The 72,089-nt window shown below is 36.3% G+C and overlaps 1 long non-coding RNA gene across 1 annotated transcript; it reads left to right on the top strand.

The window, feature by feature from the left end:
• The first annotated feature begins 13,792 nt into the window (after window positions 1-13,792).
• Window positions 13,793-71,164, top strand: LOC110345666 (uncharacterized). The gene is made up of 5 exons (XR_002389131.2): window positions 13,793-13,837; window positions 18,336-18,378; window positions 18,867-18,994; window positions 69,567-69,669; window positions 70,489-71,164. It is a non-coding gene; the product is annotated as an uncharacterized LOC110345666 (long non-coding RNA).
• The last annotated feature ends 925 nt before the right edge of the window (window positions 71,165-72,089 follow it).

Here is a 72,089-nt window from a genome sequence, read left to right as displayed (position 1 = left end):
TTGTCTGAGAAATGTCTGTTCATTTCGGATGCCCATTTTCGGATTGGGTCTTTAAATTTGGGAGGTCTGATCTTTTTAAGTTCTTTATAGATTCGAGATAGTAGACCTTTGTCTGAGGGACCACTGGTGAAAATTTTTCCCCACATTGTGGGTTGTCTCTTCACACTGCTGGTGGTTTCTCTTGCTCTGCAGAAGCCTTTTAATGAGAAGAGATCCCATTTGTTGATTGTTTGTGCTAGTTCACGGGCAACTGAGGTTTTGTTCATAAAATTTTTCCTACACCGATGTCTTCAAGAGTTCTACCTAACCTCTGTTCCAACTGGTTCAGAGTTTCTATTTTAATATTTAGATTTTTAATCTATTTTGATTTTAGTTTAGTGCATGGTGAGAGATATAGGTTTAGTTTTAATCTTTGGCAAGTTGAAGCCCAATTTTTCCTGCACCATTTATTAAACAGGCTATCTTTCCTCCAGTGAGGGTGTTGGGCTCCTTTGTTGAAGATGAGATAGCTGTATGTGTCTGGCATTGTTTCTGCATCTTCTAATCTGTTCCACTGGTCTTCAGGTCTGTTTCTTTGCCAGTACCATGCTGTTTTTATCACAGTAGCTTTGTAGTAGAGTTGCAGGTTGGGGATTGTGATACCCCCAGCCATGTCTCTGTTACCTAGAATTGCTTTTGCAATTCTGGGTCTCTTCTTGTTCCTAATGAACTTTTAGATTGTTGTCTCAAGGTCTATGAAGTATGCTGCTGGGATCTCAATTGGAATTGCATTAAATCTATATAGCAGTTTTGGAAGTATGGCTATTTTCACTATATTAATCCTTCCTACCCAGGAGCAGGGTATGTCTGTGCATTTTCTGATATCATCTTCAATCTCTCTTTTCAGAGTGCCATAGTTTTCACAGAAGAGGTCTTTGATTTCTTTCATTAGGTTGATTCCTAGTTATTTCAGTTTTTTGGATGCTATTGTGAAAGGAATTATTTGCCCTATTTCTCTCTCAGTGACTCTGTCATTGGTGTAGAGGAAAGCTATTGATTTTTGTGTGTTGACCTTGTAACCAGCTACTTGACTGAATTTGGTTATTAAGTCTAGAAGACTTTTGGTGGAGTTCTTGGGGTCTTCTATATAGAGTATAATGTCATCTGCAAATAATGACAATTTGACTTCTTCATTTCCTATCTTTATTCCTTTTATTTCTTTCTCTTGTCTAATTACCATGGCTAATATTTCCAGAACTATATTGAACAAGAGTGGTGATAGTGGACATCCTTGTCTTGTTCCTGATTTTAGTGTGAAGGGTTTCAGTTTTTGACCATTTAGTATGATATTGGCTGTTGGCTTTTCATAGATGGCTTCTATTAGTTTGAGGTAGAGACCATCTATTCCAAATTTGTAGGGTTTTTATCATAAATGCGTGTTGGATTTTGTCAAATGCTTTTTCTGTGTCTATGGAGATAATCATATGGTTTTTGTCCTTGGCTCTATTGATATAGTGTATTACATTGATTGATTTGCATATGTTGAACCATCCCTGCATCCCTGGGATGAATCCCACTTGATCAGGGTGTATGATCTTCTTGATGATCTTCTGCATTCTGTTTGCCAGTATCTTTTTAAGGATTTTTGCATCTATGTTCATTAGTGAGATTGGCCTATAGTTCTCTTTTTCAGTTGGGTCTTTCTCTGTTTTGGGGATCAAGGTGATGTTTGGTGCATAGATATTTATGATTGTCATCTCTTCCTCTTGGATTCTTCCCTTTACAAGGATGTAGTGTCCTTCTTCATCTCTCTTAATCAGTGTTGGTTTGAAATCTACTTGATCTGCCAAGAGGATAGCTACTCCTGCTTTTTTTCGGGTTCCTGTTGCATGGAGTATTGTTTTCCACCCTTTAACTTTCAGTCTATGAGTTTCCTTTCGAATGAAGTGTGTTTCTTGTATGCAGCATATTGTTGGATTTTGCTTCTTGACCCATTCTGCCAGTCTATTTCTTTTGACTGGTGAATGGAGACCATCAACGTTGATGGCTATAACTGAAACATACTGACTTGTCATTGCCATGACTTTTTCTTTTTGTTGGGTTCTCCCCCTTTACATTTAATTTCTTGTCATGCCAGATGGGTTCATTCTGCTTTGCTTCCTGGGGTTGTGATTCTCATTGTCTGTTCCTAGGATATTGTGTAAAATTCTTTGGAGTGCTGGTTTGGTATTCATGAAGTTCCTAAGGTGCTCTTTGTCATGAAAGTATCTTATTTCTCCATCCATTTTGAAAGATAGTTTTGCAGGGTACATCAATCTGGGTTGGAGGCTGTTTTCTTTTAGGGCTTGGAATATGTCACTCCAAGCTCTTCTTGCCTTGATGGTTTGTGTTGAGAAGTCCGCTGTGATTCTGATGGGCTTTCCTTTGTATATGATTTGTTTCTTTTCTCTGACTGCTTGTAGAACTTTGTTCTTCTGTTGTGTTTCTGGAATCTTAACAATTATATGCCTATGTGTAGTTTTTTTTTGATCAAGGCTATTTGGAGTCCTATATGCCTCACTTATCTGTATGTCAAGCTGTTTTTCCCTGCTTGGGAAGTTTTCTGCCATTATTTCTGTGAAGAGATTTTTTATGTCATCTCCACTCTCTCCTGTTTCTTCATTGACTCCAATCAGTCTTATGTTATTCTTCTTTGCATCATCTAGCAGTTGCTGGATTGATTTCTCATGTTCCCTTATAATTTTGAAGCAATTTTTCTTTTCCTGGTCACTAATTGCAATCTTCTCTTCTATATCTGAAATTCTGTCCTCACATTGGCTCATTCTGCTGTGTGGACTTTCAATGGAGTTTTTCATCTCCTGGTAATCTATTTGCATCTGTTTTATGGATTCCATTTCTTTCTTCTGTTGGGATTCCATCATGTTCCTCAGTTCCTCTCTAGATTTATTAATCATGTCTTGCACTAGGGGCACAATTTCTCCTGTTATCTGAGAAATTATTTCTGATTTCATTTTTTCCAGATCCCCTTTTGTTGCCAGTTCAGTGGATCCAGGTGGTTGAGTATCAGAGTGTTCCATCTGATTTCCCTTTGGGGTTGCTGTAGGTGATCTGGAAGTCTGGTTTTGAGACTTATTTACGTGTTTTCTCATTTCGACTGGGCCAGGGGGCAGTTAGTGCCTGCACAGATTACCTCCTCTGAGCTGGGTGAGGTGGGATAGGGGCCAGGAGCAGCAGTAGGGATGGTGACTCCAAAACCCTTTCCTGTGGGCTGGGAGCAGCGCGAGGGTTGGTGGCCTCGAAGCCCCTTCCTCTGGACCAGGAACAGTGGGATGGCAGCTCAGAAGCCCCTCTCTCTGGGCTGGGAGCCGTGGGAGGGATGGTGGCCCGGAAGTCCCTTCCTCTGGGCCAGGAGTAGCGGGACAGAAGGTGGCCCAAAAGCCCTTTCCTCTGGGCTGGGAGCAGCAGGTGGGATGGTGACTGGGAAGCTGATTCCTCTGGACCAGGAGCAGTGGGACAATGGGTCAGAAACCCCTACCTCTGGGCCGGGAACAGCAGGACTCAGTACCTTGGTCTGGTGGTCTGGTGTCCTCTGTGCCTTTGTAGTGTGGAACCAGGTGGCTGCTTGTGTGCAGCGGGGCTATTTGGTGTCTTCCGCGGGACTCAGGTCCTTGGTAGGATGTGCACAGTCCTTCTTGTGTGCAGTGGGCTGATTCGGCATGTTCTGTTCAACTCAGGACCTCAGTAGGGCATGCACAGACCTGGCTGTGTGCAGTGGGGTGATTCAGTGTCTTTCCCATGACTCAGGACCTAGGCAGGACGTGCACAGACCTTCCTGTGTGCAGCGGGATGATTCGGCGTATTCTGCATGACTGGGGACCTCGGTAGGGCATGGGCAGACCTGCCTGTCTGCAGGGGGCTGATTCGGCATGTTCTGTGTGACTCAGGACCAACGTTAAAAGTTTTAAAAGCCTTGTCATGACTTTTTCTTTTTGTTGGATTCTCCCCCTTTGCATTTAATTTGTCACGCCCAATGGATTCATTCTGCTGGGTTTCCTGGGGTTGTGATCCTCATTGTCTTTTCCTAGGGTATTGTCTAAAATTTTTTGGAGTGCTGGTTTGGTATTCATGAAGTTCCTGAGGTGCTCTTTATCATGAAAGCATCTTATTTCTCCATCAAGTTTGAAAGATAGTTTTGCAGGGTCCATCAATCTGGGTTGGAGGCTGTTTTCCTTTAGGGCTTGAAATGTATCACTCCAAGCTCTTCTTGCCTTGAGGGTTTGCATTGAGAAGTCTGCTGTGATTCTGATGGGCTTTCTTTTGTATGTGATTTGTTTCTTTTCTCTCACTGCTTGTAGAATTTTATTCTTCTGTTGGATTTCTGGAATCCTAACTATTATATACCTATGTGTAGATTTCTTTTGATTAAGGTTAGCTGGAGGGCTATATGCCTTACTTATCTGTATGTCAAGTTCTTTTCCCCTGCTTGGGAAGTTTTCTGCCATCACTTCTGTGAAGAGTTTTTTTATGTCATCTGCACTCTCTCCTGTTTCTTCATTGACTCCAGTCAGTCTTATGTTATTCTTCTTTGCATCGTCTAGCAGCTACTGGATTGATTTCTCATGTTCTCTTAGAATTTTAAAGCAATTTTTCTTTTCCTCCTCACTAATTGCAATCTTATCTTCTATATGTGAAATTCTATCCTCACATTGGTTCATTCTGCTCCACAGACTTTCGATGGAGTTTTTAATGTCTTGGAAATCTGTTTGTATCTGTTTTATGGATTCCATTTGTTTCCTATGTTGGGATTCCATCATGTTCCTCAGATCCTCTATTTTTTAATCTGTGTCGTCTCTAGATTTATTAATCATGTCTTGCACCATGAGCACAATCTTTGCTGTTATCTGAGTAATTATTTCTGATTTCATTTTTCCCAGATCCTCTTTTGTTGCCAGTTCAGAGAGTCCAGGTGGTTGAGCATCAGATTGTTCCATCTCGTTTCCCTTTGAGGTTGCTGTAGGTGATATGGAACTCTGTTTTTGAGGCTTGTTTATGCGTTTTCTCATTTCCACGGGGTGGTCGCTTCTGGGGCCCACACAGCTCACTTTCTGTGCCCTAGGAGCTTGAGATGGTGGTGGGGGAGCTTCCTTCCGGGTGCTGGGACCAGCTCACCTTCTCTGCCCTAGGAGCCTGGGGTGGCAGCGGGGAAGCTTCCTTGCGGGTCCTGGGACTGGCTGAGCTTCTCTGCCCTAGGAGCCTGGGATCCCATCTTTCCTTTTTTTGATAAGGTTGGCTAAAGGTTTATTGATTTTATTTATTCTTTCAAAAAACCAACTCTTTGATTCATTGATTTTTTTTTTTATCATTCTCTTACTCTTCATTGCATTGATTTCTGCTCTGATCTTAATAATTTCCTCTCTTGTATGAGCTTTGGGTTTGTTATGTCTTCTTTTTCTAGGAGCTTGAGGTTCTGCATTAGGTTATTTATTTAAGTTCTGTTTTCCTAATATCGGCATTCAATATTATGAATTTCCCATGTAGAACTGCTGTCATTGTGTCTCATGGATTCCTGTATGTTATACTGGCATTATCATTTACTTGTAGAAACTGTCTAATTTCTTCTTTAATTTCCTCTGTGATCCATTGGTTGTTCAGGAGGATGTTATTCAATTTCCATGTGTTTGTGGGAGTTTTGCAGTTTCTTATGTTATTGACCTCCAATTTTATTGCACTATGGTCCAATAATATACAGGGGGTAACTTCAGTTCTTTTACATTTACTTAGACATGTCCTATGAGCTAGCATGTGGTCTATTTTTGAGAATGACCCATGTGCAGTGGAAAAGAATGTGTATTCTGATTTTGTGGGGTGCAACACTCTGTAAACATCTATTAAGTACATTTGTTCAATAGCTTGGTTCAGTTCTAGAATTTTGTTGTTAATTTTTTGTCTAGATGATCTGACTATTTGCGATAGTGAGGTATTGAGGTGCCCCATTACAATTGTATTAGTGCTTATTTGTTTTACCATGTCCATTAATATTTGTTTTGTATAGTTGTGGGCATTCTTATTTGGTGCATATATATTTAGGAGTCTCATCCCTTCTTCTTGGATTGTTCCCTTCACAAGGATGTAGTGACCATCTTTGTCTCTCTTAATTAGTTTTTGTTTGAGATCTACTTTATCTGCAAATAAGATTGCTACCCCTGCTTTTTTCTGGGTTCCTGTGGCATGGACAACTGTTTTCCATCCTTTTACTTTCAGTCTATGAATTTCTTTTTGAGTTAGGTGTGTTTCTTGTATACAGCGTATTGCTGGATTTTGTTTCTTAATCCATTTTGCCAGTCTGTTTCTTTTGATTGGTGAATTGAGACCATTACCATTCATGGTTATAATTGATATATATTGATTCATTCTTGTCATGATGTTTTACTTTTGTTGGCTCTTTTATTTATTTTTTTTCTCCTTTCCCTTTAGTTTCTTACCTTGCCTGGTGGCTTCCCTCTGTTGGGCCTCATGGAGTTGTGACCTTCATTGTCTTTTTCTAGGATATCATTTAGAATTGTTTGGAGTGCTGGTTTGGTGTTCATGAAATTCCTCAGGTGTTCTTTGTCATCAAAGTATTTAATTTCCCCCTCAATTTTGAAAGATAATTTTGGAGGATACAACAGTCTAGGTTGGAAGTTATTTTCTTTTAGGGCTTGAAATACTTCACCCCTGGCTCTCCTTGACTTGAGGATTTGTGTTGAGAAGTCTGCTGTGATTCTGATGGGCTTTGCTTTGTAGGTGATTTGTTTCTTTTCTCTAACTGTCTGTAGGATTTTGTTCTTCTGTTGGGTTTCTGGGTTCTTGACTGTTATATGTCTAGGTGTAGATTTTTTTTGATCGTGGCTAGATGGAGTTCTATATGCCTCACTTATCTCTATGTCCAATTCTCTACTTCTGTCTGGGAAATCTTCTGCTATTACATCTGTGAACACTTTTTTTATGTCGATTGTACTTTCTCCTGTTCTTTCATGGACTCCTATCAGTCTTATGTTATTCTTCTTTGCATCATCTAGCAGCTGCTGGATTGATTTCTCATGGTACCTTACTATTTTTAAGAAATCTCTGTTTTCATGGTCCTTAACTGCAATCCTGTCTTCTATATCTGATATTCTATCTTTAGACTCCCTTAATCTCCTGTGGATACTTTCAATGGAGTTTTTAATCTCCTGAATATCTGTTTGAATCTGTTTCATGGATTTCATTTCTTTCTTATATTGGGCGATCATGGTTTCCATTTCTTTCTTATGCTTGTCATTCATGGTTTCCAGCATATTTCTGAGTTCATCTATTTTTTTTTTTTTTATCAGTTTCTGTTCTCGATCTTCTAATCATGTCCTTCACTCTGCTCACCATCTCTGTAGTTATCTGGGAGATTATTCCTGCTTTGAATTTTTCTAGAGCCTCATCTGTTTTGTTACTTCCTGTGGTATCTGTTCAGGGCATCTAGGTGGTTGATTATCAGATTTTTCTACCTCGTTTCCCCCAGAATTTGCCTTTTGTGGGATGGAAGTCTGAGTTTGTGCCTTGCTTAAATGTCTTCTCATTTTTGTTTTTGGTAATGTCCTTGGCTGGATGAGGATGAGTAGGCTGATGAGGATGAGGATGGGCTGGATGAGGCTGGATGAGGATCAGCAGGTGTGTCTGCATGAACACTTGTTCCCACACACTGCAGACAAGGAAACAGAAGGTGGATAACTTGTCCAAGGACACAAAACAAGTTCATGGGTGAATCTCAGTCTCTTGAGTTCTGCTCTGAAGGTATTTTTTTTAATGCCATACACAAAGAAGTCACTGATACTGGCTAATGATAAGCAATAGGTGAGGCAGGAAATGACTCTGTGGGAGTGGGACTATTTTAGTTGTCTTACAGTTGCCTTAGCAAATGTCACTCTTCTATTTTCTGGTTGTTTTATCCTGATGATCTCAAAATAAATCATTCATACTAAATCAGTATTTTGCTAAGTAGCAATTTGAAATGGCAGAGGGAACACTGGGGGAGGGGAGACGGAGGGAGTTTAGAGGACATTTACAAACTTCCCCATAATCACTGAGGGACTGCCTGTCCATGTTGTGAACATGGCTCACTATCCATGGTTGTTTACAGGACACATTTGTTGTGCAAACAACCCAAGAGCTTTATGAATTAAAATAAAAATTGAATTTCAAAGCATATAATTCTTCTATTAAAATTTATCTGTTCATATTTTTATAGATATAAACTTTTTATGTAGTTCTAATTATGTCATAAATACAATTATGTATTTTGCTTTTTTTTACCTCCTAAACCATATTTTTAGAAAACTACTGGTTAACTGTTTACAAAATTTATTGTAAGATAACTTCCCAGAGAAATATCTTATATTTAATTAAGAATTTCCTACTTTTTGGTGATTTATGTCACTCCACAATTTATAGTACCATTAAATAATTTGACTAAGATACAAAAGAGTATCTGTAAACATTTTCCCCCTTTAGATTGGTAGCTTCTCACTCAGAAGGGGGATCATTGCCTTAAAAAATGTGAGCATTTTTATGGGTTTTAATATAAAAGTACTTCCCAGAATGATGGGATAACTAAGTTATATCAACTCATACTACAACAATTTTAAGATATGATATAATATTCAATGATTTGTTTTAAAAAATTTAAGACACCCAAGCCAACTCTAGCTTTTGCCTGGGAAGCTATGGCTGCTCTCTTATAGAGTTGGCTCATAGCATTTTTGCTCAAGTGACTGTCATTTTTTCCCAGCTTGGAAGGAATAGAACAGGATAAAAGACTGTCTAACCAGTTCCATTCCCAGACCTGCCCTGATGTTCACTGATCTCTGTAGGTTTTGGCCTAGACTTTTACTAGCTGGGGCTTCCTAATTTGCAGAGGTTGGGTGTAGACTTGCTCACTTTGTACATTTTCATTTCTTTGCTCATTCTGAACATAGTTTGAAGTTCCCTAGTTATTTAAGTTGGAATTAGTTTAATGCTTCCTAGGGCCATCTTGAATTCAATAAACAGCCAAAAGCTAATTTCCTGGCTAGAGAATTATTCTGATTATTTCTTTTATATTAATGTTTTGACAAGACCATACCTAGAAATTCCCAAACATATTTTACAAAACGTTTTCATTGGCCAAACACTTTTTCATTGGATAAATAACAAATACTGAGATATAGGGATATTGGGGAGAGAAGATAAATTCTAATTTTAAATTCAAGTTGAGGTGCTAGGAGGACACACAGTGGAAGCTCTCAGCCTATAAAGGGTAGGTTTTCTATCTTGGAAATCTGTGGGAAGAAAATATGGGATTTGTAATCTACAGAAAGTAGATAAAGCAATTGCAATCCTTAAAAAGAAGGAAATAAATTAGAAAGTAGGGGTTAAGAATGTGATTGATCTCAGAGTTCAAAAATTTAATTTGGGTTAAAATCTTGATTTTTGCCTCTTATTTTATGATCTTTGGAATGTTATTTAACCTTCAAATCTCAGTTTCCATGTCTACATAATGGGAGGAGTAACACCTACATTATGGAGTGGATGTGAGGGATGACAGAGATAATGGAATTTACAAAGCATAAATATATATTACCTATTTTTGTTGTTTTAAGAGTGAAAATAGGCATTTTCAGGTATCATAGGGAGGAGATAGCAAAAGACATGAAGGATAAATGGTCAGAGAGAGCAAAAGGAAACCAATGTAGTCTGGGAAGCTAGGACAAGAGGAAATCTTAGAAGAGAGAAGAGAGCAGACATCAGATACCAGCCAAGACTCTCAAGATGAGAAAACTTCTTTCAAATTGATGATCACTAGGTCTCGTATTACTTACAAGGGAAATGTTTTAGTAGAAAAAATGGGCATAAATGACATTATAAGCATGATTCAGCTATGGGGAATATTTTCTAGGACCTACTGTACTCAAAACAGGTAAGGTATATTACTAAAGACACATAAAATCATTAGCTGAGTATCACTGGATTATCTGTGGACTTAGATGTCTCATGTTCTCTCTTGGTCTACATACACAAAAATAGTGACTTCTGTGGCTAAGATATGCTGCTGGTTTCAGTTTTCCATACAGTGTGGCTTTTGTGTCAACTTCAGGTTCAGCAGCAGGTACATTTTCTTTCTTTGGCCACATTTCAGCAGCTTGTAGAAAAATAGGTTAAAATCAGCAGACATAGGTTGGATTCAGCACATTTACAAAGAACTGATGGCATTCAGCTCTAGGTGGCAACTACACATGCTTCTCCTATAGTGAGTTCAGTTGCAATTAAAAGAAAGAAATTGAAGTCCACCCAGTCTCTGAATTCTATTGGGCCACTAAAAAGTTATTTGGCAGGGGCTGGGGATTTAGCTCAGTGGTTTTGCCACCTGCTGCGGAAGCACAAGGACCCAAGTTCGATCCCCGGTACCAATAAAAACAGTTATTTGTTAGGATCAGATTTCAATCTTGTTTTGCCTTTGGTTTTATTATCATTCTGGCAGTTACAACGATAGTTGTCTTTCTAACATTTTGCTGAAAACTAGTAGGACAAACCTATTCTAAGTGGAAATAAAACCTAACAGATAAGTTAAGGTTTTCCCAAGTGATACAGTACTATGGCAGATTCTAACCATAACTGAAAACCAATTGGAATCTCGCTCTCCTCATAAGTAGAATCTCATTCTGGGAACAAATATTCCAGACTTTGGACATGTGTTTGTACTAATATTTGTTAAAGATATGTCCTATCTTAGGTTACTCCTGGGTTGGTTCAGCTGTTTGCTGCTGAGGACTCAGGACATTGCAAATGTTTTTACTCATATGTGCTGTTATCAAGGGCAAGCGCAGGGTGGGTGTTTGACAATGGCAGAATATATAACTAGGACCTTTTCTTGGGAAAAGTAGTCTGCATGGAGGATGGAAATTGTAGTTCAAGTCACAAGAAAGGGAATCTATGTGTTCTGAGTACACCCCTCACCCTTTTGCTGAAGCATGGAGTTTCAGGTTCTCTTATCTATGGGTGAGTTCTAGTGTTTATTGGCCCAATGAAAAATCACCTTTCTAATTTTCTTTATCGTGTAGGGAACTCTAATCTCAAAGCTGCTATCAAATATGATTTACTGGTGACCTACACATTGTTTTTAGAAAAATATTTAAATAGTTTTGAGAGCCTATCAGTTGAGTGGCTCTTTCACACGTTGGTTGGAAAGTGATTGAAATAGCTCAAAGAAGGAACTGAGCAATAGTTTATAGAACTCCTATATGTGTCCAGTATTATTATTTCATGGGAGGATCTCTCTTGAGCCTCAGTAGCACTAGGATAGTAAATATTATTTAAGATTAGTACCAGAAATTCCTTCAATAGTCAAGATTTCTGCGATTAAACTGGGGAAGAAGAGACAATTTTGCTTGTGGCATATGAGATTTATTTCCTCACAGTGCACACAGACATCCCCTCATACCCAGCTTTGGGGCGTAAACCTTTATAACAATTTATATCAGAAGTGGCAATGGTAGTTCCATTAATTTGCTGATGTAAGCATTTGGTCCTAAAAGTATTAGAAAAACCTCTTTAGATGGCTTGCAGAATTTAAAAATTTAGAGATTTCTCACTTAAATTTGGATTTGTGCCTCTTAAAAAAGAGGATGAACTGATATCAGACTACTGTTCCTCAGGTCGCTAATAACGAGTTGAGAAGCAGCTATTTCCATTAGACATCCTGAGTGCTTTCCATGTAGCATTAGTGCTGGAGCTTCCTGTATGTAGAAGGCATTTCTTTTTATATAGCTCCTCCTGTTGCAGCTTGTTTCAATCTTTATATTATTCCATGTCTCATAACAAACAGTGGGAGCCATTAGTAAGAGAAAAAATGAGTCAAAAATTTAACTATTATTTTTAATGTGTTATTCAAGATTGTATTTTAGATCCTTCAGATATTAGCATATTTTCTTTAGAGAATGAACACATAAATAATTTCTCTCTGGTTAAAGGTGCCAGCATCATGGCTCCAAGGATAATACTCAGAGCAGTAATGTTTTTTCCAACATATAGGATCAATACATCAAAGATAAAGCTAATGTTGAAATTGTGTTGATTTATAGACCAAAAACACCTGGGTCACAGATGACATCCTATGCAGAAAAATCTGTAAAATACACCGAGATAGAAGAAAATGTAGGCTATCACACAGAGTATGGGTCAGGTTATGGTTAAAGGAGTATATTTTAAATCCTTCATATAATAATTACCATTTTACTACCTGTTGAGGTAGTACATGTAAACAGACTGTAAAGTAGGTTTGGAAAATTGACAGTATGTATCTATGTCTACATCTTTGCTATGTCTATTATACATATACATACACTTTTATTACTTAAACTATAGTAATTGACAGAGTTAGACTTAAAAGTAGTACTAGCAGTAGCAGCACTTTTACCTACTTTAATTCTGTAGATCCACCAGGAAAATGGGAGAACAGCCCCTAGGAGATGTTTTTGAACAAGATACCCACTCTCATGAGTGTAGGCAATGTGATGCTTAGATGACAGAAAAAGAACTTGAACACAGTTCAGTAAATAAGCCTGAAAATGAGCTCCCTTTATCCCTAAACTGGAAAAGTTCTTAACAAATACATCATGCAGTCATGTTATAAAGCTTTGACATGTATTGGGTTATTAGCATTTAAACTCATTTGTGTCAGCGTTTCTGTTCAGGGTCTTCTGTTTGGGTGAGATAAAGAATTCTGCTTTGTCTATGTAATCTAAAGTCAAAGGGAAACTAAGATCAAGAGAATTCCTGGCTCTAGAGAGCAATAGGAGTACCATCTAGGTAATTAAAAGAAGGGAAAATAGGCTCCTGGTACTCAAGTTGGATGACCAATAGAGCTCATTTCAATTTGTGAGACTCCAATCCTGTCCTCCTGTCCTCCTGTCCTCCTGCCCTCCTCCCCTCTCCTTTCCTCCTCTTTCCCTCTCCTCCCTTTCCCCTCTCCTCTCCTTTCCCCTCCTCTCTCCTCTTCTCCTCCCTCCCCTTTTCCCTCTCCTTCTCTCCCCTCTTTCCTCTCCCTCCCTTTCTCCCCTCCCCTCCCTTCCTGTCCTCTTCTTCCCTCCCCTTCACTTTCTTTCCCTCTTCTCCTCCCTTTCCTTCTTTCCCCTTCCCTCTCTCCTCTCCTTTCCACTTCTTTCTCTTTTCCCTTCCCTTCCCATTCTCTCCCCTCTCCTGTACTTTCCCAACACCCAGGACATGAAAATTTGTCTGAAAAGAGGATTTTTTTTTTCTTTTTTAACCAAAGGACAGAGTTTGACATTGCTTATCAGAAGTATAACTTTGGGCTATTGCATTAATCTCTCATTTTATGCTTCCTTATCTACAAAAAGTGAGAACACATACAGTTTTTGGTTGAGTATTAATTAGAGAGAGAGAGAGAGAGAGAGGAGGAGACAGTCTAAAATAATGTCTGACTTTATAATAGGTGCTAAAATACTTGTTTCATTCTTCTGTGGAGCTATGTATCTCTACAACTGGTTTTGGCCATGTGAACAGAATATTTTAATGAAATTAGCTTGATAAAGAATAATTATTCTGTCTCTTAGAAAATCTAGAGAAAGGCTGTTTCAAGACTGAGAGTGGTAACTCAAAGATCCAGGAATGTAAATCAGTCCCTTTACAATGATCGTATCCTCAGAGTGGCTGCAGGAGCTCCAGGCATCACAACCTCATATAAATAATGTCATGGATAAGACATATGAGGTGGATAAGAGAGTATTTGAATTGTGTTCATTTTTTTTTCAGGTAAACCTTTCCCAGAAGACTTTATCCTGTCTCATTGGCCAAGGTAAAATCCCATGCTCATATCTAAATTAAACGTTGGTAAAGGAGATGAAATCAACATGGTTTTCTTAGGTAGATCAACATGCAGTTCTTGGAGCTGGAGAATGAATCAACTTCCTCGAACACATGAGGAAAAGATAGCAGTGTGTAATGCGGAATGGCTGAAGAAGAGATATTTAGCACTGTCTTCCAATGCTTTTATAAGAAGTATTTTTATAAGTATGTCATCACTTTTAGTAATTTATAAATGATCATCTTTTTTTATTCAAGATATATTTAGGAAAAATTGAGAGACACATGGACTTTCCCACCTGTATTTCCATAGCACTATATGTTTGCCACTTTTGAACTGATTTTTTTTTTTCAGATCAGCTCCAGTCTTAAAAGAACCATAAAACTACTTCTATACAGTAGTGATGATGGAAAGAGAAGGAATTGTGTTGTAAGGGGGAAGTTAACAATCCCAATAGTCAGAATTGAATAGCCGCAATTAAAAAGGAGATGGTAAAGATAAATGGACTATGGTAATGTCTTCTGGAAGATCTCCAGAACATGTTTCTAGATGTTTCACTTCCCCCAATATTTCAGAGTAATGCAGTTATTACTTCTCCATGTTACTAAGCTGGAAAGAATGGCAGTTAAAGGGAAGGAGAGTGTTGCATTATCATATTTTTACCTAAGCCATTGTCTTCTTCTACTTTCTGTTGCTATCAATAGCATATCTGAGACTAGGTAATATTTATAAAGGAAAGATGTGTGTATAGTTTGCATTCTGGATGTTGAAAAGTCCAGGAGCACAGAACTGGCATCTGCTCAGGTCTGTGAGAGCCTTGTGTGGTGTCATAACATGACAGAGAAGTGAAAACACTGTGAAATGCTTGTGAAGAGACAAACAGAAGGAGACTTGCTTTATAACAGTCTGCGTTCATAGTAATGAATCCAGTCCTGTGTGAACTCCATCAGCCCTCTTAATGACCTAATCACCTCTTGCAGGTCCTGTCACTCAACATCAGCACAATAGCAATCCAGTTTCAAAGTGAGTTTTGGAGGGGAAAACCATATTTAAACTACATCAGCTATAATTCATTTTGAGGACTAGAATAAATCAGTAAGGACTACGAGTTTCTAAAGGAGGAGGAATTAAAAAAATTATAATAGCTCTTTTGAAAGCAAGAATTAAATAGAAAACATATATGTACTACGTATGAGTATAGATTTGCATACTTAATTTGATTTAGTCTTTGTGAGAGAGTAAGAGAGGAGAATGAGTATGCTAGGTCCACTGATTCAAGGTTCAAAGGTTTTACCTATTAACCTAGTCTTTGCTTCAAAACTATAAGTTCTGGAGCTTGACAACCATAGTACTTCAAACTTGCTTAAAAGCAGGTGACATAGGGGCAGGGGATTTAGCTCAGTGGTTCCGCCATCTTCCTCGCAAGTGCAAGGACCCAAGTTTGATCCCCAGTACCAAAAAAACCCAGGTAACATAGTGGCTGTTAGGATTACATTGTTCATATATAAGAGTGTCTATTCTAGCTGGGAAGGTAGCGCATGCTTATAATCACAGTACTCTGGGAGGCTGAGGCAGGAGGACTGCAAGTTCTAGCTCAGCCTGGGTAACATAGTGACTTAGTGAGACTCTGTCTTAAAATAAAAAATGAAAATAAAAGACTGGGGATTTAGCTCAGTGGTTCTGCCACCTGGCTCGCAAGTGCAAGGATCTGAGTTCAATCCCTGGTACCAAACAAAAAATAAAAAGAAAAAAAGGAAAGAAAAATAAAAAAGGGCTAGGGAATGTAGCTCAGTGTGATGGTCTTGGGTTCAATCCCCAGTACTGCATAAACAAACAAATAAACAAACACCAAAAATGTATATATTTAATTTAAGAATACAGAAAGCTTAGCTAGAAGAAAAATGTTCTCTATGCAGTATGTGCAGTTTTTCCAAAAGTGGCCTCTACTATCTAGTTTTTGAATAAATTTCACATTCTATGAGACAAGGATTTCTCCCCTATCTGTAGTTACTATTGTATAAGTAAAAGGAGATAAAATAACAAAATGTATGCTATTAACACCAGTAAGATTGAGGGGAGAAGAGATGGAAAATTGAGTTGAATCATATATTTCTATTGAAATAGCTCATCAAAACCATAGAATATTAGACCTTAAATATTGTGTAGGCCAACCCCTTTAATTTAATGATGAGGATACCGTGGCATGAAGAAATATCAAGCTGGCTGAAAATTTATCTCACTAATCAATCTTTAACAGATTAACTGCTTTGTTTCTTCAAAAATAGCCATCCTGTACAATTTTATAGCCTTCCATTGATAGACATCCAGCCTATTATATAACAATGAAGTAGACTAAATGAGATTACTAATATGAAAATATTTTATATAGTAGGAACTGATTTATGCTGTGATAACAAAATGTCCATTTTTTTCTTTCTTCCATACTGCACTCATTTCATATTTCCTTCTTTATGTATTAAAGTTAGAAAGGCATTCAGTATTAAATATTACCAAAATAAGTTTGTAAGGAATTAGAGGTTCTCATCTCAGCCAGCTTCAATTGGTCATAACAGTATTAGTAAGGTATTTTTATTTGTTTCTTAAAGAGTTTGATGCACTTCCTTGTCAGTCCACTTTCTTTGCTCTTGTTCACCTTGAGCCAGGCCAGAAACAATCCGCTTGTCTACCACTACTTTCTGAATATGAAATGTGGTATAGTATGTTTTGACTTATGGGATATTTTCTTGGTAGTTGAGAATGTTTTGTTTTGAAGAACGAGGAATAAAATTTCTTTCTCATAGATCTACTGAGAATCTCTTCAAAATATTTTAAGTAGGTATAAGAATCCTTAGCCTGTGAAATAAAAATGGACCTGACTTTGCTGAGTGGTTTCTGTAAGGACTGGTGTCAGTTTATTAAGAGATATCATTAGTTTATTGCATCAAGATTGTTGATGGGCCAGTTTCCCAGAAGATGGAGAGATATTTCCTTCCTTCCTATCCCTCTCCTTTTTATTTATATTAAAGCTTTAATCTGTTTAGGGAATATGGGTAAAGAAGGAAGACATCTGGTAATGTCATTTTCTAGCAAAAGTTGAGAATTTCATCCAAGAAATCTCCCTAGTCCAGTTTTGAACTGCCTGTAGCTCCTCACCAGGAATAGACATTCACAGGAGGGAGTGAAGCCAGATATAAATACTTTGGTCCATATTTTATTCCTTCATGGGGTTTCCTTTAATCATTAATTCAGACACAATTTTCTTGTATTCAGCGCAACCAGTGAGTTGAGAAAACAAATTTTCAAATCTTCACTTATATTCTGCTCTTATAAGATTAAAATTTTTTGCTGGGTATGATGGTGTATTCTTATAGTCCTGGCACTTTGGGAAGCTGAGGCAGGAGGATTGCAAGTTCAAGTCTAGCCTAGGTATTTTAAGATTTAACAAGACTGTGTCTCAAAATTTAACAAAATGGGAGTTGGTGTTTGCTGGGGATATAGCTCAGAATGAAAGCCCTAAATCCATTCCCTGGTATCACAAATAAAAAAAAGATTATAATTTTTAATGTTTAAAGAATTAACTTGAAGGTACAATATTATTTATTGAGAGGCTGTTTCTTGCTCAACTCTAATTTCTCAAGGATTGGATTAATAAAATAAATTATTATGAAACTATAACTATTTCATAAATAAACTATAGTTTTTCATAAACTACAGTTTAGGTCTAGAAAAGGAAGTTCAGAGAAAAATAGATTAAGAAAGGAGGAATATAAGAGTAGGAAGTGAGATGACTATTGCTAATTTGGTTTTGAATTATGTTCTAGGCTTGGTTGAATTATTCCTCAAACTCTGCTATTATATGAGGGATATGGAAACATAATAAAAGCAGCCTCATTGATTGTGTTTACAAAGGAGTTATTGATATCATCAACTATTAATCAGAAAATTCATCACAAATATAAAAATTTAGGGTCTGCAAGAAATTAGGTATAGCCAAAATATAGAGCATATTTTAGTTGTTAAAACTTTATTGGATCCTTTGTAAATAGGGAAGGGTGGAGGGGATGAAGGGAGCACAGGTAATGGGGAAAAAATGAGAAACAAGGTACATCATGTACAGGTACAAACACCCAATGATAAATGTAAATGTATTGTATACCTAATATGTATCAATAAAAGAATTTAAGCAAAAAAACCCTACCTTTATTGGATATAGAAAATACGTATGCTGGATATGAGTATTTTCTTCTTTTACATTATAGTATTCTTTTGCCAGAAGCTACATTAAAGCTCTTTGGAAGATATACTTGGGAACCCATATGGTAAATGACTCAAACATAATTACAACTTTATGTGCCTTAGCCCCACATCTTACCCTAGGTATTACTGTGGTAACCAGGACCAAGTAGACTTTGACTAGTTTCATGCCAGAGAACCTGATAATGTCTTGCTTTGGGCCCATACTACATATTTCTTTCTTCCTTCCCTATAGATCAAGGAGGAGAAATCTGCCCAGCATTCACAGTGTGCTTGAGGTAATGTCCATAGTGTCACCCATGAACAATGAGGGGTGGAATGGAAGGAACCCTTAGAGAAATGTTTTCCTTCTTTTGTATGCAAGGTGATGCATTTCCTAAATATTCTTAGGAGACTGCGGAGAACAGAGTACTGGTTGCCTGTAGTGATGGACAATACAGGCAGGTGCTGCCTAGTTTAAAAAAAAATTTTTTTTTACTTGGAATGGAACTCAGAGCCTTGTGCTTACCATGATAGACAGTACAAAAACATACCTTGCATTTGTTTTCTTTTTTCTTCTTTGTCCTCCATACTCCTTGCTTCCTCCTGCCCTCTGGGATACCCTCCTGCCCTCTGGGATACCCTCCTCCCCAAGTATATTACACAGTTTTGCCTTTAGTTCTGCTTTCTTTGGGTCTTGAAGAGAGGATGATATATTAATAATGATCTTTTTCTATGTCTTATGACACAGGTATTTTATAAACATGCTCTCATTTTGTCTTCACAGAAACCCTATAAAATAAAATAATTTGCCCATTTCATAGCCGAAGAAACTGAGCCTCAAAAGGTTCCACTGATTGGCAGTTGTGAAACAGCTAATGCATGAATCTAGGATTTATATCTTCACTTTCATAGGTACAAAGTTTATTTTTTCACATAGACTTTTTAAAATCAAATTACTTTGGGGCAGACAGTTAATATAAAAGCATGCAAGTATTTGCGTATAAGACAGTAAAGCTTAATGGGATTATGGAAACATGAAGAGTACATAGCAATATCTACCTATATTTAAATTCAATTCATAGAAATAAATCTGAGATAAGTGCAGCCTGAAGATCACCTATTGACTATCTTTGCACTTGATTCTTATTTGGGGGGTACAACTCTCAGAAATTAGTATTTTTCAGTTTTGGAATTGAAATTAAACATATTATTATTTCTCAACATGTGCTTATATTCTGTCACTAAATACTATTCTCACATATAAATAAGGTAGGATGTTAGAAACAGGTAGATCTGGAATTTTGAAAGTTGTAGCTCTAGTCTTCTAAACTACATTGTTTCAACTAGAAGCAGAAAGAAATGCGTTTTCCTTAAGGTCTATTATTGTATGGTAGTTTAGTTTCCAAGTGTCTTTACTACCCTGTACCTTATAATAAAAAAATGTGACTTAAAATAATCCTTCATTTCAATAAGGGATTCAGAATTCTGTGAGTAAAGGGTAGCTATTAAGAAGATAAGAAAAGCAATAACAGTAGGAAAATTGTGTGAATATCTTTTCTTTTTCATGAAGTTCCCAGGGAAGTGCTTTGGTACTTGCACTGTCACTGATGTAGAAAATGACTTAGGAAACTAGGGAATCATACCCTCCTCCACCTTTATTGGGATTCTAAGAACTGTTTATGTTGAGCATGTTATTTGTACTTTACAAAGAGGAACAAGTGGCCACATAGTCCCTGTCTTATACATAGTTGTTATGCTAAACATCTCAGCATATTTTAAGTCTTTCTTTTCAAAAACATTATTCATCCAAATGAATTTAAAGAATTTATCTGTAATGAACATATGCAGACTTTTGCTTGTCATTATTCCACAAGCACTATAGTACAACTATTCACATAGTATTTACTTTGTATTAAATACTATAAGTAATCTAGAGGTGATTTAAAGAATATTGGAGGATATGTACAGATTACATGCAAATACTGTGCCATTTTGTACAAGGTACTTGAGTGTACATGAATTTTGGATCTGTAAAGTATTCTGGAAGCCATTGCCCAGGAATACAGAGAAGCAACTATACTTTACTTGGGAAGGCTTTTTGCAATTCACTAAAACTCTATTTTTTGCTTTACCTGTACTGCCTCCCTCATTTCCATTGTTGCCTAATTCTGAAGGTGTGAGTTGGTGAATACTGGTGTATGAAGCCAATATAGGATATAATAAAGTAAGAGAAGGCAGATTAGTAATTTCTTTCAGGACATATTAAAAATGGCTTCATTAATAAAACACATTAGTAATTCAAAGTGTTACAAGTAGATAGGGCAAAGGTGTCTGTGGAAAAATGAGGCAGGTGTTTCTAGCAGTTTGCAGTATAAATGTGTCATGGAGATTTGAAGTAGTTCAACCCTCATGGGGGATGGATAGAATGGTAAAGTGAAAGGTTTGGGCAAAGTAGTGAGCAGAAGCCTTATTCATCTATGTCCTTGTTCATACATACATCTTATTTTCAGTGCCACAATGTACGTTTTCTTAATGGTGGAAATATATTTTACACCTACTTTAACATTATAGTATCTAGCACAGTGTACTGGGCAGGTTTCTTGTCCGAATCAAAATCAGGTTGTCAGTAAGCATTATAGAGGACTCCTCTTCCTTGATGGATATCAAGGAAATGGTCTAGAAAGTCCTGGGGGGCGGGGAGGGAGAGGAAGAGGAGGAAGAAGAAGAAGAAGAAGAAGAAGAAGAAGAAGAAGAAGAAGAAGAAGAAGAAGAAGAAGAAGAAGAAGAAGAAGAAGAAGAAGAAGAGGAAGAGGAGGAGGAGGAGGAGGAGGAGGAGGAGGAGGAGGGAGAGGGGAGGGGAGGAGACAGTTATTTGTCCTCCTTTGAACCTGAAGGTTTGTTTAGAGATGATGAATCATAAATATTCCTGCTCTCATCTTACTTTGAAGACTTTAATAGAATGTAAAAAATACCTGATATGAGGAAATAAAGAATCAAGGGAAGCAGAGGAGACATAAAAAGTGAAAGCTTCCTGTTTCTTCATCCACATACATATGACTTCCTAGTGAATCCTAGCAGAGGGCCCAGGACAAATAGGGGACGGGAGGGAGGACCATTGGGTCAGTTATGATCATGCGACGTTTGGTGACATATACTACTTGAATTGCAAGATAACGCTTGTCTATCAAGTTAAAATGTATTAGAAATGTTTGCTCATCTTGCAGAACATTTGCAGAACAAGTTACTTGCAATACAAGGTTTTACTATATTTTTATTCCTTTTGATTGTGATACAAAATTATCTAATCCAGAATTAATTGTGACTGCCTTTTGTAAAGTACCTTTTCCCATTGTAATAGGGATGGGTTTATGGAATCCTGAATAACTTTCTATTTCTTACCTCAAATTTAGGCAGAGGAAATATAATTTCTGGGGTGAACAGTGTCTAGAACACATTTCCCCATTTGTCAACTTTTTCTACTTTGCTCTTTCTTGCCTTCATTGATTAAATATTCTCCTTAACTGCTAAAGGAGAATTAAAAAACTCCACATGGAAGAGTTTTGCTTTATTACCATTTCAAATCTATTACATATTGGAGATTACATTTGTTCCACGCCTGCCTTTACTATATTTTTAATTGTTGGATGATTGAGTGAATAATACATATAGCAGTAACACTTGATGATCACTTATGTGAATTGAATGAAATAAAATTAAGTATAAGAAAGTCATTTGAAAAAAGCACCATGAAATTTAAGTACTAGTTTAAATGACAGTAATAATCACCAATAGAAGATGAGATTAAACATATATTAAAATCACCAATTCTTTGATTTTCAGTTACTTACATTGTATTTTTGGTATTTGTAGGCAGAAGTCTCTAATTTTTAGTGTTAATAGTAACTAAAAATAATGGTTATTATGTTCATTATAATAACCATCAATAGTTTAATGAACATTTAAGATGCAAAAAAGGGCCTTTTACAATTATGAAGGCATTTCAAGCCAGAAATTTGTGTTTATGGATTTGTCTCTTTCACAACAGATGGATCTTCTACAACAGTTATTTGTCCTCTTTCGAACTGGAAGGTTTAGAGATGATGAATCATAAATATTCCTGCTCTCATCTTACTTTGAAGACTTTAATAGAATATAAAAAATAGCTGACATAAGGAAATAGAGAATCAAGGGAAGCAGAGGAGAAATAAAAAGTGAAAGCTTCCTGTTCCTTCAACCACATACATATGACTTCCTAGTGATTCCTAGCAGAGGGCCCAGGACAAATAGACTCCACCTCTGCCACGTCAGGAAAGTGGAGATTTATCCTTGTATTTCTGTGTAACTCACAGAGATTTTGAGTTACTGTAGAAAGAGTATACATTTTGGAGCCAGGCAGCCTCTGAATACTCAGTAACTCTAAATCCTTTACTTCTTGAATCATAGGGACCTCATGCTTCTTACTTCATCTTTGTTTTCAAAATTAATTATCATTTTCACAGTTTTTTTTCACTTATAGCTTAGCCAGGAGCTGGTGGTTGGTCACTTTAGCTGCTTTCATCAACACCATTAGCATCCTGACTGTCTTTGTCTTCACTCTGCAAACTCAGGCCCATCCAGACATCCCCTTCCATTCCTGTAATGCTCATCTGTAAGGAGGAGTCCCAGTTCATCACACCATTATGGAGCTTGCTATTTCTCTGCTGTGCTCTCCAGCTTCATAAGGGCTCCCTGGGTCACTTGAAAATTCATTTAATGCTTCATTGAGTTCCAGCTCTGTTACCTTCAGTGTGTTGCTGTCCTAAATATTCACTACTCTTCTGAATTTCTCATGCTACTGCTTCACCCTCAGAAGATGATCTTGCTTCCACCTACATGGACAGTATTGTTGCTCTAAGGAAGGAACTTTGAATGCATAAATCTTCTGTATCTGGACCCATCTCACCTCTTCCATCCTGCCTCAGAGAAAGAGGTAGCCTAAGCACTTAATGTACTCGATATTTTTTTCAAAACCATGTGTGTTACCCTCTCTCCTACCTTTACACCCTCTTTTTCTTTTTCTTTTTTTGGTACTGGGGATCTAACGGGACCTTGCGCTTGCAAGGCTGGCAGCAGCACCAGCCCCTACACCCTCTTTTTCTATTGGCACTTCCTTCATAACTGAAAATATACTTACATAAAAATGTCTTTCTTCAACTCTGTGTTCCCCTTTAGTTTCTGAGCCATATCTCTATTTCAGTCTCTGTTAAGTTTCTATAAAGCAGAGTCAGTCCCAAGGCTCACAGTCTCAAATACCTTTTAGAGTCCAGAGAGGTAATGAGAGCAAACAAAGAGGAGTAAATATAAGGTAATAGCGGGCTTACCTTTGTGTGAAGCTGACAATCTGTTCTGCCCTTTGCTGTCATATGGGAATGGGAGTTCAGTTTGGCCAAAACTCCTAATTTTTTCCCAAGGAAAGCAGGAAACCTGTATTTCTATTTTAAATGCCTCAGTGTTTAAGTAAGGCACTATGCATTCCTCATAAAGCACATATGCAGGCTGAATTTGGATGGTGTATACCCAGTTTTTCACTCTTGACCTACACTATCTTGATATCTCTTCTCATTTAATTAATCTATTGAAGTCAGTTTTCTACCCTAACAGTTTCTTGAAACCTCTTTAGACCAGTACTTCTCCAAGGTTTATGTGCCCATGAATCTTTTGGAGGTCTTGTTAAAGTACAAAATAAATTCTGATTCAGTAGATCCTGAAGGGTCTGAGTTTTGTATTTCTAGCAAAATACCACATTATACTGCTAGTCAATGTACCACATTTTGAGGAGCAAGACTTTATGAGGACCTGCTTGTCTTTAGAGACTGATCTCAAGATAAGCCATTCAAAGCCCCCCCCCCAGTGGAATCCACCCTTTCTGTTGTTATACATTCTCTGTATTATAATCCAGTCTCTATAAAGATCCTGTAGTTCTTTATCTTATCTATATGTTTATGTGTCTGCCTATTAGTTCTCATGGCAAAGACCATGTCTTAACTACCCCCCTGTCAATACTTCAGTGCTAGAAACAAAATAAGTACTTAACAATTTTGTCCATCTGCTCTCATTTTATATCAGGCAGTCTGTAAAAGGGTATGTGCATGTGTTTCTTCCCATAGGAGTTGGATTGCGATGTGAAGGCCTCGTTAGGTTGAGAGTCTCTTTCCATAAAGACTTCCTGCTTATAATGGGTTTCCAAAGAAGGTTTAAGAGCCATATTTTAATAGGTTTTTCTCTCGTGTGTTCAAACTGGTCTCATAATGTCATCTTTTCAGTTTTTGTTGCCAATTTGGAAAAAATACTAAATTCCTTCAATTTTTATCTTTCAAGTGTTTTCAACACTTCTGTTTGCCAACTCAAGGGACATCTGGAAGTTGTATGTTATCTCTTATTATGGCTTGGTAAATAGCATACAGGGTTTTTCTGCTTTAAAGGCAACCTGCTAGCTGTTTGAAGAGATCTCATCTTGTTCAGAAGAAGGAAAGCACAGACCATGGAAGATAACCGTACATGGTAAAAAGTGAAAATTCTTTTATATTCATGAGCATTTTTTGTTTAGTTGCAACAAGGTTATTCCTCTTCTCTGTCAAGTACATAGTTTCATGTAGTGTGAAGTTCAAAGGACTGGTTCTCTACTCCTCGCTCAGACTGACTCATCACATACATCAACCATCCAGTATTTATGAGGGGCATTTGTCAAACACAGTAACAAATACCGAACATGGTGAGATACGTCTTTACAGAACTTCTTACTTATTAAGCATAGATCCACTATCTTAAAGAAACCAGCACCAGTCCAAGGAAAGGTGGCTAATAGTTATTGAGGATCTGATATGTGTCTGGTGCTACAACAAACTTTACAGGCTTATGTTATTTACTTGTCTCTTTAAAACCTTGGCATATAGATATCTTTAGTCTCAACCTATAGCTGAAGAAATTTAAATTAAAAAAAATTTGTTCAAGCCAAAATAAGAAATACAGCCAGAACTTCAATATTTTTGCCTGTCTCAGAGATCTGGATACTTTCAATCACAGCCCCTGACAGGAATCTTAAAACTTTGACAAGGGAAATTCAATAAGTTTTCCCTACTTTTCTTTTTTTTTTTTCATGCTTACTTTCCAGAGAAATCTGAGTTTAGAGGGGAAGTAGGTTTCTGCTGCCAAAAAAATTGTAAATAACTTACTCTAATTATAGAAGGAGGAAAAGAATGTTAAATACAATGAAGCCAAGAGTTTTTGATCCCCGTGTTTTATTCTAGCTCAGTGTTTTACAAACCTTAGTGTGCATCAGAATCACCTGGAGGGCTTGCTAAAATAGATCCTCTTCCCACCCAAAGGTTATGAATTCATAGGTCTGTGCTTGGATCCTTAAAGGTGCATGTCTAACAAGCACCTGGGTGATGGCAATCTGTCAGTCTCATTTGGAGTAGTGCTAGTTTTTAAAATGAATATTTAATCATTTAAGAATTTTTTTGAGTTCTTACTAAGTGCTAGGTATTATGGTGGATATAGTGTCTACTTTGGACAGCTCTTTATTGTTGATTACTAATATAATCATTAATTTCTGAGGAGTTTAATCATGATCTAATTAATTTCTGAGTATTCTAATGATGCATGGAAATCATGCATTTTTACCCTTCTTTTGGTAAACACCTTGTAAAATTGCTTCATCGTAGGGTAAAATATTTGTAAAGATTTTAATATGAAGTTACCAGATTATTTTCAAAAAAGGTTTTGCTAATTTATTGCCCAACAGCAAATGTCCATTTTTAATAAACCTGCATTACCACAAGGTATTATGATTTCTGTTTGGATGTTGACCACATCCTTATTGATTGTAAGAGTTCTTTATCTATCAAAGATATTGACTCTTTAGAATTCTTAGTGATTGTTGAAAATTATATCTAAGTTTGTGCTAAGTGACCTTGAAATAATTGCTTTGTGACTTGCTGGATTGTAAAACAAAGAGAGTCATGGCAAGAATAATTTGGCTTTTTGGGTAAATAAGTTATTAAACGATTTTAAAAACATGAACTCTTCAAGAATATACTAACAAACACTAAATAGGCTTCAGTGGTCATACTGATATTTGGCTTACTTCTTTTGTATCTACAGTGCTTTGAATGGAAGATGTAAAACACCTTAACCCAGTGCAGGGTGGAATACTAATAGCATCTTACTGACAAATCTAAATACGAGAAGGGTTCTTTTTTGCTTATATTCAGTAATGCAAGCAAACTGAAAGAGACAGCAAGCAATGACACTAATACATCATTGACCTGTTTTGTATTCATAACTTTTCAATGATAGAACCTTTCTTTAATGCATTATTGATTCAGCCAAGAAATGTTACTCTATTACTTTCTTGGGCTGTTGAATTAGGTTAAGGGACACTGTTATGGTTTTAGACTGGAGGTTGAAGATTTTTATAAACTAGTATCCCTTATAATTTTTCAAAGGTCACTGGCTGTAAAGTTGCCTTTTTTGCTAGTAGAATCTTCTTTATTTAGGAATATCCACAAAACAAAACCTTTTACAACCACACAGGATAGATATGGGAGGGGGTATCTGTCTATCCATCCCTGGCCTCAATCCCTAGCCCATGCCATGTTAGCAACAATAAAAAGTGTGGGGTAATGGCCCCCAAATAAACATGCTATATAAGTATGTATGGGAAGGAGAGGCATGCAAAAACTTTGGGAAGTAGTGGGGGAAGGGGCAGACAGAGTCAATACTGGGGTTTTTACCAGTGAGGGAGAAAGTTGGGTTAGCAGTAAGGTGCACTGGTGTTTTATACAATAGCATAATGGGGTGAAATACTTGGGAAGAAGATAGTCTATTTTTATCACAAAATTAACATTAACAAGCATATGCTATTCCTATCCATTCAAAAGTTTGACTTATTATCTTGTATCCATGATATGTGCTGGAAGAAGCAGATCACAGAGCTTAATACCTACCTCTTTATATAGCCTAGAAGCAGGAAACTGAGATTCCTTTTTTTTCTTCTAATTGTTAACTTTTCTCAATCATGATCCTTGAGGTGTGTAAGATGAAAGGGAAGTCTACATTAATGTGATAATAGATGCTCCCAAGAAAAATGTCCCAGTATGGGTAAATACAAATACACAAAATGATAAATATTTATGCAGAGTTATTTTTTAGCATAATGAATTTTATGTAATGAGATTTTCCCCATAGCATATATAGTCAAAGCAATTCCATAAATGTAATTTCTTAACCAGTAAATCACACTTTTGGATACTTCCTTTTGCTGACTACGTTAATGTTCATGGAATGAACATCTTTACTAGGGGTAGCCCTCTCCTCAACCAAAAGATTGTTTGCATCTATGTCCTCTTAAAAAAAACAACAATTATTTCTTTTATAGGGAGATGATTTCCAGAGACTCAAGCTTGTTTTGCAATGATTCATTCCCATACTTTGTTACTGCAATAATAACTTGAGATTCTTGCAAGTTGTTTTCACAGCTTGACCACCAGCATTCCCTGTGGGGTGCAAACCTATTCTCTTTCCTCTCACTATCTCTAGTGTTATCTCTCTCTTTCATGAGGGTAGAATAAGAGAAGATAAATGTTTTATATATTCATCATATATTTATATATGCTATGTAAGCACATTTATATGTATGTTTCTGGAGCAATTTTTCATAATTTGGGACAGTTATGAAATCCCCTATGTGCTTGTGTTTTCAAACTCTTGAGGAAGACTTGACCTTTACCAAAACATGTCTTGTTGATGTTTAGATTGAGAGTATCATTCCTCTGAGTTAAATGTTAAAATCAGGTACCAGAAAGAGAAGTTATTCACCAGTGTTTTGCTAGACATATGTGACTTCGTGTAAAGTTAGTTTCTCAGAGTGTTTTCCTGAGATAGGTTTAAGAAGGTTGAGAACAACCTTCCAGATACTGTGATTTGTGGTGAATTGAAAGAGCCAGAGGTGGATTTATTAATAGTAGTGGAGAAGAATCACTATGATGCTTGAAGGAAAACACAGTTGTAGGACATGGACACAAACTTCATGTATTTTAATTTTGCTCTGAAATAATTCCTGAAAGGAATGGCACAGATTAACATAAATACCCAAGGTGATAGGTTCATAGCCTTGATTTTTACTCATTGCTGTCTGGAAGGCTTGAAACATATCATCGATGCTCCAGTTTACTCAGCTAATAAATTGAACCATCAGTTAACATGACCAGCCCTTCTTCCTGCTTGGAGTACTCTCTTTTTTATCTGCACACTGTTTCCAAAGAGTTTTCTAGAAGTGCTTCAACTGTGGTATTCCCTCACATTACAGTCATGAACAGATTTCCATTACCTAGAGGCCAGAGCCCAAACTTTTTAAGCATTTAGTTCCGCTGATCCACTGCTGCCCTATTGTGAATTTTGTTTCAGCCTGTATTTGCAGGTGTGCCTCCTGCTTCTTTCTTGCAACACAACTCATAACTCAGTCCCAGTTAAGTGGAACTACTCTGTTCCATCGCTTTTATAACTTTCATATTTTTCTCCCTTGAGGACCCCGGTACAGATAGCTTCTCCCCATATATCATAGTTTTACCTACTTCTAAAGGCCCCATCAGTTCCCCATCTTATTGAATACTCTATCTTGAAATCACCTTTCCCAATCCAACTTTGATTGCATTCTAATATTAAACAATTGATACCCTTTAATTTACTGCCATATGTGGAGAGTTGTTTTGTTAAATACAGGTCTTAGTACCTTTAGTTTCTAGGTTCTTTAGGACATGGGAGATATTTTATTTTTCTGTATAATTCCCTCATCTAATAATTGGTAGGTAGCACTATGGGTGTCTAATGGTGATACTATTTAAATTTTTTTCAGAGTACTTGTAAGCTCACATTTAAATTAAGAGGAAGATAAAGATTTTTCCCAGTACTCTCTTCCTCCATATATATACATTCTCCTACACTATCAACATCTCCCACTAAAGCAATGCATTTGCTGTAATTGATGAGTCTAAATTGACACATCAAAATCCACCCAAAATTGATAGTTTACATTAGGAATCACTCTTGGTGTTGCATATTCAATGGGTTTGTACCAATGTCCAAATAAATAGTTTTGTAATGTCCCATCTGTTCTTAAAACAAATAAATTTTCATGGTAAGTACTGTGTGTATGCATATAGATAAATATGTATGTACACACACACACACACACACACACACATTCTCAAACTTGGGAAATCTGGTGATTTTGTTGTGTTTTCCAAATTTGCACTAGTTTTTTGAAAAATTTGAACTCTTAGCTTCTGATTGACCTGTCTTAACATCTCCCAAGATGATCTGGATGTGCTGATTTATCCTCATAATTATGTCAGTTTTTAAAAAACTATATATTAAAGTCTTGTGGGAGGTATATACTGATTGATGACTGTTGTGTCTTTTTGATGAATTTTTATTATGTAATGTTTCTCCTACATTCTTTTTTTTTTGTTTGTTAAATTCTTTTATTGGTACATTTTAGGTATACAACATAATTACATTTCTCATTGGGAATTGTACTTTACATAATGCATCTTGGTTCTTGTTTTTTTTCCCCATTCCTAGCCCTCCCTTCACCCCCTCCACCCTTCCCTATTTACAAAGACCTTATTTCCATTTTTTCCATTTCTCAGCATTCTTCCTTTCCCTTCTTTCCTTTCCCCTGCCCCTCCCACTACCCCTACCTCTTTGGACATTTTCTTCCTATATTGCATTATCAATTATTCATTGTAATCATTGGTACATTTTAGGTATACAATAGAATGACATTTATCATTGGAAATTTGCACCTTTACATAATATCACTTGGTTCTTTTTTTTTTTTAATTAAATTCTTTTATTGGTACATTGTAGGTATACAACACAATTACATTTCTCATGGGGAATTGTACCTTTACATAATGCATCTTGGTTCTTATTTTTTTCCCATTCCTTGCCCTCCCTTCAACCCCTCCACCCTTCCCTATTTACAAAGACTTTATTTCCATTTTTTCCATTTCTCAGCATTTTTCCTTTCCCTTCTTTCCTTTCCACTGCTCCTCTCACTACCCCTACCCCTTTGGACCTTTTATTCCTATTTTAGATTATCGATTATTCATTCTAATCATTGGTACATTTTAGGTATACAATAGAATGACATTCATCATTGGAAATTTGCACCTTTACATAGTCTCTCTTGGTTCTTCTTTTTCACCCTTGCCCAGCCCTCCCTTCAACCTTTCCATTTCTCCCTATTTACAAAGATTTTGTTCCTATTTTTCCATTTTCTCATATTAATCTCATTCCCTTCCATCCTTTCCCCTATCCCTCACATTTCTTTCCCCTTTGCCCCTTTTCTTCCTATTTCACAATACCTATTATAGATTTTAGTCCTTATTTACACTTTCAGTTTCTCACACCAGAGAAACTATTCGGTATTTATACATGTGTGTCCTATTTATTTCATTTACGAGTATCACCTCAATGTGTGTCCACTTAGCTATAAATGTCTCTAATTTCTCATTTTTTATGGCTGAGTAGTACTCCATTTTATAAAAAAACTACATTTTCTTTATCCAGTGTCCAGTTGATGGGCATTTGGGCTGTTTCCAAGTTTTAGCTATCACAAACTGTGCTGCTATGAACATGGGTGCACATATATCACTGTGGTATGATTCTTTCAATTCTTTGGGGAAGATCCCCAGCAGTGGAATAGTGGGGTCAAATGGGACTTCCAGTCCTAGTTCTTTGAGGTATCTCCATACTGATTTCCACAGTGCTTGCACCAGTCTACACTCGCACCAGCAGTGGAGAAGGGTTCCTCTTTCCCCACAGCCCTGCCAGCATTTGTTATTGGTTGATTTCATGGTAGCAGCCATTCTTTCTGGAGTGAAGTGGAATCTCAGCATTGTTTTCATTTGCATCTCTCGAATGACCAGTGATGTTGAACATTTTTTCATGTATTTATTTGCTATTTTTACTTCTTCATCTGAGAAATGTCTGTTCATTTCAGATGCCCATTTTTGGATTGGATCTTTAAATCTGGGAGGTCTGATCTTTTTAAGTTCTTTATAGATTAAAGATAGTAGACCTTTGTCTGAGGAAGAGCAGGTGAAGATTTTTTCCCACATTGTGGGTTGTCTCTTCACATTGCTGGTGGTTTCTCCTGCTGTGCAGAAGCCTTTTAATAAGAAGAGATCCCACTTGTTGATTGTTTGTGGTAGTTCACAGGCAACTGAGGTTTTATTCATAAAATCTTTTCCTACACCAATGTCTTCAAGAGTTCTACGTAACCTCTGTTCTAACTGGTTCAGAGTTTCTATTTTAATATTTAGATCTTTAATCCATTTTGATTTTAGTTTAGTGCATGGCGAAAGATATAGGTTTAGTTTTAATATTTGGCAAGTTGAAGCCCAGTTTTTCCAGCACCATTGATTCAAGAGGCTATCTTTCCTCCAGTGAGGGTGTTTGGCTCCATTATCGAAGATGAGATGGCTGAATGTGTCTGGCATTGTTTCTGGATCTTCTAATCTGTTCCACTGGTCCTCAGGTCTGTTTCTTTGCCAGTACCATGCTGTTTTTATCACAGTAGCTTTGTAGCATAGTTTCAGGTTGGGGATTGTGATACCCCCTGCCATGTCTCTGTTACCTAGAATTGCTTTTGCTATTCTGGGTCTCTTCTTGTTCCAAATGAATTTTTGGATTGTTTTCTCAAGGTCCATGAAGTATGCTACTGGGATCTCCATTGGAATTGCATTAAATCTATATAGCAGTTTTGGAAGTATGGCCATTTTCACTATATTAATCCTTCTTACCCAGGAACAGGGTATGTCTGTGCATTTTCTGATATCATCTTCAATCTCTCTTTTCAGAGTGCCATAGTTTTCAGAGAAGAAGTCTTTGATTTCTTTGGTTAGCTTGATTCCTAGGTATTTCAGTTTTTTGGATGCTATTGTGAAAGGAATTATTTGCCCTATTTCTCTCTCAGTGAGTCTGTCATTGGTGTAGAGGAAAGCTATTGATTTTTGTGTGTTGACCTTGTAACCAGCTACTTGACTGAATTTGGTTATTAAGTCTAGAAGACTTTTGGTGGAGTTCTTGGGGCCTTCTATGTACAGTATCATGTCATCTGCAAATAATAACAATTTGATTTCTTCATTTCCTATCTTTATTCCTTTTATTTCTTTCTCTTGTCTAATTGCCATTGCTAATGTTTCCAGAACTATATTGAACAAGAGTAGTGATAGTGGACATCCTTGTCTTATTTCTGATTTTAATGTGAAGGATTTCAGTTTTTGACCATTTAGTATGCTATTGGCTGTTGGCTTTTCATAGATGGCTTCTATTAGTTTGAGGTAGAGACCATCTATTCCAATGTTTTGTAGGGTTTTTATCATAAATGCATGTTGGATTTTGTCAAATGCTTTTTCTGCATATATGGAGATAATCATGTGGTTTTTGTCCTTGGCTCTATTGATATAGTTTATTACATTGATTGATTTGCATATATTGAACCATCCCTGCATCCCTGGGATGAATCCCACTTGATCAGGGTTGATGATCTTCTGCATTCTGTTTGCCATTATCTTATTAAGGATTTTTACATCTATGTTCATTAATGAGATTGACCCATAGTTCTCCTTTTCGGTTGGGTCTTTCTGTGCTTTGGGGATCAAGGTGATGCTTGCTTCCAGGAATGAATTTGGGAGTACTGCTTCCCTTTCAATTTCATTGAAGAGTTTAAACAGTAGTAGCAGCAGTTCCTCTCTAAATGTCTTGTAGAATTCAGCAGTGAAGCCATCAGGGCCCGGGCTTTTCTTAGTTGATAAGTTTTTAATTACATTTTCAATTTCATTGGTTGATATTGGGTTGTTTAGAATTTTTAGGTCTTCTTCGTTCAACTTTGGTAATTCATATGTATCTAGGAATCTGTCCATTTCTTCTGTGTTCTCCATCTTATTGGGGTATAGCTTCTGGAAGTAGGTATTGATGATCTTCTGGATTTCTGCTGGGTCTCTTGTAATTTCACCCTTTTCATTCCTAATTGCATGGATCTGGGCCTTTTCTTTCCTTTTTCTGACAAGGTTGGCTAAGGGTTTATCAATTTTGTCGATTCTTTCGAAGAACCAACTCTTGGCTTCATTGATTTTTTGTATTGTTCTCTTAGTCTCCATTGCATTGATTTCTCCTCTGATCTTTATAATGTACTCCCTTGTATGAGCTTTGGGGTTGTCCTGTTCTTCTTTTTCTAGAAGCTTGAGGTTCACCATCAGGTTGTTTAATTGGGCTCGTTCTGTTTTCCTATTATGTGTTTTCACTGCTATGAATTTCCCTCATAAGACTGCTTTCATTGTGTCCCATAGATTCCAATACGTTGTATTGTCATTGTCATTTAATTGAAGGAACTGTCTGATTTCTTCTTTAATTTCCTCTGTGACCCATTGGTTATTCAGAAGTGTGTTGTTCACTTTCTATGTCTTTATGAAATTTTCCAGTTTCTTTTGCTCTGGATCTCCAATTTCATCGCACTATGGTCTGATAATATACAAGGGATAACTTCAATTCCTTTGCACTTACTTAAACATGTCCTATGTGTGAGTATGTGGTCTATTTTTGAGATTGACCCATGTGCAGCTGAGAAGAATGTGTATTCTGATTTTGTGGGGTGGAAGACTCTGTAAACATCTGTTAAGTTCATTTGTTCAAGAGTTCGATTGAGTTCTAGTATTTCATTACTTATTTTTAGTCTAGTTGATCTATCTATTTGTGACAGTGTAGTGTTGAGGTCCCCCACTACAATTGTATTAGTGCATAGATGAGTTTTCATGTCCGTTAGTATTTGTTTTGTATTGATGGGTGCACTAGTGTTTGGTGCATAGATATTTATGATTGTCATCTCTTCCTTTGGATTGTTCCCTTTACAAGGACGTAGTGTCCTTCTTTGTCTCTCTTAATCAGTGTTGGTTTGAAATCTACTTGATCTACAAAGAGGACAGCTACTCTTGCTTTTTTTGGGGTCCTGTCACATGGAGTATTGTTTTCCACCCTTTAACTTTCAGTCTATGAGTTTCCTTTTGAATGAAGTGTGTTTCTTGTATGCAGCATATTGTTGGATTTTGCTTCTTGACCCATTCTGCCAGTCTATTTCTTTTGATTGGTGAATTGAGACCATTAACATTGATGGGTATAACTGAAACGTTTTGACTTGTCTTTGCAATGACTTTTTCTTTTCGTTGAGTTCTCCCCCTTTCCATTTAATTTCTTGTCATTCCAGATGGGTTCATTCTGCTTTGCTTCCTGGGGTTGTCATCCTCAATGTCTCTTCCTAGGATATTGTGTAAAATTTTTTCGAGTTCTGGTTTGGTATTCACGAAGTTCCTAAGGTGCTCTTTGTCATGAAAGTATCTCATTTCTCCATGAGTTTTGAAAGATAGTTTTGCAGGGTTCATCAATCTGGGTTGGAGGCTGTTTTCTTTTAGGGCTTGGAATATGTCACTCCAAGCTCTTCTTGCCTTGATGGTTTGTGTTGAGAAGTCTGCCGTGATTCTGATGGGCTTTCCTTTGTATGTGATTTGTTTCTTTTCTCTAACTGCTTGTAGAACTTTGTTCTTCTGTTGAGTTTCTGAAATCTTAACAATCATATGCCTAGTTATAGATTTTTTTTGATCAAGGCTATTTGGAGTCCTATATGCCTCACTTATCTGTATGTCAAGCCCTTTTCCCCTGCTTGGAAAGTTTTCTGCCATTATTTCTGTGAAGAGATTTTTTATATCATCTCCACTCTCTCCTGTTTCTTCATGGACTCCTATCAGTCTTATGTTATTCTTCTTTGCATCATCTACCAGCTGCTGGATTGATTTCTCATGTTCCCTTATAATTTTGAAGCAATATTTCTTTTCCTGGTCATTAATTGCAATCTTATCTTCTATATCTGAAATTCTGTCCTCACATTGGCTCATTCTGCTGTGTAGACTTTCAATGGAGATTTTCATCCTCCTGGAAATTTATTTGCATCTGTTTTATGGATTTCATTTGTTTCCTATGTTGGGATTCCATCATGTTCCTGAGCTCCTCTCTAGATTTATTAATCATGTCTTGCACTAGGAGCACAATTTCTCCTGTTATCTGAGAAATTATTTCTGATTTCATTTTTTCCAGATCCCCTTTTGTTGCCAGATCAGTGGATCCAGGTGGTTGAGTATCAGAGTGTTCCATCTCATTTCCCTTTGGGGTTCCTGTAGGTGATCTGGAAGTCTGGTTTTGAGACTTATTTACATGTCTTCTCATTTTGACTGGGGCGGGGGTGCTGTTGGTGCCTGCATGGATTACCTCCTCTGAGCTGGGAGAGGTGGGACGGGGCCGGGAGCAGTGGTAGGGATGGTGGCCCAAAAGCCCTTTCCTGCGGGCTGGGATCAGTGGGATTGATGGTGGCTGGGAAGTCCCTTCCTCTGGACCAGGAACAGTGGGACAGCATCTCCGAAGCCCCTACCTCTGGGCTGGGAGCGGTGGGACTCAGTACCATGTTCTGGTGGTCCGTTGTCCTCTGCGTCTTTGTAGTGTTGAACCAGGTGGCTGTACAGAGGAGTGTGTGTGGGGTGTTGTCCAATGGATTGTTGAAGGGGCATGGGGTGATTCAGCATGTTCTGTGGGACTCATGACCTCGGTACGGTGTGGGGAGACCTGCCTGTCTGCAGCGGGCTGATTCAGCATGTTCCTTGTGACTTGGGACCTCGGTAGGGCATGCCTCTCCTGCATTCTTATGTAACAGCATTTAATACTACTGGCTGAAATTTTCTGTTTAGTGTTTATGTAGAAGTTTTTTTCACAGATTTAGTCACTTAGATCTTTATTGTGTTTAAACTTATTGATATATTTTTAATTTTCTTTCTGAAATATGCATTATTATTACATGCTTGGACTGAAATGTTTGAGTGTTCTATGTCGTCTTGCGCAGAATCCATTGCAATCTAATCTGAGCATGTTTAATGGGTAGTATTAACTGCTTGGAAAGTAGTAAAAAGCAAAGGGACAAATGTAAGACACATTTAAAATGAAGGCAGGACCGGAGATTTAGCTCAGTGGTTTCTCTGTCTGCTGTGCAAGCTCAAGGACCCGAGTTCGATCCCTGGTACAAAAAAAAAAAAAAAAAAAAAAAAAAGAGGTTCTTAGAAAGAAGGTAGATTCATTTCCTAACTTTTTCTTTTGTTTACCAAAGAGTTTGCATGTGTGCTGTGGATCATCCCATTGAAAGAGAAGCTACAAATGGAGTTTAAATGGGTCATTCACCAAGACATAGCCTGCTTCCCTCCCTCCGTCCCTTCTTCCTTCTTTTCTTCTTTCTCTCTCTCTTCTTTCTCTTTCTATCTTTGTTTTCTTTCTTGACTTTACTTTTGTCTGCTATGCTACTTTTAATGTTTAAGCTTAGATTTGCTATTTTGAATAACTACAACCACTAGACTAAAGGAATTTTCTACTTTGGTTACAATGAAAGCAGTCAAGGATAAGCCTTCAAGGCCTTAATATTTAAGCACTTCTTTTTCTTTATTGTTATCTCTTCTCATAAGTTACTTATAAAACAATCATCTGTTAATAGAACATTTTCAAAAAAGGAAATAAATGAATATCAATTTATATTCTGGTACTAAACACCATGAACCATCACTATCGCAGTTAGGGAATCATCTCAAACTACTGAAACTCATCTTTCAACTAACACTTAAAAATATTAATCTATTGCTACTCTTAATAATAGAAAGGTACTCATTCTAATAGTGACTTGCTTTCATTTCAGCATTAACAAATTTGATAATAATCTCAATGAAGGATTGCAATTAGAACACGCTTGACCTTGCTTAATGAATTATATATGCTTTATATAATGAGGTGTAAAATGAATATTTGTATACTTAATCATGATGTTCATTTTTATTATAACTTCAGAGACATATACCAGAGATAATAAAAAATTGGCTTCAGCATTAACAAAACCACACACATAAGAGTGTGAATAATCAAGGTACTGCCTAACTGCATTTATTTCTCCTTTAACACCTGTATGAAGTTAGTCAGATGGATTATTTGTCCATATAATCTTTGTACACTTACTGAATTAAAAAGATCACTCAGTTATTATCCTTTTTATTGATATTTCTTAGTGACTAGTGAGACCTAAAGTGAAGCATTTGCCTTCATAAGGTCTTTGACTTCAGAAAAACCATTAGACCATTGAAGCAAAGTGAAAGTTGACCAAAATTAATGAGATACTAATTTTCAAATTGCAATAATTCTGTTGAGAATAGCACTTTATATTATTGAAAACTGAAGATTATATGTGACCACAAGACAACTCTTCTCCACATTAAATGTGAAAAACTTCTGAGAAAGCTGTTGGTATTTGCACTTGAGGCTGGAAGAACTATTGATGGGCTCTTGGAAAAATAAATAGTTGCATGCTTTTTATGAGATTTGTCTTTGACTTTTAAGCAAAGATCTTTAAGAGGTGAGAAAGGAGCAAAAAGATTTGTCCTTTATAAATATTTCCTAAAAATTAGATACTAGATTTAGCTGAAATATTAAAGGATCATGTAGACATTACCTTCTTCAATCAGTTTAATTTTCTATATATGTTTGACTTAAGAAGATGAAATCATGCAAGGAAGATGTTAAAATTTACTTTACCTGTCTTAAATCCAAGTTTAAGTGCATAATTTAATTAAACTGGCTTTCATTAAACTAATTACTGTAATGAGGAAAGCACTGTGTATGTTCTATAGATAATACATAATGTCCAAGACAAAGTTCCTGGTATAAGGCAAAATATATCTCTTGATCTGGAGTTAATATGAAGTACCTTAGGCAATGGGTAGGGGAGGGAAAGACTATCATACAACCCACAGTAAAACATTCTTTTCTATGACATATATATTTAAGATAAATTATATATGTATAATAGTGTTTGAATTTTTCTATGTTGGGAAATCTATAATACATGGGGATAAGATCATTAAACAAGATCATTGACTTAGGAAATCATCACTAGTAAGAAAGACGTAATTTTGGTACGTGCTTTAGTTCACCCTGATAACTTCCTTTCTTAGTACCATTTCCATAGACTCTACTACTTCCCCTATTCCCTGCTCTTCTACTGTATGTTTAACTATTCAGCTTTCAATCTCTCTTCACAATTTTCTGGTATGCAGCTGGGTCTTGGATCAAGTTGTTATTCACTCACTCTTTTCTAGGCTGAATTCTGCATAATACTGTGTTATATTAATATACTTTTCTTGCTGCTTGGACAAAATACTCAATACCCACAAGTTAAAGGATGAAAGGTTTATTTCAGCTCACATTTTGTAGAGCTTTCAGTCTGTAATCAGCTGGGTCCAAGGTAGGACACCATGGCAGAGGATAAACAGTCCACAGCAAGGCAGGTAGGAAGCAGCAACACATTATATTGATATTATATTAATATATAATATAACATTAATATAATATTATAATACATTATACTAATATTGTAATACCTTCTCCCTTGTCCCCACATTCTATTTCTATGAACTGATAAACACAATACATAGTGATGCTATTATCATGATAGCTTAAAAAAAAGTATGTGACATTTTCATGAAGATTCTTCAGTTATTGTCCTATAAGTTTCTGTTTCAAGTAGACCCCTTATTTTTTAGAATCAAATTTTGGTGTACAGAATGAATAATACTAGCTAAGTGGCCCCATTTTTAGAATGGTTTAAATAAAGCAAAAAACCTTCTTTCAAGAGTGCTAAGAGTGCTTTCAAGACTAGCAGAGTGAATGATAGGGTGAGAGCAGTTGTCACTGAACCATCTATGAGCTATGCTCTCCTTTCACCCTGGACTGCAGAGTTGAATTTATGGAGGGCAGTGACTAAAGTTTCTGCTCAGGGGTTGGAGTCCAATTTACATTGTTCGCTCCTAGCCTGAAGTTTGCTCTTGTGAACTACTTAAATCTGTCACCTAGACTACGGTTCTAGCCTCTGACTATGCTCCCTGCACTTACTCCATGAATCTAGCCCCTAGATAGCAGTCAAAAATATCTTCCAGAGCCAGGGATTTAGCTCAGTGCTTCTGCCATCTGCCTTGCAAGCACAAGGTCCCGAGTTCGATCACTGGTACCAAAAAAAAAAAAAAAGAGGTCTTCCAAGCAGAGAAATTGCTTGGTCTATGCCTATAAACCCAGCTACTCAGGAGACCGAGAAAGGAGGATCACAAATTTGATGCCAGTATGGGCAATTTAGCGAGTCCATGTCTTAAAATTTAAAAAAAGAAATGTGGATGTAGCTCAGTGGCAAATCACTCGCCTAGCATAGGTAATGCCCGGTACCAGACAAACAAAAACAAACAAACAAACAACCCATGGAAATCACTCCTACCCTCTGTGTCAAACTTCTCATGCTTTCCTTTTGCACTTGAATTATAATAGACACTCCTTACCATCATGGCAGATGAAGTAGCAGGTTGGCAAACTCTTTCTGTAAAGAAAAGTTATAAATACAGTGTTATAGCAAAAATATAAAAGTGAAATACTTTGTGAATTAAGTAAAAAATTTTAATTACCTAGTAGAGACATCTAATTTTATCCTATTTCCATCTGAAAGCTGTAGGATTGCCCTGTGTGTTGAGGAGGGATAAATTGGTGAATAAAGTTAGCCACTTTACTAAACCCAATATATACTTAGCTTATATAAGTAAATGGATTCAATATATTTTACAAAAATTATAGTGGTTAAATTGAATTTCATTACTTTTTTCTCCTATATGGTGGTCTTCATATGCTTAAAATTTCTCCAGGTTATGGTTTTGTTTCATGTATTTACTAGGATCCTGTTCATTCACATCCACAACAGTAGGTTACTAGATGAAGGTTCTTTCTCTGTCACAGTAATTTACTCCTTTTTGAGCCTAACTATAATATATTTTCAATACAGTATATTGAGTCATGTCTCAAGAGAGAAATCTATCTCTGATTTATACACAAATCCATTTTATTGTCACTCAAATACTGAAATATCTATTGGTCCATTTCAAGCTTTATTAATCTTTTTTAAAACCTCATTTCAGTGGAGTTCTCTTCTACATGCACATATAAATAGGATTGGATGCTTTATTCTCCCAGGAAGCATCTTCAACTAGGTTACAAGCCCTGAAGGAGAGGGAGAAGGGGAGCAGTCATAGGGGAAAGAAGGAGGAGAGGAGGAGATAGCAAAAGTCCGTGGTAGTAGTATAAGTTTTGTATGATTCTGTAATATTGTTTATGTTCTTTTTTTTTTTTTTTTTGGTACCAGGGATCGAACTCGGGTCCTTGCGCTTGTGCAGCAGTCAATGAAAACACTGAGCTAAATCCCTGGCCCATATTTTTTAATTTTTATAGACTTGTGGGGCTTTAATTTTTCTTACTTCACTATATGTTTCTTTTTCTTTTTTGGTACCGGGGATTGAACTCGGGACCTTGCGCTTGTGAGGCAGGCCCCAGAATCACTGAGCTAAATCTCTGACCCTTCACTATATGTTTCTGTATAAATATGGTACTTGGAAATGGTAGATTCTTTTATATTTTAGTTGAAAGTCATATTTTTTGATTTGTCACTATGATAAACATTTTGTGAGTTTATTTTCCCCCTCAGATATTGGAACACTCTTTTCTTTCCTTAAAAATATAAAATTGAGTTAATTGGTTTCCTTTTTTGTTTTTTCAAGATTGAGAGCTGCTTATTTTTACAAGAACAAACAAGTTTATATGTTGTTAGAAATATCTTAAGTGAAAATTGATACTTCCTTTTAAGTTAAAAGATCAGTTTTATTGAGAAAAAAGGGAAGAGAGTATAGGGGCAAGTGGGGAGGGGGAGTATGAAAATACTTGAAGCAAAGGAATGGAGAAGGAAGGGGCAGGCAGAGCATAGGTTTAAGTGTGTTTCTCTGGTAGAGACCTAGGCTGGTCATAACTTCTTAAGAAGCGGAATCGATCTTTTCTTTTTCTTTTTTTCCCCATTACATTTATTGGTACATTTTAGGTATAAAATACAGTCACATTCATCATTGGGATCTTGTACCATTACATGAGTGTCTTGGTTCTTATTTTTTTTCCCCTTCCCTTGCCCTCCCTTCACCCCCTCCACCCTTCCCTATTTGCAAAGACTTTGTTTCCATTTTTTTCCTTTTCTCATATTTTTTCTTTTCCCTTTTATCCTTTCCCCTACCCTTCCCACTTCCCCTGCTCCTTTAGACCTTTTCTTCCTGTTACACAATTTCAATTATACATTTTTAAAATTACAATATCAAGATCTAGGAGACATTATCACAGATTTTACAGAATATAAAAGGATATAGAAAGCATATTTCAAAAATCTGTTTTGAAATAAATTTGCAACTTCTAAGAAGTACCTTGGAAGACAAATTAATGAAACTAACTCTGGAGGAAATATACAATTTGAATAGCACCTATTAAAGAAAGTATATGCTTAGCTTGAAAACCTAACTATATCCTCATATACAAAACCTAAAAGCAGGCTCATATACATTTTAACTGATAAATTATGTCAAACAATGAAAGCAGAAAAAAGAAGGAACACTTCTCCCCTCATTTTAGGAAATCAACATTGTGCTAATCCTAAAACTGGATAAAGATAATAGAAGAAAAAAGAGGGCTGGGGATTTAGCTCAGTGGTTCTGCCACCTGCCTTGCAAGTACGAGGTCCCGAATTTGATCTTTGGTACAAAAAAAAAAACAAAAAAAAAACACAAGAAAAAAGTATGAACATAGACAGAAATTTGTTTAACAAAACAAACTATTAGAAGTCAGATCTGGCAGGATGTAGAAAGTGGTTTTGTTATAGGGATGGCAGTGTTGGTTCAGCATTGGAAGATCCACCTCCAAAAGTCATCATTTTAACAGAGAAAAGGAAAAAGCCATATGATCCTGTCACTAGTTGGAGAAAAAGTATCAGACTAAATTCTACAGCTGTTCATGGTAAAAGCTATCAGGAGACTAGAAGTAGAACAGAACCTTCTCAACAGAATAAAGACATGTACTCCATACTTTCAGCGAGAACACCTTATATGAATGGAGAAGATACAATGCTTTCTCCTTAAGGTGAGGAACAAGGGCAGATATGCTTACTCTTTATCTGTCCATTAAACTTTGACACCTAGGCCCAAACCAAAATAGCCTGGCAATAAAATGACACAATTAGGATAGGATTGGCAAGGTAGAAGCAAAATCTTTATATGTAGATGAAATGATCATCTACACAGAAAATACGCTCTAGGAGCCCCTAGAACTTATATTTGAATTTAGCAGGATTAGAAAACAAAAAGTATATATAAAAATTCAGGTCTGTGTGTACTTTCTATAAATGAAGAATTGGATATTGAAATTTAAAAGTTATGTAGGAGTACAAAGGACCTAGAAAAGTTAAGAAAAAAAAAAAACAAAAACAGTGTTGGAAGATGTTTAGTACCTAATTTTAAGACTTCTTCTAAAGCTACAGTAATCAAGGCAATGTTGGTATAAGGAAAGACATATAGATCATTTGAATAAAACAGATAATCTAGAAATAGAACCACACATATATGGCCCCCTGAGTTTTGAAAGATTATTTAACATTAGCATTTTATAGAATATAAACTCAATTCAAGAGCCGAGGAAGAGATAGTGTTTTCAGCAAATGGCACTAGAACACCTGGTATTCGTATATAAAAAATTAACCTCAACCCTTTATTTCCATACATGAAAATAACTTGAAGGGATCTATGAACCTAAATATGAAAGCCTAAAACTATAAAACTTTAAGAAGAAATTATAAGGGAAAATATTTATGAATTCAGGGTAGGCAAGAACTACCTAGTATACAAAAGACATGACGTAGAAAAGAAAAAAATTGATAAATGAGATTCCATCAAAATTTAGAACTTTAAATGACATCATTAAAATGAAAAGTAGTCCTTAAACAGACCATATTTACACTGCATATAACCTATGAGCAGAGTATATAAAGAATTCTTAGAGCTCATTAATAGACAACCCAATTAAAAAGTAGACATAAGATGATAAATAGCCAGTATAGCACAAGGAATGGTGTGCAACTCTAGAATCAGAAAAATACTAATCAGTACAATAACAAGATTGAATTACACAATCATTAGGGAGATGAAGTTAAAAGTTTTAAAAGCCTTGTCATGACTTTTTCTTTGTGTTGGATTCTCCCCCTTTGTGTTTAATTTGTCACGCCCAATGGATTCATTCTGCTGGGTTTCCTGGGGTTGTGATCCTCATTGTCTTTTCCTAGGATATTGTCTGACATTTTTTGGAGTGCCGGTTTGGTATTCATGAAGTTCCTGAGGTGCTCTTTATCATGAAAGTATCTTATTTCTCCATCCATTTTGAAAGATAGTTTTGCAGGGTCCATCAATCTGGGTTGGAGGCTGTTTTCTTTTAGGGCTTGAAATACAGCACTCCAAGCTCTTGCCTTGATGGTTTGTGTTGAGAAGTCTGCTGTGATTCTGATGGGCTTTCCTTTGTATGTGATTTGTTTCTTTTCTCTCACTGCTTGTAGAATTTTGTTCTTGTGTTGGATTTCTGGAATCCTAACTATTATATGCCTGCCTATGTGTAGATTTTTTTGATCAAGGCTAGCTGGAGTCCTATATGCCTCACTTATCTGTATGTGAAGTTCTTTTCCCCTGCTTGGGAAGTTTTCTGCCATCACTTCTGTGAAGAGTTTTTTTATGTCATCTGCACTCTCTCCTGTTTCTTCATTGACTCCGATCAGTCTTATGTTATTCTTCTTTGCATCGTCTAGCAGCTGCTGGATTGATTTGTCATGTTCCCTTATAATTTTGAAGCAATTTTTCTTTTCCTGGTCACTAATTGCAATCTTATCTTCGATATGTGAAATTCTATCCTCACATTGGTTCATTCTGCTGTGCAGACTTTCGATGGAGTTTTTAATCTCCTGGAAATCTGTTTGCATCTGTTTTATGGATTCCATTTGTTTCCTATGTTGGGATTCCATCATGTTCCTCAGATCCTCTATTTTTTTATCTGTGTCCTCTCTAGATTTATTAATCATGTCTTGCACCATGAGTATAATCTTTGCTGTTATCTGAGTAATTATTTATGATTTTATTTTTCCCAGATCCTCTTTTGTTGCCACTTCAGAGAGTCCAGGTGGTTGAGTAACAGAGTGTTCCATCTCATTTCCCTTTGGGGTTGCTGTAGGCGATCCAGAAGTCTGTTTTTGAGGCTTGTTTATGTGTCTTCTCATTTCCACGCGGGCGGGGGATGCTTCTGGCACCCATGTGGCTCACCTTCTCTGCCCTAGGAGCTTGGGATGGCAGCGGGGGAGCTTCCTTCTGGGTGCTGGGACTGGCTTAGCTTCTCTGCCCTAGGAGCTTGGGATGGCAGTGGGGGAGCTTCCTGCTGGGTTCTGGGACCGGCTTAGCTTCTCTGCCCTAGAAGCTTGGGATGGCAGTGGGCGAGCTGCCTTCCAGGTTCTGGGACCGGCTCACCTTCTAGAATCAATCTTTTCTGAACCATCATTGGGTGGTTGCTAATTAAATGATACCACATCTTCTTATCTTCTTCAGACTTTCATAGCTGTACAGCTAAGTGTTGAACTTGCTTTTTCAACAGGTAAGATTTCCCTTTGGTAGCTGCCTATAACTTTCGATGAAAGCTTAAAGCCTCAACTGCATTAACGTTATCTTTTTATTCAATTGGTAAGCAAAGAAAAATTGCTTAATTTTGTTGACTAAAGTTAGTTAAGCAGAAACAGAAAAGATTAGGTGCTATCTTTTAACTCTATCCACCCCCCGCCATTTAAAGGAATAAAATTTTAAAGACAGTCTGTTATTTAGCAACCATTTTCCTAGCAACAGATCCTTGATGTTTATATTTTCCTGATGTTGATGATTACATATTTTGTTTGTTTCTATTTCTGTGTTTTTTATTCAATTTTGCTCTCTTTATTTCCTTTGCTAGGGCCAAACATCATGTATTTAGAAAACATGGCATAGTACTTTAAAATATTTGTACATAATTCATTCATAAGTAATTCTGTCATTTAGGAAATCCTGTCACTCCCAACTATGGTCCAGTGATGCTGCAGCTAAATTCCTGGTTTCCTCTGGTGTCCAAACCTGAGGGATGTGGAGACATGTAGTGATGTAGGAGGAGTAGGAAATAAGAACCCAAATGGCTGTGCTTGCTGTCTCTGTGTAATTGAGAAATTGGAATTAACACTCATGATGAAAACCATGTGTTGTTAAAATTTAAAAATAGCTTTATTGAGTGTCTTAGTTACATTTTTTACTGCTTGGACTAAATCCCCAACACCCACAGTTAAAGGAGGAAAGGTTTATTTCAGCTCACAATTTGTAGAGCTTTCAGTCTCCAAGGTAGGACAGCATGGCAGAGGAGAAAGAGTGCACAGCAAGACAGGTAGGAAGCAGCAGCAGTGGCCAGCCTGCCTTTCTCTGTTTTCCATCCAGGCTACAAGCCTTTTGGGTGGTGCCACCCATACCCAGGCTAGGGCTTCTGTCTTCAGTAAATACAGCAGCCACACCTAGAACTCTGCTAATTCCAATCAGTACACTAATTTAGTACCATACAGCCTTCATCTCACTATCACACATTCTAGATCCAGCCAGTTCCAAAAGGCCCCACCTATGAGAGCATGAGGCTTTGGGGGACATTTAGATACAAGCCATGGCATTGAGGCATAATTCTCATACCACACGCTTCACTCACTCAAAGTTATAGTTCAGTGGCTTTTTGCCTATTCAGAGTTGTGCAGTGATCACTTTAATCAGCTATAGAGAATTCCATCACTCCAAAAAGAAAACCTGTTCACCCTTAGCCATCATCCCCACTTGCCCATCTTTCCTAGCCCCTGGCAATCATTGATCTACATTCTATCCATAGATTTGCCTGTTCTGGATATTTATCATACATCAGTTTAAAATACAGTGACCTTGACAGATACACATTGCTTTTTTATACTTATCTCTGTATAACTTGATAAGATACCAAGATATGGACAGATTTGAAGCAGTCTGGATTCCCTATTGTATTCATATTGTTTCAGGGGCTCTTACTATGAATTCTATCTCCTGTTTATTTACATTACCCAAAAAGGATTTTATGTTTTCTTTTTACCTGAATTTTTGTTCATTCCATCCTGCTATTCTCTTTTCCATTGCTTCAGTATATGTCTCACCTATGATATTTTTTTCTCAAGGGGTCAGTTTAAATCTAGTAAGTTTATTGGGCCTACATATGAATGCAACTCATTCTTGCATCCCCTCTGAAGTAAAAACTTTGTATGATAGACACACATATGCATGTGCATGCATATACACACACACTCACACACACAGAGATATATGATATTCTAGGTGTATCCTTGAAGCAGGAACAACTACTCAAGCAGTAGTGCTCTACCTGATGAATCATAGGAAGAAACATGCATACTTTCTTCCTTCAGGGAGATTGTAGTATTGGTTAGACACAGAAACCGTCACAAGTTAAAGTAGGAGATAACCCAGTCAGAATTAATGGTGGAGGTAGAAAAGCTAGAAGACTTGGTGGCAGGGAGGGCACACTCTAAGGAAGACTTCCTAGAGACTTTGTGTTTTAATGATGAATTCAAAGAAAAGGAAAAGCCTGAAGGCTTAGGGAAATGGAGAGATTTTGGTTTAAGGGTAGAAACTTTCAGTTAAAAAATAAATTAAGTTTTCTGGATCTTCTGCAAAGTATGGTGACAATAGTTAATATGAGAACTATGTCCTTTATATCACTTTTCAGCCTCTTTACCAAGGAATCTTTCTAAATTAGCAGAGTCAGCTCAAATTCTGCACAAGCAAACAATCTACCTGCTAACTCTGCTCTGCAGCATGAGGAGCTCTTTGCTGATGGGCAGGCATTTTCCTGCATGAATGTACTTTTCAGATGATGGCTTTTTGCCATCTGACTCCCAGTTCTTTTGAGGTTATGCTTCCTAAATGGTTTGCAAAGAGGGCTTTCCACTTAACTGCCTAGGTCACATTGAGCAGGGCTGGAAGGAGAGAATGGATCATGTGATTTTATAAGGCATCCACCATTCTTAACAGCACTGTTTGACTTACTGAGAGAGAATATGTAGGAGAAATTGATCAGCTCAGGCCAGGAAAAACAAACCAAATACATATTCTAACATGAGTCAGAGAAAAAGAAAAGAATACAGAAGAGAAATGTAGTTGGCAGAGACCTGGCCGACTGATACCAAGTAAGAGAATGGAAACTTACCCTTTGGATGATCATATCCATCACTGGAAATGACTTAGCTAAATTCACAATCATTGTCCTAGGACACAAATAAACTTGTCTGCAAGATGCCAACAATCCTGAGTCATATTACACTATTATGTTATTTAAAATATATTTGTGGGGTCAGGGATTTAGCTCAGTGGTTCCGTCGCTTGCCTTGCAAGCGCAAGGACCTGAGTTCGATCCCTGGTACCAATATATATATATTTGTTGAGACCAATGAAGCAAAATAAATTGTAAGCAAGTGGCAATGTCTGAAAACACAAGAAAGACTTGCTAAGTCTAGTTACGTGCAGGCCCCACCAGTGGAAGCAGCTATGGGCAGTAGGATAACATAATTGAGTAGTGGCATGCTGGATGGACAGTTTATTTCAGCCATACTAAGTTTGAGGAAAGGGTACATCCAAATACAGCTATTTTTATAAGGAGTTTTCAAAATTTTCAGTGGTCATAGTGGACTTATAATGATGGCTCAGTTAGGTTGATAATTTGTAAAGCAGACAAATTTCTAGTCAACTGTTTCTCACAGAATTTCTAGTCTGAAATTCTGTTTTTTGGTTTTTTTTACTTGAATTCTTTTATTGGTACATTGTAGGTATACAACACATTTACATTTCTCATTGGGAACTTGTACCTTTATGTGATGCAGCTTGGTTCTTATTTTTTCCCCATTCCTAGCCCTCCCTTATCCCCTCCACCCTTCCCTATTTACAAAGACTGTATTTCCATTTTTTCCATTTCTCATCATTTTTCCATTCCCTTCTTTCCTTTCCCCTGCCCCTCCCACTACCCCTACCCCTTTGGACCTTTTCTTCCTATTTTGCATTATCAATTACTGAAATTCTGTTTTAAATAAATAGATTGGTAAAATTTGTTTTACATATTTACTTTAAACCACGTATACACATATATGTAATATGTATAGATTTCTTTTTATTATTTCAAGTATTCTAAAAATTTTAGATTAATAAACATATAAAATATCACAATATACAGTAATATTTAAATTTTTATAAAAATATTGCAAGAAAAGACACATTTCTATTAATCACCCTCACCATACTTACCCTGGCATCCAACACAGTTATCCAGTTGTTCTTGTCACTTTCTGAAGCAGTTCTGGGAGTCCTCTTTCCTCAGTGTCATTATGGGGTGTGGTAAAACATGTGAATACTGCTGTCTGTTACCACACAGTGGAAAGGCAGATTTGTAAAAATGTTAATGTATCCTTACCCATCTTATTCACTGGATCTGGCACCATGAGAATTCTGGCTCTTCTCTAAAGGCAAAATGACCTCAAAAGGTAAATATTTTGAATTGATTGAGGACACAGAGACAGCCATAAAACTGCAACTAAAGACACTCAGCAAAGAGAAATTCCAAAACTCTTCAGAAAGTGGCAAGAATGATGGCATAAGTGTGTCTAAAATGAGGGAGATTAACTGCAATGTGTCTTTTGCTGTAATAAATTTTTAAATTTACACATTCACTGTATTTATCATATCTTATATTTATGGGGTACAGTATGATAATTTGATACATCTATACAATGTGTAATGATCAGAATGGTAATTTCCAGCTTCATTAACATTTATAATTTTTTTGTTGGGAACTTTCAAACCCCTTTCTTCTAATTTTTTATAAAATCTATAATAAATTGTAGTTCATCACCTTATTCTGCTGCTGTAAAACACTACAACGTATTCGTCCCATTTAACTGCTTTTTGGTTCTCATTACCCATCTTTCCTCTACCCCCTACTCCTTCTAACATCTAGTGACCACTATTCTACTCTACTGCTGTAGCTTCCATATGTATGATGTGGTATTTGTCTTTAGGGGCTTGGCTCATTTCACTTATGATAATGTCATTAAAGTTCCATCTATTTTGCTGCAGATAACAGTAGTTTTTATGATTGTATAATAATATCACAGTTTTATGTTCATTCATCCATTGTTGGACACCCCAGTAAGTTCTGCGTATTCTGAAGAGTACTGAATAAACATAGGAGTACAGGTATGCCTTTGCTATACTAATTTTATTTCCTTTGGCTATATACCCAGTAGAGAGATTGCTGGGTCATATGGTAGTTCTTTTTTTAGTTTTCTGAGGAACCTCCTTACTGTTTTCCATAATTTGTGTACTAATTTACATTGTCATTAAGAGTATATTAGTTTCTCTTTATCTGAATCCTCTCTAGCATTTGTTATTTTTCATCTTTCATATAATAATAATTTTAACTGGGGTGAGATGATATTTCATTATGATTTTTGTTTTCATTTTTTCTTGATAATTAGTGATGTTAAACATTTTTCAAATACTTTTCAGTCATTTGTATATATTCTTTTGGGACATGTCTATTCAGATAGTTCGCTCATTTTTTAATGTCATATTTGTGTTCCTTTTCTGTGTTGAGATGTTTGAGTTATATTCTAGATGCTAATTCCTTATTGGAGGAATAGTTTGCAAGTATTTTGTGTAGGCTGTGTCTTTACTATGTTGATGGTTTCCTTTGCTGTATTGAAGCTTCTTAGTTTGATATAATGAGTCATTCCAGGGGGACTTCCTGGAGCTGATGCTGAGTTGTCAGGGCTCCTTGGCTGCCGTGTGGGACTTTGGTGGCCCAGCTGCTCAGAACCACCTTTCTGGCTTCTTCACTGACAACACCTACCCCATTCCCCATAGCCTGGCTCTCAAGATGGCACTGTGCAGCAAGAGCCTAAGTGGGAGAGGACAGAAGGTGGGCTGGGCTTTTTATCTAGGAAATGTAACAATGTGCATTCCCTACAGCTCCTTAAATTGGCCCAGCATTTGTGTGGGAAGAAGGCTTCTCCAGAAACAAGTACTTCAGGTATCTGTAGTATTAGTAGGAACTATAAGGGACTTCATGCTAACCCTTTGTCTGTCATGTGAAATCCATCTTGATTCAAAGTGGACCTCCACTGAGAAGTGGGACATTAAATGCTGTGTCCTTAGTTCCCTGCTTTATACAGTATCAAGTATTTCTGTGCTTTGCGACACCTCCAACAAATCTTCATTGCTTTCTGGCTCTCTGCCTCAAACTCTCCAGTAGTGGTGGGCAAAGAAACCAGAGAGGGCAGATTAGGGCACGAAACAGGTTCATATGGGGATTTATTTTCTTAGAATGTTTATATTAAATATATTTCTGTAAATATTTTGTGTGTATGCTGGTTGTCAGAACAGACATTTTAAGATCTTGGTATGTTATTTCTTCTTTATATTTGACTGGTTGACTTGTCCTTAAAAAGAGTGAGAATTACTGCCATGATGTAACGAGAAGATATTTTATTTGCTTCAACCTTATTGAAAAGGATAACACAGATTTACTGGAGAGGACCTTAGATTTAACTTCTGAAGTGATTCCAATTAAAAATCTTTGCTCTTCTAATAAGTATGGATTTTGAATGCCTGGAAAAGTTTTCAGAAGCCATAGAAACAGATATTTTGCAGAACAGATGATTGACAATTTTTGAATTTTTAAATTTTATTCAATATTTTGAGAGAGATCCCCTATTTATGGAGGATAGTGTTAGACATTATGGTAATTAATCATCTTTGTTAATAGCTTTGTGTAGGCCTCTCAGCTCATTGTTTTTAAGTGTACAAAATTTGCATTTTATGCATGTTTGTTTTTAGTCAATATATACTTTTAGTATTAGCAACCCAAAAAACACAGTATTATATCATTATGCAGGTAATTTATCTCAAATTTACCTATAAATGTATAAATATTTCTTAACTTTCTGTGGGGTTATGACCCCAATACTGTAAAGCCATCATAACTTGAAAATATTGTAAATAAAAAATACATTCATAATACTTAACCTATGAAACATCATAGCTTAGCCAAGCTGCCTTAAACATGCTCAAAACACATTAGCTTATTGTTGGGTTATTTCATCTATCATAAAACCTGTTTTAGAATACAGTTGAATATCTTGTGTAACTTTTTGAAGACCTATATCCCAAATGCTCAGGTGGCACACTGTACTGTAGATACTGGCTGTTTACGCTGCAATTGGGTGGCTGCCTGGAGCTGTGGCCCACAGCCCAGTATCATGGCAGAGTGCCCTCCTACATGTCACTCACCAGAGAAAAGATGAAGATCCCAAATTCAAAGTACACTTCTCTTGAATGTGTGTAATTTTTGCACCATTGTAAAGGTGAAAACCCTTAAGTTGAATCATTTTAAGTCAGAGACCACCTTGATTTGGTATTTAACTTGTTGAATAATTTATATTTTTCAAATTTTAAATCCATTGCTTTTTATTTTAACTTATACTTAAAACAATAAGATCCAAAAAGACTTATTATTTTTAATCAGGTATTCTATTTGTTACCTCTGTGTGCAATATTTAAAAAATCTTATTGATAATATATTTCACATAAATAACCCGACACTGTTAGTTTAACTTTTTCAAGATTAGATAGCTATTCAATTACAAATCCAAACACTGGTTTCTAATATCTGGGATGCTTTCTTATCTTTGACACACAATATGGGGCCCTGGTTTACCCCCTGCAAAGAAAAACAGATTTTGATAATCAAAATAGGTAGGCATATTTGTAGACCTTTATGGACGGTAAGATTTGGTTGGATTGAGTAAGGGTTTCATCTTTACTTCACTGGATTCTCTAGCAGTTTTCTACCCATCCTGCCTTACCCATTTTTGTTATGTTTTGCCATGAAACGTCTTTAATTAAGGCCCCTGACATAAATAGTGTAGAAACAAAAAATTAAGGGCTACTAACTGAATTATAAGTACTAAGTTTATAAAGAAGAGGTAATGAAGTTTTTAAATAAAGTTGAGGTCTAGTCTATTCTTAATAGTAAATTGGCTTTACAACTAGAATCATTTCTCCTTACAGAGAAGGATGGGATTAAAGGATTCATGTAGCTTTTTAATTATGTTTTGCTGCAGCTGTAGCCTCAAACTGGAAGAAGTACAGGCAGGTTTGGGATGTGCTGCTATTCCAGGAAATTCAGGCAAAAGTTCAAGTTAGGTTCCAAATAGTTTACCATAGTAACCTTCCACTAAAGGGAACCCGTTTAAGTAAGGTACCTACACAGCTTGTGCTCCATGAGTGAGTTGGATCTGACATAATCACAAAGGGCATTTTTGGATAGAGAGAGTGGTGATGCTTTCAGGACACATCAGGATATATCCACTGGAGCCAATTAAACAGAAAAGCCCACGGCACCAACGTTTTTCTTACTGCACACTGATTACTTATAATAAATTGATGTTTCATATATTTCATAGCTTGGTCTGATTGTTTTGAAATCCAGAGATATTTTAGAGGAAGAAAGAAAGGGGAAGTTGTGGAGGTTGAAATCATACAGAGGCATTTGATTTGCTTGAACACTTTTGTCCTGAAAGGGCAGTGAGCATACTCAGCTTTTTTTATGACTAAGTGTTTTTATGTGCAACTCCTTCCTCTCAATCCCTCTTCCCATGTAATTCCCACAGAACCCAGGTGGTTGTGCTGGGAATGATGTCGCTGCTTCAAACAGGACAATTTGGCTGTTGCATGTATAGAGTATCAGATGTTTTGCCTTCCAGAGAAGGGGATTATGTGGGATCAGGCACCATTCCAATATTTTATCTGTGTTTTTGGAATTTGGAAATACATCTCAAAGTTTGGATCTCCATTTGAATGTGGGCTAGAAACCTAAGTGAACAGTTTCCTTCCAACTTATTGGACTTGCTATGCTGCATTCTTGTATCTGATTTTTCTTCTCATTTTTCACACAATTCTGCAAGAAAATATAACCTGGAAAAGCAAAAATATATTCATCAGAATTATGGTTTAAAACAAATGATATTTAGATTATATTAGAATATGCATCAATTTGAAATTGAAAATGAACTTGCATTGCCATTAAGATTGCCTGTGCATTTTAAGGTGAGAATTCCCTGTCCAAAGTGTTGTCATTTCTCATACCAAGACTGGAATCTCCATCTCTATTGTCTCGTTCCTATGTCATAGACAATTTTCTGTTGGGTAGCTAGAATCTTCCTTTGTTGTTTAGCTTCCACACAATGTACTTTTCTCATTACTGAGACAAAATACACACCCCCAAAGTTAAAGGAGGAAAGGTTTACTGTAGCTCAGTGGCATGGCAGAGGGGCATCACAGAGGAAAAAACAGCTCATGGCTTGGAGAGTGGAAGGCAGGAGGCAGCAAGAGCAGCAAGCTGCAAGCAATGCCAGCAGTCCTCTTTCTGTCTCTTATATCCGATGTAGGCTACTTAACCTTAGGGCAGATATCACTCACACCCAGGGTTGGGCATCCTTAATCCTAGCATCACACCCTGAATCAATCCCAATGTCACATCCTTAATCTCAGCAGCACATACTCTAGGTCCAGTCACCTCCAAAAAGTTCCACCTATGACCACATGAGGCTTTGGGGGCAGCATTTAGATATGAGCCATAACACTGAGGGGGAAAAGCACCTTATCGACAGTCTATTACCCTCTATTTTTAGACATTCTTAATTCTATGAGCTAAAAAGTTACTAACTAAAACATAGCCTTAACAAACTTTAAATTTGTATTCTTTATGAGAATACTGATGGACCTATACTTTTCCCGCTGCATGCATGTTAACCCAGACCAGTCCAAGTGTCCAAAATAAGAACACAGACATGTTTTAGTCCCACTTCTCTTTCATTTCTATTCAGAAGAGCTGCTCTGTTATTATTTTCTACCCTTATAATATCACCTCTCATTGTTCTGCCTTTATAACACCATGTCTCAATCTTCTTTGAAAGAAGAACTTTCTGTCTTTCCTACTCAACTTTTTAGTTCTTCAGAGGTCAATTAACTATGGCCATTGGTCAAAATCTGACCTAAAATCTGTCTTTCCAAGACAATTTTATTGAAACACAGTCACATTCACTTTCTTATATGTATTGCTTCTAATTACCTTTGCTATACTGTGGCAGAGTTGAGTACATTTGAATAGCCTAAAATGGCAGAATTGATAGAAACTGAACAGCTTATGAAGAGTAAAATACTGTATCTGCTTTGTGGTCCTCTGCAGGAAAATTTTGTTAACCATTGAATTATGCTCTATTTAAAACATATTTATTGAATATGTAAGATTTTACTATGTGCTGGAGGATATATATCTTAATAAAAGCTGTAATCCTGTCAGAGAGCTAACATTCTTGCAGAGAAGACAGGCACATCAGCAACAGCTTAAATGCAGAACATAGTAAGTGCTCTAAAAGTGAATTTAGTAGACGTTTAATGAGTAAGGAATATGGAATAGATAGTTATGGTATAATGACCAAGAGAAGTGGTTTAGAAGAGGGCTTCATGTAAAGGTAGTCTTTGAATTTTTAACCTGCAAGACAAGAGAAGCTATTATGGTAGAGCTACATTCTTTGGGGAAGAGAAACATGAGCAAAGTCACAAATGGAGAGACTTCTTTGAGAAATAGCAGATAGTTCTGTTTTGCTAAACCAAGCATGTGGTGAGAGACTGATAGAAGTTGGAAAGGCAGGCTGGGGCAGATCCCAAAGAACTGTCAGTAGCTGAGATACTTCCATTATCCATAGTTGTTGGGGTTTTAAAAACAGTTTGGTGGAGAACAGAGGAAAGGGAAATCAGACTAGAAGCTAGTTTATCTTACTTGTGCAGATACTCATAAGACTTTTCTAAACATCCATCTTTCTGCTGTTTTGTAGCTTGGCTTACCTATCTTATTTATTTGCTTTGGAAGCTCTTTTCTTCAGAGAGCAGAGGAAAAAAAGAAAAACATATCTCTGTTCAGATGAAATCACTGCTTTCTTATGTCAAGTTGGCATGGATTTTTGTAGGGAGTGGTGCTGGGTAAGGTTGCTTTATAAAGTCTTTGTTTCAAGGAGAAGACCAAGATCATTAACCCTGTCAATGACTTTGTAAATGTAAATATAAAACCCCAGAAATTTCAGTTATTATTACAAGCTGAAAGTTTATTATTTATTGGAGGGATTAGATCAAGCTTCAGGAATAACAGTTTACATCCATTTCCTGTTTTCTTAGTATTTGACAGAGATTTCTTCCTCTTGAAATGAATTTCCCTTCATATTGCAGTAGGGATTAAGCAAACTGAATTAAAAGAATAGCCTTTTCTTTGCCATGAAAACTATTCTTTGTTTAATTAAAATATATTATTAATTAATAGATAACACTAATGGAGATTAACACAATGAGTCAATTTATTTTTCCTTCCATCAGAAACAGTGTTTTCAAACTTCTTACTGTGGTATTTATCTTCATTCAACTTCAAATCCCTCTCATCTCCTTTGAAGTCTCACAGAAATGTTGCTATCACACTTCAGAGCTCAGAAATACTCTTCCAAATCCCTAATCAATTGGGTTATCCAAAGGGTAACAATAACTAGCAATTACATAGGACTTTCATTATACAAAATGCTTTTAACAGATTATCTCATTTTACTTTCAAAAACTTATGAGGTGAATGCTATCATCTTCTCACAAGTTGGAAATGGAAATTTCATGAAGTTAACTGTTTTCTTCAAGATTTCATATAAAAAAGTGACAGACTTCAGAATCAAAATGTTAACTTTAGAGCCTGTGATTTTTCAATTGACCTGGACTGATTTGTTTTTGTTTTGCTGAAATAATATGCAGATACAGCCAGAAGTATTGTAAACAGTGATTCCTTGCCATCAGAACCAGCTGAAGTCCCAAGAGAGGCTTCTCAGATAAAGCAGTGTGGAGCATTTGGGCTCACTCAAGCAAAATTCACTGCAGAAGTTTTTTCCTTTTTTGCCTATGATCAGCTTTTGCAGGACAAGGACAGTCCACATCCAGAGAGTGCACTGCCTCTAACATGAGATCAGAATTCAAACTCCCTGTCTCAATCTATTTTTTTGTTACTATACCTAAATACTAGAGACTGGATAATTTATAAAGAAAAGAGTTTTGCTTAGCTCATTGTTCTAGGTGTCCAAGAGTGTGGCACTAGCATGTGGTCAGGACCTGGTGAGTATGTTCCTGCTGGCTCATGATGTGGTGGATGCATCACAAGGTGAAGCAGAGAAAGCATGCTCACTTGATCTCTCCTTATAAAGCCACTGTTATAATCATCGGAGCCCCACCTTCATGACCTTTTCTAGTCCTCATTACTTCCTTAAGGTCCCACCTCTGAATGCCATTAACATTATGACTTTGACTTAAATTTCCAGTAAGTGAATTCAGGGAACACACCCAAACCATAGCACTCACTTAGTTCATATTCTCTCCCCCTGCCTTCTCCCTCTCTTTCTTCCTCTCCCTTGATACTCCTGACCTATCATATTCCACATTTCTAGGTAACAGTGTGCTGATGATGCTATTGTAAGCCCTTGGCATAGGCTTGGTTCTGACAGATATCATCAAAGAGAGACTGTAAATATGTAAGTCTGGTTTTTTTTTGGTTTTCTTGGCACCGGGGATTGAACTTGGAACCTTGTACTTGCGAGGCAGGCAGCAGCACCACTGAGCTAAATCCCCAGCCCTGAGACGGTAAATGTGTGTAAGAGTTGTATTACAAATTATCTTTAAGGTGTAAGGAGCATCCTTTGGCTTGAGGAAGGGAGGATAAGATTCTGGAAAGGATATGAATGACAATATTCCCTCTCCTACCTTTCCTTTTTGGTCTTTCTATCCTGATTTGCTATGCAGTGATTCCTAAAGGCTCATGTATAAACCAGCATTGATCTGTGAACAAATTATCTGAGTCTTGGAAAATTTTTTTTAATGGAGAGATAAATCTTTTGCAAAGGAGAAGGGGACTGAGAGGTGGAGGAAGGTGAGGGAAAGGTGACTTACAAAGAATTAAGGTGTGTTATTTACATGTTCCAACTCCTCACAATAAATGTAATCATGTACTACAAACATGTACTCATTAAAATAAAACTTTGAAAAAAATTTCTTTTAAGAAATTTTGCTGATAATGATAATTTGAAAGGAAAACAATCACTTGGCAAAATACAATTGTGCAATCCTTTGTAGATTCATTAAAGCTTTTGAGAAAACTTTTCCTGGTCCATTGTATAGAACAGTTTCTGCCCTAGAACCCTTGTGTGCCAGGATTTAAACATGGTGAATTAGACACTCATTTTTGCCCTGGAGTTCAGGGCCTAGACAGATGCTAATAATGATTTTCAGCCTGGAAGACTTGAGTATGTTTTCTGACTGCATTGATACTGTTAGGGATACCACAAATAACAGAAGGGCTTCATGGACTACTTTGTGGACTCTGTCGCCAGGTGGTGCCACTTATGTGATAGTCTCTTTTAGTCTATGCAAAGAGGATTCCTGGAGTTGTGCAGTGCACAGCTTTCCCAAGCTTATACAACAGTGTTTATCCTGTTAGGGTCACTGTGGCTATGGTGTGACTTCTGTTTTAATTATCTGCTTCCTGTTCCTAGTCTGCTAGTCACCTCTTTGTACATACTTATGCCTTCTAAGGGCTACTTTATCTCTGTGACTCATTTAGAATCCAGTGGTCCCCCAACCCCACTAAGAGGTACTCTGAAACTTCATGGCCAAAAAGGGGATTACAGTGTTAAATGTGATAACTACACTGTTCATTTTCTAAATATTTAAAGAGCAGTCTTGATGTAGGCAAAATGAAGAGTGCAAAAAAACTTGACCTAAGAATTGCTAACTATATAACTTAGAGCAAAATACTTAAGCTCTTCGGGGCTTTAATTTATTCATATGCAGAATGACGATGGTAATATGATTGTTTTTATTTTTATAAAAGATTAATTATAGTAATGGATATAAAGCATTTGAAATTGAAATTAACACATAGTGCAACATAATACTTGCATGTAATCAAAAATTATAAGCTATGGTCTCATCTGTCATGTTATTTAGGCTTTGTTATTTGATATGTTAGGAATTATCATGTCTTTGGTGGATGGACTCATGCCTATGTAGCATTCCTCTCTGAATCTGGTAATGTTTTTCTCTGAAGTCTACTTTAATATTAATGTAGCACATATGTTTCTTTTGATTGGAGTTTTAATATTTTTTCCATCCATTTACTTTTAGCCTACCTATAGCAGTATATTTGAAATGCTTCTTGTATATAGTAGGTAGTTGAGTCATCTACAAAAATCTATCCTGGTGATTTCTGTGTTTTCATATGTAACCATTTATATTTTAATTGGTATCTTTAAATCATTTTTGTTTAATGTAATTTTTTAATTCATATGATTTAGGTCTGCCACTTTTTGGTTTTGTTTGTTCTCTTTTTTACTTTTCCCTTTTAATTTTTCTAGCTTCCTATTGGCCACTTGAATCCTTTTTAGTGTTACATTTTACCTTCTATATTATGTGAAAATACCTCTCTGTAGAGGTTTTGAAAATAGTTTTATTGGTAGTAGTTCTAGAGATTGCCACACATTCCCATTTAAAGGTCTATGTACCCGAAGTTCTTTTTTTTTTTTTTTTTTTGGTACCGGGGATCGAACTCGGGTCCTTGCCCTTGCACAGCAGGCAGTGAAACCACTGAGCTAAATCCCTGGCCCTTGTATCCCAAGTTCAAATCAGCATACTCCTCCTCACAAGCGCAAGGACCCAATTTCAATCCTTGGTACCAAAGGGAAAAAAAAAATCAGCATGCTCCAAATCTGCTTTATAACCCCTTCCATTTTATTGGGCTTTAGGTGGAAGAGAGTATACACTGAGTGAAACTCATAAATCTCATCAAGAATATAAATTATATACTTGAGTGTATATTTTAAATTACAAAAATGACATCATGAAAAAACCCAAACCAAACAAAAACATGGAATTCCTTGCCCTTACTTGCCATTCCTTGATTTTTTAATATTTGCTGCATATAAAATCATATGAAGATTCTTTCACTTTTTTTCTTTTCTTTTTGGTACCAGGGATGGAACTCGGGACCTTGCGCTTGCGAGGCAGGTGTTGGCACCACTAAGCTAAATCCCCAGCCCTCTTTCACTTTTTTAAAATGAAATTTTTATATTTGATTCACTTTCAGTGTCCCAGAATCTGGATACTGGCAGATTTAGTGAACAAATTTAGACCCAAGACAACTGAGGAAACAGAGGTTATAGTCTTCAAACACAATCTATTTAGATTGAAAAGTAGCCTGTTCTTAATTTTGTAGGAATAGTTTCTTTTATTTAAAAGTATTACCACCCACATATGCTTTAGTAAACAAAATAGCTAATTTTTTCTTGACTTTTAAATTTTTATTAGAATATGTTTACAGTACATAACGATTACATTCATCAAGGAGGGTTGGTACATGTACATAACATATCTTAATTCTTTTTACATCCCCTTCTCCTCCCCTCCTTCTCCGTCCCTCTTTTGAACCCTTCCCATTTGGAAAAGATCTATATCTCTGTTTCCTACTCTCTATCTTTTGTTTTGGTCTTTAAATTATTTATACTTTGGTTTCTCATATCAGAGAAACTATATATATTTAAGCTAGTGTGTCTGATTTATTTGGCTTAGCATTATGGTCTCAAGGGTCATCAATTTTCCTACAAGTGACTCAAATTAATCCTTCTTATTGCAGAGTAGTATTCCATTTTGTGTAAATAGCGTATTTTCTTTATCTAATTATCTATTGATGGACATGTAGGATGCTTCCAAGATATAGCTGTTATGAGTTGTGCTGTTATAAACATGGATATGACTATATCACTGTACATGATAATTTTAACTCTTTTGGGAAGATATGTAAGAGAGAAGTAGCTGGGTCAAATTCTTGAGGCATCTCTATACTGATTTACATAGTGGTTGTACTAGTTTACATTCCCATTAGCAATGTAGGAGGGTTTCTTTTTTTTTTCCTGCAGCTTCACCAACAACTGTTATGATTTAACTTCTTGATGGTAGTCACTTTTTCTGGAGCAAAGTGTAATCTTAGTGTTGTTTTAATTTGTATTTCTGTAATGGCCAGAGATGGTGGACATTTTTTCATGTATTTACTGTCCATTTGTACCTCTTCCTAGGAGTATCTGTTCCATTCAGTTGTTCATTTTTGATTGAGTCTTTTATTTTGTGGGTTCTAATTTATTTAAATTCTTTATATATTATAAATATTAGTCCTATGACTGATGACTAGCTGGTAACACTTTTTGGTCTTTCTATAGGTTGTGTCTTCACTCTGTTGGTTGTTTCCTTTGCAGTGCAAAAGAATTTTAATTTGATATAATCCAATTTGTTGATTCTGAAGCAGGAAACAGTGGGGACCCTGGACAGACAACTCTTTAACACAAAGGTAGAAGTAAAAAGTGGCTTTTAATGATGCCAGCAGCTCAGCAAGTGACTCCTGTCAGTCTAGAGAGCCCCAAATAGAAAAGTTTGCACTTCCTTATATACCTCTTTTTTTTTTACACCTATGAAACTTAATTCCATTGGAGTTTCCCTGAGAATATAGCAAGCAGGATTTACACAAAGCAGAGCAGTGGGTGTGTAGGGGAGAGCAAAGAGTTCTGGCAGGACTTTCTGAGCCCATTATGCTCCTTTGGTGACAGATTACAGAAGTTGTCATGGCTACTCAGGTACATTCTTCAGAGAGCATAATCTATAGTTAACCTATAGTTGCCTAATAACACAGTTAACCCATAGTTGCCCAATTCCATATGGAGGGATGGTTTCTCTCAGTTCTTGGTATTATTTCTTGTTCAATTGGATTCTGTTCAGAAAATCCTTGCTTATGCCTATGTGCTCAGGGATTTTTACCTGTTTTATCTTCCAGCAGATTAAATGTTTTTGTTTTGATACTTAGGTAATTAAGCCATTTTTATTTTATTTTAGTGCATGATGAGAGATATGGGTCTAGATTCAATCTTCTGCATGTGTACAGCCATTTTTTTCCCTGTACCATTTGTTAAAGAGAGATCAGTTTTGGTAATTCATATGCATCTAGGAATCTATCCATTTTTAAAAAATTGTCCAGGTTTTTAAAGTAGTTGCTAATAATCATCTGGATTTCAGCTGTTTCCATTGTGATTTCTCCTTTTTTGTTTCTCATGGCATTGACATGAGTTTTTACTTCTTTTAATAATATTGGCTAAGGGTCCATTTTTCTTTTGAAGAGTCACCTCTTCAATTCATTGAGTATTTGTATTTTTTGTCTCAATTTTATTAATTTCCTCTCCGATCTTTATAATTTCCTTCCATGTACTGCTTTTGATTTGGATTGTTCTTATTTTTCCGGGACTTTGAGGTGTATCTTTAGGTTTTTTATTTGGGCTCACTCTGTTTTTATAATCTGGGTATTCATAGCCATAAATGTCCCTCTTAGGACTGCTTTCATTGTGTCCAGTATGTTCTGGTATGTTGCATTCACATTATCATTTGATTCTAAGAATTAATTTCTTCTGTGGCCATTGATTATTCAAGAGTGTATTGTTTAATTTCCATGTTTTTCCATAATTTCTGTGGTTTCTTTTGCCATTGATTTCTAGTTTCATTGAACCATGAGCTAATAACTTACATGGGATAATTTTCATTCTTTTGTATGTATTTAGCCTGTTTTATGCACTACTATGTGATCTATTTTTGAGAAAGTTCCATGAGCTACCAAGAAGAACTTGTGTTCTCTTGTAGTTGTGTTGAACACTCTATAGATATATATGAAGTTTATTTGTTGATTTTTTTGTTACTTGATCTGTTTAGTTGTGTTAGTAGGGTATTGACACCCCCTACTTATTTGTATTGATGTTTATCCTATCTTTTATGTCCAGTATTGTTTGTATTTTGAAGTTAAGTGAACTAATATCAATGCATATATATTTACCATTCTTATCTCTTCCTGTTGAATTATTCCCTTAAAGTGTATTGATTTTCTTTGCTTCTCCTGATTAGTTATGGTTTGAAGGACACCTTGTCTGAAAATAAAGTAGTTACTCCTACTTGGTTTTAGGTTTCTGTTGCATGGAATATTGTTTGCACCCTTTGATTTTTAGTCTATGAAATTTTTTTTGATTAAATGTGTTTCTTGTATGCAATATAGCATTGAGTTTTGTTTTTTGAGCGAATCTGCCAATGTGTGCCTTTTGATATGGGCATTGAATCTGTTATTGAGAGTTATTACTGAAATATATTGACTTATTCTTGTCAATGTATTTTTCCTGTTGTGGATTACATCCCAGTTTTCCCCTTCTACTTAACTGCTCACTGTACCTTACATATTTTTTCCACTGGATTTTTGCCATCATGGCTTTATTGTCTCTTTCTATGATATCCTTGAGAATTTTTGGAGTGCTAGTTGGGTGGTCATGAATTTTTCCAAGTGCTCTTTCTTATGGAAAGATCATATTTCTTCATTACATTTGAAAGGTAGTTTTGCAGGATATATCAACTTAAGTTTGAAGTTGTTTTCTTTCAAGGCTCGAAAAATTTCACTCCAAATTTTCCTGGCTTTGAAGGTTTGTGTTGAGAAGTCTGCGTAATTTTAATGGGTTTATCTTTATAAGTAATTTTGTTGCTTTTCTCTAATAATAGCTTTTAACATTCCATCCTTAGGTTGGACTTCTGAGTTTTTGACTATGATATGTCATGGAAAAATTCTTTTCTGATTAAGCTATTTGTGGTTCTCTATGCTTCAGTTTTATATATATATATATATATATATATATATATATATGCATGTTAAATACTTTCCTTATATATGGAAAACTTTTGCTGATTTCTGTAAACAGGGTTTTTTTCATAGTAGTCACACCATCCTTCTGATTTTTCACTGTTAGCCTTGTTTACATCATCTATTCTTCTTTGCATCATCTAGAAAATGTATCAATTTTCCATGATTTTTTATTGTATTTAAGCCATCTCTGGGTGTATGGTCACTTGAGTCACATTTATTTTCTATATTTGACACTCTGTCCACATTGGTCACTTCTTCTGGTTATACTTCAATAGAATATTTTATTTTCTGTATTTCAGTTTGGTTGTTCATCATGGACACAATCAATAGACTTGAACAGACATTTGAAAATGAGGAAATTCACATGGCTAAAATTTATATTAAAAATATACAACCTGGTTAGTAATCATGAACACACCAATTAAAACCACTAATTAATATCACCATATATATACCAGATTAAAGAAAAAGCAAAAAGAGTGATACAACTATGTGTTGGTGAGGATAAACTGTAAAAATTTTTATATATTATTGATGGCAAAAAATTTAATACAACTACTTTGGAAAAATCTCTGGAATAAAGCTGAGTAATATATGAACAATTCCTTTTTTATCTATATAACATAGAAGCAGTGGGACACATGTTAATTAGGATTATTGTAACAACATTTGTAATGAGATTATTTATAGTTGCTCCAAGATCGACAAACTAAATTAATATATGGTGGTAGAGTCATAAAATAAAATATTACAGAATATCAAAATGAGTACAGCTATATCCACTTTGTATTTCCATGAATCAACTTTGTCCATTATCCATTTTATCAGTTTTCTACTCTAGTGACATTCACATAAACTATGGAAATGTTTCATTCTGCATGTTGCAAATGTGGCAGTTTGTCATATTTATGCTTACTTCTTATCAGATTTAAGTGCTATGTGGCATTTGAGCTCAAAGAACAAAGCAAAATAAAAAATTGTGATATTGAGTCTATTGCCTCGCAACAAGTCTTGCATTATCATCTCTTAGGTCTTGAAAATGATCATTGGGAATTCCAGAAAACAAAATACAGAGATCAACCTAGCAAGAATTTAATGGAAAGGGAAGATATCAGCTAATCTGGCATTATTTTCAGAATCTGTATTTGGGACCATTTGAAATTTAATTGCTTTTCAAAAACTTATAATTTTAGTCTCTCTGTCTCTACCCCCCCCCCTCTCTCCACCATAAAGAGTTGAAGAAGAATAAGCTCTCTATCTTAGGCTCTCAAAATTCTGGTGGAACACTAAACATTCTATAGCTGCTTTAGGCTTACAAGATTTCATGCAAGGCTTATGGAAATAATTCTGGTATTAAACCATAGCTCTCTTTAGCATCAGTCTACAACTGGTCCAATAGCAGTGCATGCTTTCTGGGATGACTTTTATCCTACTAGGCACTGTAGATCTGGCAAGCTCTGATGTCTCCTTAAATTAGTTCTAACCCATCAGTAGTAAAAATAGCAATAGCAGTCATTTTCTCACCTGCTTTTGATCGCATTTGCTAGTTTTCTAAGCATAAGTACCAAACATGAATGGCACATACCATGATTACAGGTACATTGGCAAATTTAAATTGTATTTCCCAGGGAGAATTTGGCTTTCAAACTTAAGCTTTCTTTTGCCTCCAGGTATAAAAATCACTGCACTGCAGAGTAAATGTGTCATAATGTCTTCTGAAGCAGAGGAAACAAGATTATTACATTAAGATTCACTAAATTATCACTAGAAGACAACTTAAAGACTGCCTGCCTCATCTTATAGCTTGCACTTTCTTTGATCCAAGATCTATGCAACAGCCAGATTGATTGGAGCATCAATAGCTAATTTGTGCTCCCTTAGTTCTTCCCTTCTGGAATGAAGTGTTTATCCTTGGTTTATCAAATATCCTGATACTTGTGGCTACAACTTCTGCAGTTTGAAATAAGTTTATATACATCCTGAGATCTGGTTAACATTGTTATTTTCAGCCACTGTTCCCTGATCAGCTGAAGGGTATTCAGTTTTCTCACTTAGAAACTGAATGAATTGGACAAAATGTCTCTTACATCTAGGTTGGTTACCTTAGACCTGAGCTTGTATTTAGACATAATGACCTTTACCCCTGTTTTTGCAAGACAAGTTCTTGCATTCAGGTTGGGACACCACGCCCTAAAAAGATACTCTGAAAAGCAAAGTATTCTAATATTCTGCCTATCATCTCATGAGAATCTTGAAGGCCATGTACTAGAGTCTACCTCAGTGTTTCTGTGTTAGAGGCATGAGAATGAGGTAGGATATTGAAGATCCAGTCAAGCTTGGGAAGATGTAGTCTCAGATGATATCTGAATTGCAGCAGAACATTTGTTGTTCTCAGCTGTTTCTTTAGGGAAGTCTGTTGTACAGCCGTAGATAATTAATACAGTTGTTGAATGATATCTTTGAGTAATATTAGAGCTGACACATATTAATGAGATGATGCTAGGTAATGAAACTAAGAGATTCCACACTCCTAGGGCACAGAAGGTGAGCCGGTCCCAGCACCAGGAAGGAAGCACCCCTGCTGCCATTCCACGCTCCTAGGGCAGAGAAGGTGAGCCAGTCCCAGCACCCAGAAGGAAGCTCCCCCACCACCATTCCATGCTCCTAGGGCAGAGAAGGTGAGCTGCACAGGCACCAGAGGCACCCCCCCACCCGCTGTGAAAATGATAAGACACATAAACAAGCCTCAAAAATGACTTCCAGATCACCTACAGCAACCTCAAAGGGAAACAAGATAGAACAACCTGATATTCAACCACCTGGACTCTCTGAACTGGCAAAAAAAAGAAGATCTGGGAAAAATGAAATCAGAAATAATTACTCAGATAACAGCAAAGATTGTGTTCATGGTGCAAGACATGATTAATAAATCTAGAGAGGACACAGATTAAAAAAAATAGAGGATCTGAGGAACATGATGGAATCGCAACATAGGAAACAAATGGAATCCATAAAACAGATGCAAACAGATTTCCAAGAGATTAAAAACTCCATCGAAAGTCTGCACAGCAGAATGAACCAATGTGAGGATAGAATTACACATATAGAAGATAACATTGCAATTAGTGAAGAGGAAAAGAAAACTTGCTTTGAAATTGTAAGGGAACATGAGAAATCAATCCAGTGGCTGCTAGATGATGCAAAGAAGAATAATATAAGACTGACTGGAGTCAATGAAGAAACAGGAGAGAGTGCAGATGACATAAAAAAACTCTTCACAGAAGTGATGGCAGAAAACTTCCCAAGCAGCGGAAAAGAACTTGACATACAGATAAGTGAGGCATACAGGACTCCAGCTAGCCTTAATAAAAAAAAATCTACATATAGGCAGGCATATAATAGTTAGGATTCTAGAAATCCAACACAAGAACAAAATTCTACAAGCAGTGAGAGAAAAGAAACAAATCACATACAAAGGAAAGCCCATCAGAATCACAGCTGACTTCTCAATGCAAACCCTCAAGGCAAGAAGAGCTTGGAGTGATACATTTCAAGCCCTAAAGGAAAACAGCCTCCAACCCAGATTGATGGACCCTGCAAAACTATCTTTCAAACTTGATAGAGAAATAAGATGCTTTCATGATAAAGAGCACCTCAGGAACTTCATGAATACCAAACCAGCACTCCAAAAAATTTTAGACAATACCCTAGGAAAAGACAATGAGGATCACAACCCCAGGAAACCCAGCAGAATGAATCCATTGGGCGTGACAAATTAAATGCAAAGGGGGAGAATCCAACAAAAAGAAAAAGTAATGACAAGGCTTTTAAAACTTTTGACTTCATCTCCCTAATGAGTGTATAATTCAGTCTTATTATTGTACTGGTTAGTATTTTTCTGATTCTAGAATTACACACCATTCCTTGTGCTATACTGGCTATTTATCATCTTCTTATGTCTACTTTTTAATTGGGTTGTCTATTAATGAGCTCTAAGAATTCTTTATATATTCTGGTCATAGGTTATATGCAGTGTAAATATGGTCTGTTTAAGGACTACTTTTCATTTTAATGATGTCATTTAAAGTTCTAAATTTTGATGGAATCTCATTTATCAATTTTTTTCTTTTATACATCATGTTTTTTTGTATCCTAGGTAGTTCTTGCCTACCTGAAATTCATAAACATTTTCCCTTATACTTTCTTCTTAAAGTTTTATACTTTTAGACTTTCATATTTAGGTTCATAGATCCCTTCAAGTTATTTTCATGTATGGAAATAAGGGGTTGAGGTTAATTTTTTATACACGAATACCAGGTATTCTAGTGCCATTTGCTGAAAACACTATCTCTTCCTCGGCTCTTGAATTGAGTTTATATTCTATAAAATGCTAATGTTAAATAATCTTTCAAAACTCAGGGGGCCATATATGTGTGGTTCTATTTCTAGATTCTGTGTTTTATTTCAATGATCTATATGTCTTTTCTTACACCAACACTGCCTTGATTACTGTAGCTTTAGAAGAAGTCTTAAAATTAGGTACTAAATGTCTTCCAATACTGTTTTTTTTTTATTTTAACTTTTCTAGGTCCTTTGCACTCCTACATGACTTTTAAATTTCAATATCAAATTCTTCATTTATAGCAGGTATACATAGACCTGAATTTTTATATATACCTTGTGTTTTCTAATCCTGCTAAATTCAAATATGTTCTAAGGTCTCCTCAAGATTTCTTAGTATTTTCTCTGTAGATGATCATTTCATCTACACATAAAGATTTTGCTTCTACCTTGCCAATCCTATCCTAATTGTGTCATTTTATTGCCAGACTATTTTGGTTGGGCTTAGGTTTCAAAGTTTAATGGACAAATAAAGAGTAAGCATTATCTGCCTTTGTTCCCCACCTTAAGGAGAAAGCATTGTATCTTCTCCATTCATATAAGGCATTCTCACTGGAAGTATGGAGTACATGTCTTTAATCTGTTGAGAAGTTTCTGTTCTACTTCTAGTCTCCTGATAGCTTTTACCATGAACAACTGTAGAATTTAGTCCGATACTTTTTCTCCAACTAGTGACAGGATCATATGGCTTTTTCCTTTCCTTTGTTAAAATGATGACTTTTGGGGGTGGATCTTCCAATGCTGAACCAACACTGCCATCCCTATAACAAAACCACTTTCTACATCCTGCCAGATCTGACTTCTAATAGTTTGTTTTGTTAAACAAGTTTCTATCTATGTTCGTGCATTTTTCTTCTATTATCTTTATCCAGTTTTAGGAATAGCACAATGTTGATTTCCTAAAATGCGGGGAGAAGTGTTCCTTTTTATTTCTACTTTAAATGTTTGATATAATTTATCAGTTAAAATGTATATGAGCCTGTTGTTGTCATATAGGTAGGTTTTCAAGCTAGGAATATACTTTCTTTTATAGGTGTTATTCAAATGTTATGTTTCCTCCAGAGTTAGTTTCATTAATTTGTCTTCCAAGGTACTTCTTAGAAGTTGTCAAATTTATTTCAAAACAGATTTTTGAAATATCCTTTTTATATCCTTTTAAATTCTGTAAAATCTGTGGTAATGTCTCCTAGTTCTTGATATTTTAATTTTAAAAATGTATAATTGATATTGTGTAATAGGAAGTAAAGGTTTAAAGGAGCAGGGGAAGTGCGAGAGGTAGGGGAAAGGAAAGAAGGGAAAAAATATGAGAAAAGGAAAAAAATGGAAACAAAATCTTTGCAAATAGGGAAGGGTGGAGGGGGTGAAGGGAGGGCATGGGAAGGTGAAAAAAAATAAGAACCAAAATACTCATGTAATGGTACAAGACCCAATGATGTATGTAAATGTATTTTATACCCAAAATGTACCAATAAACTTAATGGGGGGGGGAAGAAACTAAGAGCATCTATATTTTTGTTTTTTCCTGATTAATACCCTGGTTGGAGCAGTTATAGACCTTCAAATTATGACCTTAAGGAAATAGCTGTCTTTGAAATTACTTTTTATCATATATATATAGATATATATATCTATATATAAAAGAAATTGACATTCTAGTACTATATAATTTTTAGGTATGAAGCTGAATAAGTTCTATGACTCCAATAGAGCCAGAGTCAAATTGTTCCTAAGGAGAACATTCCTTTTACTTAAACTGACCCTAGATATATTAACCTACTTATTAGCATAGAATCTGTTTCATTTATAGACTAAAGTCTTAAGGTCCTCAAAGGTTGGCCTGTCTTATGCACTTCTATAGCTCTTTTCCTAGCATTGTAAGTGATGCACATGGAATTAAACATTGCATATCAAAAACTTTAACTGCTGGAAAAGAGGAGCATCTTCTCTAATGAGTATTGTATCTATTATTACTGACTCTGTATCTTAATATGCTTTGAGAACTTCTCTCTGTTAGTCTAATTCATTTTGTTGCTATCCTTGATAGGCATAATCATGCTTAAAGCAAAAGGTGAGAAAAAAGAAAAAAGAAGAAAGAAAGAAAGAAAAAAGGAAAAATTTGCACTGGATTGATCAGACCCTTCTATGAGGTGAAGTAGCTTGATTCCTTATTGTATGCGTATATCTGGATGTGACTCTGTATCTGTCCATGGTCATCTAGTCTGTTCTTGGACATTTCATCCGTTATGATGCCATTATTATAATTGTTGGAGATTTCTTCTAAACTTTAGTAGGCAGTATTTGTTACTTGAATGTCTGTTAATCTGTTACATTTTAGTAATCTTCACCAAAATGAAGTTTCCATCTACTTCTTATCGATAAATCAGAATGAACATAGGTAGCAACATCATTTTTTAAAACTTGAAAAATGTTATCAATAAATGATATCACTGTCATGGAATATGTGCAGTGTAAATGTGTTTTCTGCCAGTTATACATTAGACTCTCACAGGGCAAGGGAAATTGAAACTGCCTTTCTAATGGATCATAAGTCTTGAAAATGATTTGAATTCATGGAGTAAATGTTGGCTTTGGAAACATTTGTTGATTTATCTTGGAATTTAAAAGAAAGATTTCTATGACAAATCAAATTAGTGCATTTTCATAGTCTACATTGCAGTTTTCCAGAATGATATTCTTCAAAGAAATAATATGGTATATGTAAAATTTTGTCCTATTAGAAAATTTATTATTATTATTTTGTCTCTATCTGCTAATTAAAAGACTATTAGAGATTATGACTGTGAAAATAAGTATTGAACTTGATAGAATTAAAGTCTCAGTCACTTTTCTCATCGCTGGGACAAAATACCCAACATCTGCAACTTAAAGGAGAAGAGATTTATTTTGGCTCACAGTTTGTAGAAGTTTCAGTCCTTGCATTGTTGACTGGCTTCAATGCACAACAGCATGGCAGAGGAGAAGCTGCTCATGTCCTGGCAGCTGGGAGGCAGAGTGAAGAGAGGAGGTAGAGAAGAAGAAAACCCTCACAGGCCAGCCCCTCGGTGATCCACTTCTTCTGACCAGATTCCACGTCCTAACAGTAAGTGAGCTATAAGCCCCCTTTATTAATCACTTTCTGAAAGCCTTACCCATGAGCACTCGATGCTCTTAGGGGTCATAGAGATTATGATTAAAAACAATGGTTTGCACCTCACAATCACCATATTTAATCAGTGGGTGAGGAACTTAGCTGGACCAGTTTAAATGAAGTACAGAGTTCTTATATAATTTCTTTAGCATTCCTCCTCTCTGCTTAACCACTACTAAGAAGGAAATTGTGACTGATTTCCTGATTTGGAATGGCTTTACAACCTTAACATGTCTCTCTTTGCCCCAGTTAAAGTTACAAGCATACTATAAGAATAAGTAGCTTCTCTTTTTGTTCAGGGAATTGCTTTAGGCACAGGTTCCTACCCTTTAGTTAGAAATCTTTGGTTCTCTCTGAGTCTCTGGTCTCTTTGTTGATTACATATTTATATGATCTCTTCCCCAGTCTCAACAGACTGACATTTCTGATATGCTGGCAGAGCATTGGTCAAGATTTCTTTTTTTCCAGAGATGTTCTTCAATTTTACTCTCTTTGATGCCCAGTGTGTGGCCTGGATAACTGTGATGCCTCATTGATAACTCACACTTACTCACCTTTTCTGAGTCAAAGCCCAGTGCTCCCCTGTCCTGTTACAGTGGACAGGCTGAGAAGCTAGGGTGTGTTCCATGGCTAAGTGTTCAGGGTGCTATTTTAAGGAAGACTTAGGTTATGATAAAATAAACATTTTCTTCTAAGTGGCAGAATTTTAGTGACAGTCTAAATCTTTATGATAACATTCTGTCAAGGTTCTGGTTTTTATAACATTGTCTTATGAAGTTAGATGCTTTGTAAAGTTTTAAAGAAAAGAGGTGGATTGTGTCTAAAATTGGTTGTAAAAGAGTACATTGAACTATATGATACATGACATTTTGGCCAGCCTTTCAGCTACTCAGGGGATAATGAGCTCTCTGCTCTTCAGTACAAATTCCAGCTCTTGATGCTCCCAGAGGCAGTGGTTTCTGTTTGTAAAGTAACACTGTCTTAATTTGTCTAGTTTATCTTAATCTTCATATATATAGCCCTTGATGACAGTCATATTCTATCTGCTTCTGCCAGAGGACCTCCATCTTCATTAATGCAGAATAGCATGGCTAAGTTAGGTTTCCAACTCTCAGCTTTTTGATGAAAAAAACAGACTTATACAGACTTTATCATTGATACATGAGTTCCTTCCCTTATCTGTAGAAAATTCTGTGCTATGCATTTCCTCCTTGGTTCCCTTTGAAAACTAGACCATCATGACCAAATTTCCTTGTGTATTTATATTGAGACAATATCTATTATTTTATATTCTATCAATAAGAACTCTTTATAATGTAAATGAAATATTTATTTATTATTTGTATAGCTTTTTTGAGATATATCTGATATTCAAAAATTTGTACCGACTTAATGTAAATAATTTGATGAGTTTGGACA

Source organism: Heterocephalus glaber, unplaced genomic scaffold (assembly GCF_053883595.1).
Source record: "Heterocephalus glaber isolate CG9 unplaced genomic scaffold, H.glaber_assembly_v1.0 deba00001472, whole genome shotgun sequence".
Lineage (NCBI taxonomy): Eukaryota > Metazoa > Chordata > Mammalia > Rodentia > Bathyergidae > Heterocephalus > Heterocephalus glaber.
Note: the sequence above shows the minus strand (reverse complement) of the source record. Positions and strands in the feature narration are given on the sequence as shown.